This window comes from Metopolophium dirhodum, chromosome 7 (genome assembly GCF_019925205.1).
Source record: "Metopolophium dirhodum isolate CAU chromosome 7, ASM1992520v1, whole genome shotgun sequence".
Lineage (NCBI taxonomy): Eukaryota > Metazoa > Arthropoda > Insecta > Hemiptera > Aphididae > Metopolophium > Metopolophium dirhodum.
Window position 1 is genome coordinate 7,744,281 of NC_083566.1, and position 72,089 is coordinate 7,816,369.

General features: G+C 29.1%; 4 protein-coding genes across 12 annotated transcripts; 2 read left to right on the plus strand and 2 right to left on the minus strand.

Annotated features, from left to right (window-relative positions):
* Positions 1-9,476: 9,476 nt before the first annotated feature.
* LOC132949708 (uncharacterized) lies at positions 9,477-11,745 on the plus strand. The gene is made up of 2 exons (XM_061020726.1): positions 9,477-9,635; positions 10,827-11,745. Exons 1-2 carry the CDS (start codon positions 9,600-9,602, stop codon positions 11,613-11,615), a joined length of 825 nt encoding a protein of 274 aa, XP_060876709.1. The 5' UTR covers positions 9,477-9,599; the 3' UTR covers positions 11,616-11,745.
* A 1,724-nt stretch (positions 11,746-13,469) lies between these two features.
* Positions 13,470-51,906, minus strand: LOC132949707 (CREB-regulated transcription coactivator 1-like). Of its 8 annotated transcripts, XM_061020719.1 has the most exons (15): positions 51,570-51,906; positions 51,144-51,506; positions 22,613-22,904; positions 21,281-21,383; positions 21,063-21,222; positions 20,696-20,893; positions 19,782-19,835; positions 19,349-19,591; positions 19,180-19,287; positions 18,319-18,486; positions 17,981-17,989; positions 15,712-15,783; positions 15,369-15,434; positions 15,154-15,292; positions 13,470-14,237 (listed from the first exon to the last, which is right to left on the minus strand). In XM_061020719.1, exons 2-15 carry the CDS (start codon positions 51,258-51,260, stop codon positions 14,017-14,019), a joined length of 1,950 nt encoding a protein of 649 aa, XP_060876702.1. In that variant the 5' UTR covers positions 51,261-51,506; positions 51,570-51,906; the 3' UTR covers positions 13,470-14,016. The 8 variants fall into 8 exon arrangements, with proteins under 8 accessions (XP_060876702.1, XP_060876703.1, XP_060876701.1 ...); XM_061020720.1 differs by having other exon boundaries at positions 20,696-20,890; positions 51,144-51,906; XM_061020718.1 differs by having other exon boundaries at positions 51,144-51,906.
* Positions 51,907-52,147: 241 nt separating this feature from the next.
* Positions 52,148-57,996, plus strand: LOC132949378 (nucleolar protein 6). Of its 2 annotated transcripts, none has more exons than XM_061020238.1 (17): positions 52,148-52,608; positions 53,306-53,488; positions 53,555-53,864; positions 53,929-54,098; positions 54,172-54,292; positions 54,350-54,519; positions 54,586-54,701; positions 54,772-55,060; positions 55,129-55,356; positions 55,949-56,234; positions 56,286-56,440; positions 56,505-56,668; positions 56,724-56,977; positions 57,047-57,267; positions 57,336-57,524; positions 57,586-57,687; positions 57,757-57,996. In XM_061020238.1, the coding sequence occupies exons 1-17, from the start codon at positions 52,312-52,314 to the stop codon at positions 57,910-57,912; spliced, it is 3,411 nt and encodes a 1,136-aa protein (XP_060876221.1). In that variant the 5' UTR covers positions 52,148-52,311; the 3' UTR covers positions 57,913-57,996. The 2 variants fall into 2 exon arrangements, with proteins under 2 accessions (XP_060876221.1, XP_060876222.1); XM_061020239.1 differs by having other exon boundaries at positions 53,938-54,098.
* Positions 57,997-62,436: 4,440 nt separating this feature from the next.
* On the minus strand, positions 62,437-66,936 carry LOC132948354 (uncharacterized). The gene is made up of 2 exons (XM_061018783.1): positions 66,816-66,936; positions 62,437-62,927 (listed from the first exon to the last, which is right to left on the minus strand). The coding sequence occupies exons 1-2, from the start codon at positions 66,829-66,831 to the stop codon at positions 62,437-62,439; spliced, it is 507 nt and encodes a 168-aa protein (XP_060874766.1). The 5' UTR covers positions 66,832-66,936.
* Between the last annotated feature and the right edge of the window lie 5,153 nt (positions 66,937-72,089).

Below are 72,089 nucleotides of genomic sequence, written 5' to 3' on the forward strand. Positions count from 1 at the left end.
TCTAATATTTATATTCACTTATACGGAAAGAACTTAGAATAAGATTATTTTCGTAATTTCAAATTTACATAAAAATGTAATTAAATAGGTAGGTATATGCTTTTATAATGGGATATAATAGGTATATCGTATATATATATATATATTGAATTTATAATAATATATGCTTAATAATATAATTGGATGGGTATTAGGTTACCTGTAAATATCTATTATGTAGCGTTGACATTATTATATTCTGTTTATGAAAATACGGTTGTTATATAGGTACTTGTATGTGAGTATAATACATTATGATTATAGAAGTGGGCATTGCTATTTCGCACAAGCAACTTTAACATAGGTATTACATATAGACATATATATAGTAACTATATAGTATATATAGTAATTAATAATTATAATATATTTTATAATTTAAACTTTGTACAGTATACGTATAGTACCTGCGTGATACTATCATAGTATCATATAATCATTGACGCAAATGGGGGGGGGGGGGGGGCTTGGGGGACTTAGTCCCCCCAAATGTCAGTCAAGTCCCCCCAGTTCAAAATCTAGTAATCAGTACTAATTTTTATATTCTGTGGTACTAAGCAATATGGCTTAAGGGGAGGTCCCCTTTTGAGTCCCCCCAAAAATGTTTGTCAATTTGCGCCCATGCATATAGGTAATTATGATGAACGTACTAAACTATGGTCTGTGATGACTGTGGGTAGGTACTGAGTAGGTACATTTAGATTATGCACCCACGTTCATAATATAATTACAAGTAATATAAGTACAAGTAGTACAACAATTATTAGTCTAGACCACATAATTATTTTTTGCACTCGATCATAATAAGGTATACTTTAATTCACAGGGTTTTTTTATTTACCACAATCAGGTGTAGGTTCTATTAAAGTTAAACTCTACAACTCTTTTTAGGGATATTCGATTTATTTGTTCGACTTGTGTTTTATTATACATTTATACCTCAATATGATCAAACGTGAATTTTATATTGTATTATATTTTTTATATGATCATTATATACTGCACACTGTATTATATAGGTACCTATATGTATATGTCTTCATTTGCATAATATGTAAGAATATTATGATGCAACGCTGCTACGGGGCATAGGCCTAGTTGTACTAAGTCACGACGTGATTGGGAAGAGGGGAGGGGTACACCACCATTATATTATAGAACATAGATTATGATTATGTTGATCCTCTCTAGTTTCAAACTAATTTATATAATTTTAAACGTCTGTGCGTCTACCTATAAGCATATATTTTAATATATCAGTCGTTATATAGTTTTTACGCATAATAATATATATATATATATAGTATGTAAGCATCATAAAATATGTGCGTGTTTATATTATTACATATTTTACCAGTAATAGTTCGACTTATTAAAATATAATGGGCCCGAACATTTTGACTACCTACCTCTATATATGGCTATATTATGTAGTTAGTAGTTATACTATTAGGTATAGGAACATAATAGTATATATATACGGTCCGCTCAAACAGCAATCCGATTGGCGATTGCTGCAACCGTACACGTTTGAATACAGAAATAAGTCAACTTTTTAATAAATAAATTTAAACGACCCAGAGACCAGAAACTTCATACATCGCAACCACGAACTTTACTTATCAATAAATTGATGGTCACAGTGGCGTATTTGAAGAGTGAGTGACTGCGGCGAGTGATTTTTATATGACATGTATCAAATATTAATACCAGGTGATCCATTTAAATATCTACGCTCATCATTTTGAAGTTTAAACTATTTTTTACATAATTTGATGTCATTTTTAAACAACATTTCCGAAAAAAATTATATTTTTTACTATTTTTTTCGTTATAATTTTTAAAGTTTTTACTTTTTGAATGACAATTTTGAACCACCCCTCCTCCCATAAAACGAAGTCAAATACGCCACTACATGAAGGCAGATTTTAAAACGATGTAGTTTACATGCTTTAAATGCTGCCGTTCTAAAACCCTTCTGCGTTCTACACACCACAAATAGTATATACACGGGTTATTGTAAGTGGTAATCTATAGGTACCTATATATTTATGTGGAGTGCCCAACCCTCTATAATGGTTGTTACTTGTCATACACTCATATAAATATCGACCTTAGACGAGTTTAGTATCATCATATTATTATATATCCAACCAAATACCGAACATGTTGGTAGGTAGTCAGAAAAAAAATCCACGGAAAAAAAGTCAAATAAAAATTAATAAATATATAAAAAAATAAAACTAAAGTATTTAATTATTATTTTTAATTTTGAACATCGTTGGTCATAAAATTAAAGTTTTTTTTTTATTTATTTAAAATATAATTACAATCTATACAACAATTTAGTACAATAAGTAATTTAGATATAGTATTTACATATCGAGAATAACAGATGGGGGAGGGCACTCAGTATTGCCACCCGACAGATTAAATTAGAAGGCCTCTAGGCCAGGAGCGTTTTAAACGTCTCTGGGGGTTATCAGGGATTGTTAGAGAAGATATGCGTTTTATTAATGGATTGTAGTGTTGGATTAACTTGGAATGAAAGGAGACGTAGTGAGACTTTGTTAATTGAGAGAGCGATGGAATATTTAGATCTTTGTGGAGCAAAATTAAAGTTAAGGAAAAAAAAAATCCAATTTATTATTAAAAAATTTCAGCTGTTGTCAATTTTATTATATTATTAATTTTATAATAATATCAATAGTATTCTATAGCCCGTCATCGCCTTTTGGGGCAGTTAATGATTTACACCTAGATATGTATAATGTATATACTTTGTACAGGGTGATTCTTTTTTAAATGTACATGTTGCAGTATTATACTAGCAGTGTATATATTATACTTACTGACTTATTAATTAACAAGGAAGACGGTTTGTCAGCCATAATATTTCTATTGGCATTATTAATACGGCATCCGGTTAAGTTGAATTATTATTATTTGTTTATTATCATATTTGGAAAATGATTAATATATTTTTCAAAAATTTGAAATTAAAAATGATTTTGTTGAAAACCGATTTTGCTTAAAAAATTCCGTTTTTCCTTGGTTATTTTTTTTTGGTTTTTTCCCTTGCTTTTGAAAACTTTTAGGAATTTTAAATGTTGACCTCCTTAATTCGCCTACTAAATTCACTTTCCCATCGAACAAGAAACTGAAGTTGAAAATCAAACCATTTTTACTGCCCCAAAAGGCGATGACAGACACACAAAAAAACACATCATTACTATAGTATACTATTTCTATTATTATAAAATTAATAATATAATTGTCATCAACAACAACTGACATTTTTAAATAAATAAATTGGATTTTTTTCCCTAATTTTTAATTTTATGACCAACTATGTTCAAAATTAAAAATAATAATTTAATACTTTAATATTATATTTTTTATATATTTATTAATTTTTATTTGACTTTTTTTCCGTGGGTTTTTTTTTCCTTCATTCGAACATATCAGGCATGGTAGTTTTGAAATATACTAGTTCGAAAATTACTTTTATCAAACTTATAAGCACCTATACTGAAAGTTAATACCGCAGCTATTTCATTAGAAGCTGTAGAACCAGGTACTGCAGTAAATACTAAATAAATATTATTTAAATCGTATCGTATAGTCGGGCAGTCACTACATCTTGAGTCACCAATAATTCGCGGTATTTATATTAGCTGTTTTGAAAATTAACATGAGCTACAACCTATTAGACGTAGGTATACGTTTATTTATGTCTAGTCTACTGTTGATTGCTCATTGAAATATTCATTATTAAATTGTTTTTGGTTGATGAAGACGGAAGAATGGCTGTATACGTCTGTACAGCAATTTTATTTCCATTCCAAGTTAAGTGTAAATTGTAAACCATACAAATGGAAATGGACGTACTTTTGTCAAGGAAATCCCTACTGCAGACCCCGCATACTCCACTTCCCTCCTGCCGTGCTATAATAATACAACGAAGAGAAGTTTCTTAGTGGAATTTTCTACATGTGAACTGACAAACGGCAGAAATGATCATCTGCACTGGGCCGCGACCACCGAATTTATTACCTACCTTGATTCAGGCGATGGCTGTCCATGATAATATTATGGTTCATGTAACTCGTAATAACCGCGGCGATATTTTCTGCCGGTCTGCTGCCTTAAGAGGACGCTACACCCGCATGCGTTATTGTCTCTGTCTTACAAATGCACATTATGGCAAAAACTGTTTTGCGCGGGACAACTTTGCTCCCAACGTACTCATAGTAGAATTACCCAAATTCCATGACACATAAGTATGAACTTTATCAGTAAATTATCTGTGTCGTAGGATTTTTGTTTTTTTTTTTTTTGATAATTTTAATTGTATTTATGTTATACAAATAATAAAAACGCTACGACACGTCGACACAGATACAGTTCTTCCCTATATGCGGTTTGGAATTTTGATAATTCTACTATAAATTCAGAGGGAGCATATATAGTTGTCCCGCGCAAAACAGTTTTTTTTTTATGTTGTGCATTTGTAAGACGGAGACAAAGCATGCGGGTGTAGCGTCCTCTTAAAGTAAAACAGTGGACATAGAGTCCAAGTCCGCTATCCGTTTGCGAGTGTGTGCAGTGCATCTGCGACGAGTGATGACATCTCGGCGAAACGTGTATAGCTACGTATAAGTACCGCTTGTACCGCTTGTAGTTTGTGCACTGGTATAAGTACATACGTACAGTGGCATACGTAAAGTTGAGCAAGGTACCACTCGGGAACAATTTTCTGGTATATCGTATGGCTGATGAATTTTCCATTTATACAACGGCCAATCAGACGATAAAAGGCGCACGATAAGACAAACGCCGTAGGTTTGAACCAGGCTAATTGCACGAAACCATTTACTGAGTACCAATATGTAAGTATATATTATGTTAAATCCAAGCCGATGATCAAAGTTTATTTATCACCCGTTACGAAGTACGAAAATAGTGATAGGTACTCCGGTACTCGTACAAACAATGGTGTATATATTATTATAAAATATAAAATATAAATTATGTGTTCAGGTACTTAAATGCCTAGAAAATTCGTATACGTCATCAAACAACTATTGATTAAAAGTTGTAACTACCGATCATTGATCAATAGCGACAATAATATGTTTTCACGGTATACCTACAAAATAAATAATAATACCTAGGTAGGTATACAATTAGACATTAGTACTCTGTATAAAATAAAATCAGGTACATACTCTATTGATAATAATATGTGAGGTTAGGTATGGTTAGGTTCCTGTGCGGCCCTCGGCCCGACGAACTACCGGAAGAACCGACAGCCCGGTGTAGGATATTAGAGCAGGCCAAGACGAACAGACGTGAGTTCATAGCTATGGTGGAATCAATCATTAACACAAAAGAAGCGTACGAGCGGGAGGAGCAGCTGCACGACTGACGTCAGCCGCACGATGAAGAACGGCTCGTAGACACATTTTGACTTTGCAACAGCGATACGTCGGAGGTGTCACCGACCACCGTTCTTCTCCCCCACGATGACACCACGGGAGGGATCTAGACCACACTGGAAGTCTAGATAGGACGAACGAGATGACCAGGGCGGCGGACTTCGGTCAGCCCTAGAATACAAGGAAGGCGCCGAAGTCTTAAAACTAACTAATAAATACTATAAATGTCATGTTTAGGGGGGGTAAGTCGGGGTATTGTCCCGTCTACCTCCCCCGTATGTATAATATATTTGTTTTTCAAATAAACGATGGCGGCGTCGCGGAAGCATTGCGAAAGCAGTTCCCGCGGCGTCGTCGGTTCAAAATGGAAAAAAAAAAAAGGTATGGTTAGGTTTGGGAATAGGTTATCGTCATGTCATCACCAAAGTTCAAATGGTCCACTGAAGCAACAGTCAGGCCAGCGGTGCCATTACGAGCTATATAGTTTAAAATATTAATTATTGTGTTATAATAAAACTATTTATTTTTTTTTGGAGATGCACAATAATTCCAATCTAGTGTTTCATCAGACCAGTGCTCGTGAGATCTGGCCCTAAGTAATGCCAATATAAGCATGCACTTATGCACTAAAAACTGACATAATATATTAATATGCATTAAAAAGTTCAGAAATATGCATTTATATCCACTAAAAATCTAAACTTGTGCACTAAAAATATGAGGATAAAAAAAAAGAAGAAATCATAAACAATTTTTGAAATATCAAGAAATATCCATTCATATTTATTATTTTTAAAAGTTTTATTTTCAATAATTTTACGTTGCAACAATTCCCATAGGTACATTTTTACCAGTGAAAAAATATAAGCTATACCTGTTGCATTTTTCATTTTGGTTTTTACATACCTAGTATTTCAATAATAAAAAATGCATGTTGATACAATAATATCAATAGGAATATCAAAACTATAAATAATATGCCTAATAAAATAGAAAAACGCATACATATGCCAAATAGAAAAAAAAACTCTAAATCAGTATGCAAAAATATGCAAAATAAAACTTCATATACTTAACCATGGTACCTATACCTACTACCTTAAAATGGATTTTTATGCCATCGAACATTAAATACAACTTAGCAAGATTGATATGCAAATGCATAAACTTAAAAAGTAAAAACCCTGTTCATCACTGTTTTTATTGAAACTATGAAGCGTATTAAAAATCATGATTCATGGGGAAATTTCCACGAAATACCGACTAAATGCATAATTTATTAATATAGTTATCAGCACAGTTTCTTAGTCAATTAATTATTAAAACACTCGGCAAAATAAGTTCTGTCACCTGTATTGATTTTTAAACTGAGCATAGTTACGCCTAACAACCATTAATAAACACAAGCTTCCCTAATTACAATTCATTTATTCAAATCATTTTGATTTCTGAAATTTTCGAATTGGTATGTAAGCTTTAAATACCATTCTTGTATTTTGAAATACTTACATTTTGGGTATATACCATTTAAGAAGTTACTTCACTCTATACAATGATGATGATATAATTTTTTTTTCAAATAAGAACCACCTTTTTTCGGTAATTGTAAGCAACATTATTTTTTATATTAAATTTTTTATATATAATCCAAACTGAAAGTAGATTTGGAGTTGATAAACTTTGTGTACTAAGGTAGTAAGGTATAAAAATAATAGAAAATAAGGAATATAGGTATTTTATGTTAAGTCTAGTACTTATAAATTATTATATAGGTAGGTACCTAAATATTTTATACTCCAAGTTTTAAAATTCACTATGACTATATTCAGTACTATTCAGTGGCGGATACAGGGGGAGGGCAAAGGGGGCTATTCTCCCCCCCAATCGCCGCAGTTTTTCTTTTTTTTTACACGGTTTCCAATTTTGAACTTTTTGTATTCCCCCCCCCCCCCCGCTTGCCCTCCCAAAATTAAGCACTGGTCTACTATTATTCAGTTTATCCTTACTTCTTAATACATTAAGTTTGACAACTTATAAATTACCCATTCGTTTGAATTTTAATGTTGTATCTGTCAATAATTTTACAATAATTGTCTGCTAAACAATTTTCAGAAAAAAAGGAGTGATTTTCTTTTGAAAAATTATAAATGTGACATTTGTATCGCATTTGTAGTACGACATACCCGATAATATTACGACCAGTCTTTATTGCCAAAAATAAGATGACAAACTCATATAGTCATGCGACATATATTATATTGTATTACAAGATTTTTGCATATAGGTGTATATTAATTATTAACTACTATTAAATGTACACTATTATAATTTATAGGTACCTACTAACCTACTATCTATTTAGGTACAAGGTACCTACTGATTAGTATTTTTTACAATACCTATACCTAATGTACATACCTAATTTTATATTTATTATACATTATATTGTACCTGAATCATTGAAAATGCCTAAACTCTATGGTATAAGAAGGGTTAGAGAATTACGCACTAGGGGTCAGTATTTTCAATGTGAGTATTGGCGTAAGTTATAAACTTGTACACTAAAATTTAGCTTTCGGGGCATTAGTTCCGAACTTTTTGCTAATTTGACTAGTCTTTTGACTTATATATAGTATATTTTAGGGTATGAATAGAATGGTTCTAGTGGTAGAGGGGTGGCCGGGTGGGTGCTAGAGTGCTATAACAAACACCTCCTTACCCCCTTTGCCCCTGTTGACCTTTGTTTTTGTTTGGTAAGAAATTAAATTGCTTATAAATTATAAAAGTATAAAAGTACTTTTTCATCTTCACTAAGTTTTTCGCCATTTCACATTCTTTATAATAACCTTCAATCTACAAAATATTAGCCCCGGTCGAACACTTGAACTCTATTATATGAACAACGAATTTCTCTATATTAATATAATAACTATATATATATATATATTATACATAATACGACTATACAAGTATAAAGTATTTAAGTATGATTTAAGTTAAATTATAATTATATCCAGCTCTAACCGGAACATTTTAATTCTTTGTATCTACCTACCAGCTACACAAATCCGGACGGCCGTCAATGCATACAAATTTATATTGGTAGGTAGTTCGGTAGGTATATAGTCTATACAATAATATATATAGGCATAGGAAAACAATTTTACAAGCAGAATCGATAATTATGTATTGACGTGCACTAATAATATAATATTGTAATAATATGTGCGAGTGGTTTGAAATCGTGACCGTGTCGGCGCGGGTTAGCCGGGCCGCGGGATGAGCATCATTCAAATCGGCGCGGCCGGCTTTAATGCTGTATTATGCCTACCTATATGTTATAATATTATATTGTGCGTCTTACAGTATAAATAATATAGATTATATCATTATGTATAGTCGTTTATCAAGGTGCCCAACAAATAACAATAATAATATAATACGACCTATACGGCTATACCTGTGGTGCGTAGTCGGACGGGTCGGTTTACAAAAACCTGTTGCCGACTTTCGTGTGAAATGCACAAAAAACGCATTCGTGCCTAATCGCAGGAAATGGGAAAACGCAGCACGGGTGGCGGGCGCATCCATCGCCGCGATAGTTAACATAATGATGCTGCAGCATATTATATGCCTACCTATCGTAATATATTATGTGCACATGTCTAATATATATAATAGCACAAGACGGCGATTTCGTAACGACGAAGATTCGTCGATAGGAATCTGGTTTTATACCGGGTTTGTTGAACTGCCCGAAAAACCGTCTTTGCGGCCCCAGGGTCAAGGTTAGCGCGCCTCCTATACACATTATATTATTACCCGTGCCATCGTGTGCAGCACCATGCGCCTATTATAATATCACGAAATATGCGTAGGTATAGGCATATTTGTTGGTGCGAACGATGTATTACATAGGTAGACATATATAATAATATATTCTACATGCAGACAGATGCTCGCGCCGGCGGATACTGAGGTAGGTATTTTATACTTGGCCGTAATTCCGGTATAGGTAAGCCTACTAGGCGCGTGCAGCCCGCGCACTATATAAGCGCGGCGATCCGGTGTCCGTGATTTTCATTCACCGACAGACTCGATCGCGCGAACTCGTACAAGATGGGTAAAGCCACCGGAGTGTTCGTCTTTTGCGTCGTGAGTATAACAATACATTTGTTTTATTTCATTTTATCTATCACTATTATAGGCATATGCGTCACTAGAGTCGAAATTCAGTCGAAAATAATTATCTACAAAATAATCTTCCATTCGGTTATTATTTTTCTTAAAATGTAGTATTTTTTTCGGGGTGGAAAAAGTAGTACCCTCCGAATCTCGATACCCCTTAGTGACACCTAGGCTCATAAGTACAGCTATATAATGTTCATATAATCATGTTATAATATACTAAGGAGTTACTCTGTCCTCGCCCAAAGTATCTATACGTATTAGAATCTTGCAGGCGTCTGATACTCAACAGATGTCATGATTTGTGAGGACTGATGTCGGGGTAGTAGGTGCCTATAGCCGAGGAAATATATCGATATTAGGATAAGACATTATAAGTGATGGATCGTATTTACCTAAATATTTAACCTACATCTGTGCACTATATGAAAATAGTTATCTGGTTGCAGGCCACTTTATACTTTATATCCCCCAAATTTACAAAAAATATCCGCCTACAAACCCACAAATCGCATCGTAATATTAATATATTTTTAAACATTTTAATTTCAAGTTTTTAAACTAATCATGTAATATATATCAACAGTTCTAAATCAAATATTTAAAAATCAAAAGATAGATTACCTATATAATCAAAACAGATAAATTAACACGTCAACTACTCAACTGCGATGACAAAATATAAAACTAAAATATATTCTCGGTATGGAATTTTTGAAAATTTCGTCTATGCATAATGTATGCCTAAATTTGGCAGAAACGAATAACTCGCAGCCTCGACCCTCGTAGACCTTCTGGCAATTATCATAAAATACTATATTATTATTTATACGTACTTACCTATATTAACTTATTCTTTAAAATAAAGCATGATTTAGAAGAGTAACTTGTTCTGTAAATGAACCTACCTATATAATGAGTAATGCATAATGATTATAGACTATTGAATAATAGGTACCTGCATAATATGCATTATGAAATATAAGATACGAATCGACTATTATCATGTTCAATTATTAATAATTCGAGTACAATGTTATTCTAAACGTTTGACTGCAGTTGTACTGCTCTGGACCCATCAGCTGCAGCACTGCAGCAGTGAATTAAAATATTATTTCGATGTTACATATAATTTTTAATTAATCGTGTATCCCGCAGGCTGCAGTAGCCATGATCGTGGTCAGCGAAGTACCAGTTCCCACGGACGCGTTCCTGGAACCGTTCGCCAGTCACTTGATTGCGAAAAAAATGATGCTCAAACACGGATTCGCCGCACCTTCAGCACCGTCCGGCCAGACGACGCAGTACATCTATTACGGCGGGCAATATCAACACCAGCCGCGGCCGTCACCGCCCCAGCCACAACCACAGGTCAGCTACCCGGCTTACGGTCCGCAAACGTCCAGCTACCCGTCGTACGGTCCACCGGCGGCCAGTTACAGCGAACAGTCCGCGCCCTACGTCAAACCGGCACCGGCATATGGTCCGCAAACGTCCAGCTACCCGTCGTACGGTCCACCGGCGGCCAGTTACAGTGGATACAGCGAACAGGCCGCGCCAGTCGTCAAACCGGCACCGTCATACGGATCGGTCACTTACGTCGGATACAGCGAACAGCCCGCACCCGTCGTCATCAAACCAGCACCGTCGTACGGTCCGCCAGCCACTTACAGCGGGTACAGCGAACAGGCCGCGCCAGTTGTCAAACCGGCACCGTCATACGGATCGGTCACTTACGTCGGATACAGCGAACCCGCACCCGTCGTTATCAAACCAGCACCGTCGTACGGTCCACCGCCGGTCAGTTACAGCGGTTACAACGAACAGCCCGCGCCCGTCGTCAAACCGACGCCGGCTCCGCCTGCATGTCCACCCGGCAGCCAGCCGGCAGCACAAGTCGACTTCTCCAACTATGCCGTACACGGTGGACACGGTTACGGAAAATAATGTAGACGAAGACAATAATAATATTTATAGTAATAGTAATAAAAATACCACCAATCATGTATTATTGACTATATAAGTTTAAAGAATTAAAAATTAATTTAATAGTAAAAAAGTTACAATGTACAAATAAGGTTTTCGTTATTTATCAATCAATTACCTGAGTAAAAAAAAAAAAGTACAAGGTAAATTTGACTAGTGTTGTCAATAATTTCTAAGTGTTCCTCAATTGATTATTGGCACAACAACGTTTGGCGTGTTTCCGAATGAACACCCTGTGATTCAATTTTAATTTGAAGACATTTTTTTTTTATAAATTTAAGTATATCTTGTGCGCTAAGGAAGTTTACTGTTTCAAAAAATCTAAGGGAAAAAAATGTTCTTAAAATTACCCCATAAAGTCAACAGTCTTATTATTTTCAGAAATAAACCCCAACCAAGTGGCAAGACGTTCTTGCACAAGAATACTTCAAATTAAACATTAACCTCACAAATTAATGTCTTATTGATTCTTCTAGGGCCAACATTTTACTACCATTTGAGAAACACTGATCTAATTCAATTAAATTTTTTTACAATATTTATTTTTTTAAAGTTTTTAACATTATAAATATAAATTTTTTAGACAATTATAACAAATAAAAACACTTCAAGTAACAATAAGAATAATAATAAAAAAAAAACAGGATTTTCTTTTTATTGATTTTTATTGACTAGTATTTAGTATTTAGTAAGTACAGAAATAAAAACAACTCATTCATGAAATGTTTAACAAACATAGTTTTGCATATAAACACTATATAAAATAACAAAATCAAAAAACTGAAAATTGGTTTTGTTTACTTTTTAATGACAATAAAAATTCCAAATTTATATTAATTCTAAACTTTATTCTTTGAATAATTATAAAAAATTGTAAAACAAGTAGGAATTCTTAGTCATTAGAATTTTTCATTGTAGCTTATTAAATAACTAAATAAAGGATTTAGAACTCTTTAATGTTTGCGTTTTTAGTTATATACTATTTGTAATTGTTCGAGTAATTTTGAAATAATGTTTTGTTTCGTTAGAGATATCAATCATTTTGGCAATGATTTTCAAATGTGAATGATAAATTTTAAATTGTAACATAAATTAATGCTATATATCGTAATTGTTTATGAATTTCATACATAAAATATGTTTTATGTACTGAAGATAATAAAAAAAACACGAGAGTTCTAAATACTTTACCTAACCAATTGATATAATAAATATGTACAATCACGTTGTACAAATATTTACAAATGATAACTAAGTATTTTTTTTTATTCTAAAATAACTATTGAAATAAAAGCAAAGTTAAAAAATGTAATATAACGTTACTTAGTCTTTACAAAGAAAAATATTATTATTTGATTCGCAGGGGAAAATATACATGGTTTACAAACTGAAAGAAAATATGAATATAAATAAAGAACAAATTTACCTAAATTTATTCTATAACATTCAATATTTTTTTTATTAAAATTTGAGATTTAATATTTTTGTTGTATATAAGATATATGTATGATGATAATTGTTTTCCATTAATTTCAACATTAATTTTGAGTAAAATTTTAAAAATAAAAATTAAAAGGCACATTTAAACGAACACAATTATAAACATGCATACCAAATTTGCCATGGAAAGGCTTAAACAAATTATTACACGCACAAACTATTACATCTATATTAAATTATACATACTTAAATACATACATACAATATATGTATGTATGTGTGTGTGAATGTATAATATAATATAAATGTATGTATGTACACATAAAATATTAATAAAAATACATCTAACACGAGATCTTTTAATTTAATTGAACATTTGTCTTTTAATTGTAAAATTTAATATTTTATTAATAAAAAAAAATATTATATTACAAAAACGATTAAGGGTGGGAGAGGGAATTTATTAACATTATATTATAATTAAGTATTAAATATATACTGTATAAAAAATACATATTTGTCATATTAACCTTACAATATATGCACCATAGGTTCTAAAATTGTGATTCGGCAGCTACGGATATTTAAATTTGTGCAATACATTATAATATATTTATAAAAAAATCCAGAAATATGAAAAAGGTATAACATTAGTTATAAAATGCAATGATGATTAGAGTATGGTAACTACATAAAAAACAACACAAATTTAATGTAATAAGAAAAAAGTATAAATTTAAGTCTTTGGCACTGAAAAAAGAAAATAGCAAGAAAAAAAATTACAACAGCTTAATTATAATTAACATGTCCTGGCACTTTTGTGTGATAAAAATAATAACTATTACTATCCATTTCTAAGAATACATATTATCAATTAATCACAGATAAAAAAAAAATAATAAAAAAATCTCAATATAATTAGTTACATTTGAAAGTGACCATTATGGTCATTGTTAGTTGATTCATCATTGATTGGTTCAGCTAACATTTGTAAATGTTCCAAGTGATCTAGATCAATCTGATCAACAAGACCCTGCCTAATGCTATCTTCGTTGGTGAAGAAGTCAGTATCAAATGCGTTTGTGGAATTTAATTCTTTCACAAAATCGTTTTGGTTATCCAATTGATCTCCATTAGAAAAATCTACATAAAACATAAATATAATATATTAATTAAAAATACAGAGGTAAATATTTTGTTAACAGAGTTTTTTAGTTTCAAATTAATTTAGAAAGTACTATTTACCAAATTAAATTATAAATAGAAATTAGAAATAAATTGCAGTGTACACTAGTGAAATTGTTCTAGACTACTTGATTATATATTTTTTGTGATTATTTGATTAGTTAGCATTAAACAATCATTTTAATATTTCACTTTTAGCCAGGTATTTTGCTAACTATTTTACTTTGCAACAGATATTTTTACTACAAATGCAAGCCTTACTTAACTAATTCCCCCCTGATGGGGGAACTTTGCCAAAACCCATATAAATAAAATTCAAGTTTTCCTGTCCAAAATACTACAAACAATATCAAATATGACTTGATTTGACAGAAACGAAGCACTTTACACAGACTTCCCACAGTTAAAACCTACATACAACATCTCTCTATCAACTTTTTTGACCAACTTAATCATGCAAAAAGTTTGCAATACTTTTCAAACTAAGTGACAAGCTTATTTTCCGTCGGCACAAACGTGGACGTCACCCTGATGTTATCACTTAACAATTTAAAATTTAAAATTTTACTATACCTATATTATTATTTATATTATATCCTATTCTATGTATCATTTATTTTATATATCTATGTAAATTTTTGTAAATTTTTGTAAATAATGTTATCACTTGTTGAATTGCAAAAAAAATAATAATACTGTAATCAAAGTTAGACGACTGATAGTAAAAATTAAAAAAAATGTTTACTTAAAGATACCAAATAAAAAAAAAACCATATTTTTTAGTTCATCCAACAAATAATTGAAATTATCTATCAGATAAACTCCACCTAAAATCTAAGTCTAAGTAAAGAATATTTATAATACAAATTATTACCTGTAAGTATTATGTCAGGAATACTGGAAGGAGTATTAGGTGTTGTATGAGTTTGGTTGGGGAATTGGAGAGACTGAGATGGTGAAGTGCTAAAATATCCCATATCAGCTGTCATTTCTGAATTCACATATTCCTCATTCTAAAAAAGAATACATAAGTGTCTAGGCTAATAACAAGTAGTATACATAAATGTATGATTATATGTACACATTTACCTGTTGCAAGTATGTGTTAGTGGGAGAGCCTATGTATTCCAATCCTGTAGACACAGGACTATCAAGCTAATCAAAAACATAAATAAATAAAACAATTAAGTTAAGTTTATTATTAAATAGGATTTCAACAACTGGAAAATTATTTAAATAATATTACCAATATACATGCAGTTATCTAACATAAACATTAGTACTTATATTATATACACAATATGCTAGGTACCTACTACAACCATTATTTTTTTTAATAAGTTTTTTGTTATTGATAAGCAACTAGAAAATAAAATGTGTACCATATAACTATATAAGGTACACATTTAACAATCTATTTTGACCATTTTACCTGGATTTCGGCAGTTATCCAAGCTGATGGATTTGAATCTTTTAGCGATTGCATCACCTGATTCCAGTCCAGCTTTATTATAGCGGAACCAAAATACAATTAACTGTTTAATATTTCAATTAAAGCAAAGGTTTAGGGGTATTTTAGTGTAATTTTTATATTGAGCATTTATTTTGTAGTTGTTACATAAGAAAATGTTTAGATTCAATATTTAATTAGTTTTTAATTTTTGGAATTCAGTGATTCACAAATTACATTTTGATAGATAACAATATGAAGTCGTACATGTAATAAACCATTAAGAGGATGTTACACCTGCACGTGTGATCACTGCCTTACTAATGCATATCATGGAAAATTGTACGTATGGAATCTGATATGTTCTGTTTTTTTTTTTTTAATATTAGAGTGAAATTAAATATTATCCAATTTAAAATTGGAAAATTGACTAGGCACATCAATAGCATTTTTTTAATATTTTAAATTTGATATAAGTTATGAGAATTTTAAAATTATAAGTTCGGTAGGTGCCTCTCCTTCACTACCAATTACAATTCTAACTTTTGAACCTATTATACCATTTTTGTCTAGATTGTTTAATAAAAAATTAAAATAAATGTATTCAATACTTCCTTTTTTTTGATAGTTTATAAACGTTATAATCAAGGTTGATCCTTTTAAAGTATTGAAATGTGTAACTCATGATTGGACTTGCCAGAAAAAATGGTATTACAGTATATTAAACATTCAGAATAAAACAGAACAAAACAAAATACAATATATTTTGAACACCAGTTATAATGACAAATCAAGTCTAGTCATAGTTATTTTATATTTATAACAAAAAAAGTGGGTGTTGCTCTGCTGTATAGTAGGTTATAAGTGGGTCACTGTAATGGATTGTATTAGGTTTGAATTCAATGATATTATATTATTGTATAAGAAAAACGATTCTGAGCGAAGACAATCAGTCAGCCTATGATATTATTTTGAATAAAGTAATTTATATATAACCTATTTACGTGGATACTTGTTTTAAATTTTCAATCCTTAGCTATAAAAGTTGAATATTTTATAAATTTTTAACTACAAAATAATTATTACATTTTAAATTTGATAAATTTTATCAAAATTCAAACTTAAAATGCTTTTAAAAAAAGTTGTGCCAATGTATTTTTAATATTTTCCAACTGCTATTGTAACAATATATCAGGAATCCTGTATTACATTTTCAAACTTTTTTACGCAACAAATAAAATTGTATTGACAATTATGTCCATAAACAACTAAAAAAGAGTAAAAATGTTTTTAAAATTTTATGATTTATAGAAAATGAAAAAATAAATATTCAGTGAAATTTTCATGTATTTACAGTTAATGGTTTTTGAATTACAACAAAAAAACATAATCGCTACATGATAAATCTGGTGAATATCCAATTTTGTAAAAAAATGAACTTCAAATGCTCATAAATATTTAATTTGATTTGCTTGTAGAAATTTTTTTTTTGATACAAGTAGACAAACTTATGAGGAATCTTGTATTACATTTTCAAATCTTAAATTTCAAAAGAAAAATTTTTATGAATTCTTAACTCAAAATAATTTGTTAATTTCCGTGATTTTTCTGTATTTTGTCAAGATTTGAACTTTAAATCCTTATAAAAAAAAAAACTGTGATTAAGGATTTTTAATATTTTCAAATGTCATTGAAACAATATAGTAGGTGCCTTGTATTAAATTTTCAAGTTTTTTTACCCAATAAATAAAATTGGAAACTGAGAATGTCTCTAAACAGTTCAAGACAAATCAAAATATTTTTAAAATGTTATCGTGTACTTAAATTGAATATATATAATAATAATAAACAACCAGTGAAAATTACATGTATATACGTTAATTTTGTTTAGAGTTACACCAAAAATCAAAATCGATTTCATCAAAAACCGATTCTGCGTAAAAATTCCCATTTTCCCTTAATTTTTATGATATTTTTCCCGGCGCTTTTGAAAACAATTGGGAATTTTAAATTTTGACCTGCCAAATGCACCAACTAGGTTCATTTTCCCATCAAACAAGATACTGTTGAAGAAAATCGAAGCAGTTTTATTGCCACAAATAATAATGACAAAACCAAAAAAAAATCACACATTATTGTAAAATCAATACATTCATTGCTCCGCTCAGAATCTAAAAGATGACTATTGGTAAGTGGTAACAATCATTTTTATAAGCATTAGAGAAGGAACTACAATTATTGTTTTACTTACCATCATATCCTTAATATAAGCATAAACCAAAATAAATTATACTAATTTAATAATTAGTAATTAATAAGATAATTAGATAATTTATTTGATTTTGTATCATATAAAAATATAAAATCCATTTCTCTGTTTTGTTATTATTATCATAGGCGTAGAATGAGGGGGTGTAAGGGGGCTATAGCCGCCCTGGAATTTTGTTTACTCCCTCATCTCGTACATTTTTAAAATATATGTTGTGTACAGAAACATAATAGGCTATAGCCCTCCTATATAAATACATCATGTTACGCCTATGATTACTATACTATTACCGAATAAAATATCTTAATTCAGTGGCTCACCATAGAGAAATTTTCAAAATGGTGTTGAAGATTGTTAGTCTGTGTCAGATTTGAATAAAAATCTTTTTGCGTTTGATAGTTTTGATGTTGATTAGTGCTACTAACTGAAGAACTGCTAGGGGAGGATGGGCTCTGTGGACTACCACACAATGGACTGGAACTTCCATACTAAAAAAATTAAACGGTTTAATATATATTATACGCAATATATATATAAATGCGACAAATGTTTAAGTACATATTATTATATACATTATAAAATAATTAAAACTAAATTCATTCAAGTTACAATAATAAAATGTACCTAGTTCTTTTATGAGATTGTAATTTACAATTAATTATTATGATTAAACTTAAAATGTATTTTTAGACACATTCAAAACCTTTGAGAGCCACAGGTTTGTAATCACTGGTCTAGCATATAAATATAATACTATCTGAAATCTGTAGGAATAAAAGAACTACCTACTGAGAATGAAAACTAGTACTTTTCTAATATGAATTTATATATTCATAATTATTATACATGATAATAATGATATTAGATATCAAAGTGATACTAGGTAATTAAGAATATTGGTGAGTTGATCTAAAAAAAAGATGCAAATAATGTGTCTCAAGGTTTGAGTGATAGGGTGGTCTATCTTAATTTTTTAATGCTAAAACCTTAATTTTGTCTATCAAATATTTTATTCTGTTTTTAATAGATTAAAACATTCTGAAAATTTGAGTCAATTCACAGAAAGTCAAATAAATAAGTTATACGTGGAATGTATAGCCACTAAATAATTTAGACAGGTTTAATACGTTAATGTAAAATTGTACATACTTACTTCAACTAAAAGATAATAATAAACATACTTGAATTGTAAGTCCTGGAGATGATTGTGGACTTGGCCTGTTAGATTGTTGATTTCTATATGATCCTAATGTATTTATATTGTTAATTTGGGAATTTCCTATGTTTAACTGAAATGGCAACAAATGTATAAGTACCACATATATCTATATTAATGTTATGATTACTTACATGTGAGGAATTTATTTCAGTTTGACCATCAACAAGACCACATGACTGGTGAGTTTGTTGTTGTGCTGGTGACAATGGAATATGCTGATACATAAGTGTTTGTACAGGGTTCATTTTTATGCCATTCATTTGACCAGTTACACAGTTCATGTTTGAATTTTGACCCAACATTTGCATTTTAATGTTATTATTGCAGTTCTCTCCTGAATTACCATTTCCTGGACTATTATCTACAGTAAATCCCTGTAAGAAATAAGTTTACATAAATAATTATCAATATACTAAACATATTTTTAAATGTACTTAAATCATTCTGTCTATTATCGTGCAGATACAGGCAGTCATTTTAAGTTTGTAAGCAAAACAAAATAAATAAACAAACTTACATAGTACATAAAAAAATATTAAATAAATTAAATTGCGTGCAACTAACCTTACATGTGCGTTGTAACCTATGGTTCATAAAGTAAGGAACACTAAGGTGATTCTGCAATCATATCAAGGTACTTAAAATGAATAATCAAATATCTTAATATTACTTTGTAGATAAAATAAGAATAAGTTGCAAAGCAAAACAATAACAATATATACTTTTAGAATACAACAGTCAGGATGTCAACACAGTATATGTTTTCTTTATCTTGACGCATGCTCAACATGGCAAATTTGCGTTCAGCACAACCAATCTTTAGTTATTAGCTTTAGGATTAGAGTGAATTGACATTTCATCAAATTTAAATTTAAGAACATTATTTGTGTTTTTACTTTGAATTTTTAACAATAAGCAAGATAATATGAGTGTTTTTAAATTGCAACATTTTACATACTCATAGCTTACATAAAAATTGAAATATCATAAAATAACCAACTGATAATGTTCTCAACTTTAAGTTTTATAATAGGTAAATTCATTCTAATACTAAATCTAACAACACAAGGTTGACTCTGCTAAACGCATATTTGTTATATTGCTCATAGGTTGGATAGAGAAAACAAATATAGCGTTGATATCCTCTTAACTAAATGGTGCAAAATTGGTAAAACATTATGAAACCATGCATCAGAAAAACAAGCAAGCAATAACAATATTAGAGAAAAATTAACTCTTATAAAGTTTGAGGACATGACACATTTTTAGATAAAAATTATAAACAACTATAAATTTGAAAAAAAAAAGAGAAATAAAACAAATAAATATTTAGTAAGGTTTGAATATATCAAACTAACATACTACATTTTGGCTACAAGAAATAACTCAAGCAATCAATCTACAAAACAGAAAATGAACATGTCATAAAATCTATCTGGGATGAAATTTTCTGAAGAATTTTTTTTTTGAAAACTCACTGGTAACACAATGTCACAAGTGACCACAGTAGTTTGGGTAGGAGAATCAGGTGGTGGTGAACTTGTAAATGAAAACCGTGTAGGTGGTGTACGGCTGTTAATTGATACTGGGGATAGGACACTTGGACTCTGGCTCGGAGTACCTTGAGAGCCTTGAGAACCTTGTGGACTACAACCATCTGTCGTTAGTGGACTCTGCTGAAACAACCATCTAATCTAATCACATACTATCAAGGAACTCGGTTTTCCTTAATTTATGTATTAAAAAATCTAAATTGTTAATTTTGTATGCATGTAGTTAGTATTAAATATGCTAAAAGGAAATAAAAAGAACAAAAAATTTACTATAGTATAATATTGATCTTACGTTGCTATTATAAGGAGATGATAAGTTATACTGGTCGTCCTGATCAAGAGGAGCATGGATAGGCTGAGAAAACTGAAAGTTAGTGAGGTCTGGTAATGAACCAGTATTGTTACCAATGGGTATTTGAACAACGCCTGGTTCTTGTTGAGTGGTAAAAACGCTAGAAAAGTCAATAATAAAAATTTGTTCTATTCCCGAGTTAAAAAACAATGGCTTACTGAATTCCAGGAACTCTAGGTACGTCACAACAAGACCTAGGTCTTTTATCCGGTGATGCTGACAAATACCTTTTCTTATCATACTGCTGGTTATCAATCAAGGCTAAAACAAATTTTATAAATATTAGTGAATTTATTTAAGTAAAAACTAAAAAGCTAAAAACTAAAAAGTCAGTCCTGTGGTGGGAGTCGTCTGTTAACTTAGTTTAATCATTCCCATATTTCTCATTAAAATAGTGCAACAATGACGTAATTTTGTTTTGATTTTTGTTGTGTAATTTTCTACGTTTACTAGTTATTTCTATACGAAAATCGAATGCGTTAATATCTACTTTTAATAAGTCTTGTATACTGAGAATGTCAATAAACAGTATTGGCATTTCCTATCAATACTAACCGCGCAATATGCATTGCCTTTTATCAGGTCATGAAAAAAAAATCAAAAAAAAAGTTTTATAATAACTTAGATTCAGACAAATCTCTCTAAATATTACAATTCAACACTAATGGACTCAGAAACCATACCCATGAACTATATAAAAACATTAGAAACCAATTAAAACATTTAACTAAATTTAAATCCATGACTTTACTAAATAATCTAACAAATGTTTCTTACAAAAATGGTTGTCTTTATATCAAGGGCGTAGCTAGAAATGTCATCAGGGGTAGCAACCAAGAATATTTTTAAATTTATACCCCAATTTGAAATTTTGTTCAACGTTGGTTTATTTGTTAGCTATGGACAGGAGGACAATTGCTCCCCCTTTTTTTGGTTTCTGGAGAGTAACAAGTACACAGATTAATAGATTCTATATTGTATTATTGTATTCCCTGGATAAAAAATTGGACGGTGACGGTACATATGCATTTTTAGATATTTCACAATCTTTCGATGGCTATCTGTATAAGCTTAAAAAAATCCTTCCTTCTCCTTGCTACCTAATAACGATGAATCCATACGTTTTTATAAAAATTGTATAACCACTAATAAGGTACTCATCAAAAATTTGGCCTCCACTTCAGTACTGGAAAATCCCTAAAGGGTTTAAAGTGCAAGTGGTGTAGTGATATATTATAAGATTTAATAATAATAAATGAAAAAGTAATAAATTAGAAAGTGTGATCAATTTAGGTGTATCCTTTTATTTTATTTTATTTTAAATTTTATCATCCTTTTATAAAAAAATTTTATCATCATGCTATATTTGTTACTTTTAGCATATATTCTCTGTATATTATTATTTTATCAAACGATACAGATTGGTATAATACACTTAAAAACTAAAAAGTTTAAAAAAAGAGTAAAAATGAATATTGAACTATACTTACTTCTGCGCTGAGATCCTGGACTATGTAGATGAGCCAACGATTCAGTAGAACTGCTCTGCGACACACTTTGATGTAAAGCTGAATCTGAATGAGTACGCCTCCAGCTGGTATCAGGTGGAGGAGGTGATAAATAAGGTCCGCTAGAGTAAGGTGACTTATCAGCCGATCGTTTTTCTGATCTCATTGGGCCCACTGAACCAACACTACGGCCACGCTCTCTGTAACCAACTGGTCGACCTCGAGCTTGTTGATTTGGATTAACAACTACTTCTTCACAACCGTTAGCCAGTAACTGTAAGTATTGTATTGTATTATTATTACAACATCAAATCATAATAATTGAATAATTGATAGAAGAGAAAATAAGGGACTAAGGAATGAGTGCAATCAATCTCATTTCTAGAGCATTTCAGCTTATTCAGTCACTATTAGGCAGTATTATGTATATTCTATACTCAATGGAGTAACCATAGACAAATAGTATAACTCTGTTCAAACTTCAGATTTTATATTTTCGTAATTTTTTTTTGTTTAAGCAATAATTGCGGTCAGTATTTGTTCAAACAATTTTATATCGAAGGATGTATGAATATGAAGTTAATAAAAATTAAGGGCAGTGAAAATACATTTAACACTCGTTATAATATTTTATTTTGTTTAACACTGAGTTCTATTTTAAATATTAATATTTATTAATTTTTTGTTCTATACATCAAGTAAAACAATAGTATACAGAATTTTTCAATGGGGAGGGGGGGGGGGGAGAGAGCTTGAAAATTAATTACAATTTTATTATTATTTTGTCTAGCCTAATAATTTCAGAATTGGATATTTTGGGAGATCGAAAATTAAAAATGTCAGTACCTACTTACTGTTTAAAATAATTGGGAAAAACAAAAATAAATAAATGAAAATTTATTAAAATGGTTTGGTAACTTTGATTAGACCGTCTTCGCTTGGATTTTATTTGATTAATTTTAGTTTTTTTTTTTAAAAATATCAATAAAAAGTTATTCATTTAGTCAACAAGCTTAAAAATTTATTAGGAACCTTAAGTTTTTATTATAGCTAAAATATTAATGTTACTTATTTTTTATAAGCATTTAAAGTTCAAATTTTTACAAAACCACAGTTAATTTGTAGTAGGACCTACAAAACTTGTTAAATATTAAATTTGTATAGCTAAGGCTTGAACATTTAATAGAAGGTCTTTCATACAAGTAGTTCATACTTTTACCGAAGAATTACTGATAATTTTAGGAAAATTGGTATGCAAATAGCAAATACAATGTTTTTGGAAAAATGAAATCATTTTGGTAAGACGTATATGAATTTACGCCTGGCTTACTAGTTGACACTTGATAAATATTTTTAAAAAAAGTAATAATAATACGGGTAATGGGGGAGCTTCAGCCCGTTAGCCCCCCTGTGTACGCCACTGCAATGGCGGATGGAAAAAGCAACAACCAAAAATACGTTATACACTTTAAAACTTAAATTTATCAATATTGTATTTATTTTAAAGGGACAGTTCATGACAATATATTTTTATTTGATCCGGGCCTTCAAGTTGGTAGCCACATGAACAAAATATGTCACCAAGACTATAATGTTTATTGCAGTGAGTCTATACTTAGAATTAATACGCAATAATTGGAACACAATGATTATATTTATATAGCTAATAGAATACCACCTAATAATGACAATAGGTATTTATTATGAATCATGATTGAAGTTTTAACTACCTATCAACATTTTGATAATTCGTTTTTGATAGATAATTTGGGTTAGATTACTTAGTGGAAATGTAAGTTTGAAATTAATTATTCCATTGAGTATTTTAATGCAAATGCGTATCTCCGTTAACTGATGTACAATAATAAGTTTAATGACACTAGTCAGTATAATCGTACTTTATTATTTATATTTAATAATACTTTTTAGTTTTAAGTAAATTATATCATATAAGTATATTAAATTAATTAAGTTTTATCAATGGTTATTTATCTCATTATCTGTGACAAAGATAAACAGTATTATAATATACAGGCGAGTACGTATTATGTTTGAATTAGGCACGTACTTGAAAATGGTATTCTGTGCGTGTACAGTGTACACTGTACACTGTCGTACTGTACTATGACGAGAAAAAAACAACACTAATACCTACATTCATTATGCCTACCTATTAAGTAAATGTCCAATAATGGTGTAAAAGCGTTGGACTATTATTTTAATAAAACCCATAAAAACAAATTTATAAACAACAAAATTATAATAAATATAATTTTGTCAAAATAAAAGAGCATCTGATTATAAATATTGCACTAAAAAAAAAATGTACCTATATTAAAAATACGCAGTTTATGACATACAATATACCGATTGGCATTATACCAAATATAATTAATCAGTATCCACGTACCGTGTTATGCCACATTTGGAAGCCAGGGGAAACTATTAGCAAGCGCACTCCTCCACATCCTCAGAATGGAAAAGATTATAAGACTTAATATAAGAGGTAAACCCCTCAAATCGGAAAAAGTAGATCTATAATTCTGTATAGTGTAATCTAAATAAAAAAGTATCCACCACAAGTCCTTTTTCGAACCCTCATATTTCCATTTATAAATTGCTAGATTAAAATATTGTAGTATCAGGTATACTACTTCATAATCGTCATTATCACCAATAAATTGAATATGTATTGATGCTGCACGGCGTCTTAACTATAAATACGATACTTACACTAATTAACGTTATATTTTACATATTTTTGATATTTTATTAGATTATACTATTATTTGGCGGAATAAACAATATCATAGGAATCTATTATCACAGTGTTCCTAACACAAATTTTGATGGCTAACACCAACGAAAGGTATTTACATTAGCCGCGAAAACGATTCATAGCCTGATAGCCACTCAAGTGTATCGATCACCCTATTTTGGTGTGCAGTACGAATAAGCAAATGTATAGGTCGTAAGAGATAAAAAATATGAAGCTTTCAATATTATAAAAATTCTTTATGACATTATCCCTCCAAACATACCATATCCTTATACGTTTGGCATAAACAAAAAAAGTGTGTAGTATGCATTTTTTAAAATAAATTCTGTACACTGGTTGCGGGCCTAAATTTGCAATGTTTTAAGTATAAATACTGTATAATTATTGAAGTCTTGACCAAGGAACCTACTATGATTTTAATTTAATTTTAACGTTAAAATCATTATAAACTAAGTATAACATAAATTTAATGTTTGAATAGAAAAATAAATTGCGAAATCCGTAAACATGTTCTCTTATTAATATTTTATAAATTCATTTAAAATAAATCCAATTTAATTTTCACAAATGTTCTTTGTTATTACGCAACCGGTATTATGAGACTTTCAAAGGATTAAATTGTAAAATGTTAAACAATGAAATCAGTAGGCTGCGTACTTGTAATTTGGTTTAAAGACCTTAGGTAAACTGGTATGGTGGTTGGTAAGTTTAAATTATTATGATGTTCAAACGTATTAAAAAAATATAAAAACGAAAATATATTCGTTAATGGCTGGTTGTCAACAATGACGTATTTATCGTGGTCACTTCAAAATTAATTTTATTTCGACGTTTTTTAGAGAGGCGAGAAAAGAAACACAAAAAGATTTATAAGACAAGGTTCATAAAAAAACGTTTTATTTTCTTGGCTTAAAACGGAGACATCACTTGAATTGTGTGAAGTTACCCCCACATTTTCTAAATAACACCAGATTTGTACAGCTTAATTTGTAAGTAATCGTAAGTTGGTTGTCCGCTGTAGTTTAGACAAATTAGGGGAGAGGTTATCTTCACACACGTTATCACTTCTGCCACACACCACAAATAATTTCCGTAGGTATAATGTATAGATTATACAATGTACGATATTTATTATCACATGAGGGACGACATGAGTAGGTTGTGGGTGGTGCGCGAGGAGCTTTGATTCTAACAACGGTGATGTGGTAAATATAGAAACTTGTTATACAAATGTATAATAATAATAATAATAATATAATTTATATCGAAAACGTTTATTCCGATATAATAATAACATAATATAATATAGGTAATCGAACTTTATTAGCTTTACACGCCTATACTATAGCCATATAGGTACATTTTACCGATCGCCAATTTTATTATTATTTAACATTTTTTTGTGGTATTTATTTTAGGGATCACGAATCTGTCGGCGACGCGTAAAATCGCGGCACGGAAGGAGGCTTCGGTGGCGGTGTGGAAGAGGCGGGTTTCGCGTGCGTCGCGTCCCTTGCGATATTGATTGTGGTGTAGGCAAGCAAAGTTGCGTTCTATGCGGACGCGTGATCACAAGTAGGTCATCCACCGCCACTGCCACCGCCGCGATTACCGAACAGACCTGTGTGATGCGTGCGTGCGTGCGCGTGTCGCCACAGCCGCTCGCACAGCCGATGGGCGCGCGCGCGCGCGTCCGACCTAATGCTTTCCGTCTGTCTCCGTGGAAAATGCACCGACGGCGGCACTCCGGAAGTAGGGCACCGCGGGCCACGTGCCAACGCGCGGAAGCGGTGCCGGCTAGAGGAAGGACAAAAAACAAACTATAGTGGGGGAAAAATAAAAACTTGCTCGGCCTGCTTCGTCTATTCGCCGGTTCTTTCGGGATAAAAACGTTCGGTGTGATAAAATGCCGCGTGGCCATTATTTTGCGCGCTCAATATTATAAAATATATTCTATGTACGCATTGCATAACAATAATTATTGTTAATTTATTACGCGTAAACATGAACGACGCGGACGTACGTAACGATATTATAATATTATTGTGTATACGCGACGATTACGTCGTCGTCGTCGTCGTCGTTGTTGTTGTTGTTGTTGCAAAAAGAATAAGCGTACACCCACCCTAGTGTACAAGACGCGCGTGCCCCGAACGGAATTCGCGCTCGTCGTTCACGAATAATAACATTTTCCCCACTGGATTGTTACCTACTTTAATACAAGATATTATTAATTGCGACTTATTATTAATATTATTGATTTAATTTTAACTGTTACGTTATTGTTATTATTTGTGAAATACAGTACATTTTATTATTATTATTATTGACTATTGTGTGCGCACCACGATCGATAACGTAGTCGGTTTATTTCACAGAATCATATTTTTTGTTAACACATATAGTACCGTTGTTGCATCGTTGCGCGTCAAACTTTAGTCTCTAGTCGTGCCTGCAATACGACACTAACAATATCGAAATTCGTTTATTTAAGTTTTTTGGATGTTGAACAATAAAATAATATACTTATAAAAATACAGATTTGTGACCATAAGGTTACACAAATTAATATTTATTTTTATTGAGTTTTAGAATTTGTACGAAATAAATAATTAAATAATAGCATAAATTAATTTTTAACTAAAATTCATTAAATGAATTAGGTACAACATAATAATGAATTGGCGTATTTTGGTGCAATAGTTATTATTTTATTAATTTATAAAGATCCCACCATCATGACACAATAAAAATATATAATTTTCACTTCGAAAACGACAAGTTTTCAATACATTGATTCTTCGTTTTTTTTTTTTAAATTAGAATCTGAACCTCTGTAGATAAATAACTGTAAATAATCATGGATTTACATATTGTTCATATTTCTTAAATTCACTAGTTTAGTGTATACAATGTGACATCGCAATAATTCATATTTTTTAGAAGATTTACTGTTGACTGAATTCAATTTAAATACTCTGTTGATATTTTAATTTATAATTTAAAAAAAATTCCTATTGTATAATTTCATAAATATTAAAAACTTGTTTGATAATGTAATTTTTGAACAATTAGGTACTTGAATTTGTTGATATAATTCTTGTATATTTATATTTGCTGAACGTAATATGAATGCTTAAGAATTTGATTACATTACGATGACTGCATAATGTATAAAATAAATACAACTTTTTCGTTTCGAGTACCTAATAAAACAGTTGCTTGTTTATTATTTCAATTTACTTTTATAGTTTTATCATCGAGTACGTGGCAAAGCGATGATAGTAACTATATGGTATGTAGCATGGCACTATATTTTATCTAAACATACCTATTCAAATATTTTAAAAGAAATTAAAACGCTGACATAAAGATCCAAATCGCTTATAAATACATTGGTGGTCAAAAAATATTATGTATAACATATAGTGTTATACAGTAGGTTATCGATTAGTATGCTGCAGAGTGAACTGCCGATGTCCGCCGGATGGGACGTTTATATACACAGTTACTGCAGCAAATTGCAAAATGTAATAAAAATGCTTGAAGCGGCCAACGGACACACATGTTCGCAACAAGTATAATACACGTCAGTTAATAATAATTGATGAATAACGTTTAAACATGATCAATTGCATTTTATAGTAATTTGTATAATTAATTTACTAGGGGTTTGGGCAATATAATTATTAATTATACTTGTTTGATAACACAAAAATATAAACTAAAATACAACATTATACATATACAAACTAGTACTCGTGCCAATAAAATAATAAGTTAAAATATTAAAACGTAGACAAACAACACGTAAATAGTAAAAATATGGTAGTTTTGTGTTTAAAATAAATAAAATACATTGCGAAACAAAATTACACGAATTTTATATGACTGCAGAATTATAAAAAAACCAAAACAGTAATAATTGAATGCGATGAATATAATATATAGGTATATTAAAATTTAATTACAGACAAGAAATATAGAATGCTAAATCGGTCGTATATTTATTAAAATAAATAAATGTAATACATGAAAAAAGTATAACAGGTGCGACAGAAAAGTTTTTAGAGCCCAGGTCATATAGTTGCAATGCAAAGTTGTCAATGGATAATGGCACGAGAGCCCAAGTAAAAACATGAATGTAGGCCATGACGCAGGCTCAACAAAGTGATCCCGGCCGGTCCAGAAACGCGAAATATTGAATAGGCCTCCGTGAACCCACTGCATGAATGGAATTGGAACATTTTATCAACGAAACTATTTCACGATGCATCAATGGGCAAAATTGGATACAACAGTTCAGAGCTAATTTGTTTATTGGTTATTACCTACTTATTATTGTTGGACGAGTGGAAAAATGTATATTATACTTGATTTTAAATTTTGATTTAATATAGTTTTAGTTTCATACAATAATAATTATGGTAGGTACCTAGGTATTGTTTTAAATAGCCGTATAAACTATACATAGAATATTGTATTTAATTTTAAAAACTACAAATAAATAGTTAGATTTAAGTCAAACATTACATAATGTATAATACGTTTAATATATAGTATAATATCACTAATATGACTGGTGATTAACTTCACAAATACTAATAAATTAAAATATAAGCAATAAGAAAAATAGATATATAAAAATTATAAGTTGCAACTATTTACTATCATCACGTTGTGTAGCTGAAAAATATAATGGTCTCAATATATTATATAATATACATATTATTATACTCATACCCAAAGCAAGCCTTTTCAAGTTATGCATTTCGGTATCGCAGGGATGAGGTTGGTGACTGGTCGTAATGCGTTTATGGCATGTAATAAATCACCATCAGGTGTTCCCAAAAATATCAACTGGAGGGAAGGACAAAATATATATAATATGTACTATAAATATTAAATACAGATTGTGCAAGTACTAAGTAGTTTTGTATAATCGTACAAACGACATTAATATTAAATTATTAAGTAGGTGTACAAGCATACTAATCAGTAACGATTTAAAATATTGATATATTGAAATATACAAGTTTAGGTAACTCTCATACAGCTAAAAATAAAGGGTCAAGGGTGTTAGCAGAGCAGTCCCAAAGTTTTTCGGGGTTACGAGGGCCCCTCAATCAATCATAATACACTGTGCTAAAAAAAATTGTTACTTAGATTTGCAAAATGTTTACAAATATGACCAAACAAGGTCATTCAAATTTATTATATTGGTGTAATAATGTAACTAGTATTTAGTCTTCAGTATTAAAAAAGCGGATAAGTGGATGTCACTCTGCTGTACAGTAGGTTACAAGTGAGTCAATGTATAATGGACTGTATTAAACTTGAATTCAATGATATAATATCATTGTAAAAGAAAAACGATTCTGAGCGGAGACGGTTTATCAGTATGGATTTTTTAAATTTTTATTATTTATTATAGCCTTTAAGTTAAATTACTATTATAATATTATAATTTTTTATTCGTTGCTACGCTGATAAACAAAGCGTTAGAAATTAAAATCCTATTTTAAGCGGTTTTTCGTAATTTGTCAGTAGTTTTTCCCGTGGCATTAAATAACTATATATTGAAATCGATAAGGTACTATATGTTGAAATCGAAGCACTCCTTCTGGTAGAGATTTTGTACAGAATATAAAAAAAAAAAATAAGCTCCATTGTAAAACCACTAGCTTCTTTGCTCCGCTCAGAATCTAATAATAATAATCTAACAACAATATTAGATGTGTTACACTAAACAATGAATAAGTAATTTTAATAACAAAAATATTGAACATTCAATGACCCCATAGCCCATAGGTAATAAACGAATAATTATGTACAATTGAATAAATAGCCTATAAAATAGTCTAACTGCTACGTCGCGGTTGCATCGATACTTTCAATACCAAATTTCTACAAAGAATTTTTGAAAATGTTTTAATTATTAATCGCATTGTGGGACCGCAACAATAATGAATGAAAATTATTACATTCAATAATTGAGTATTTACTGAAAACGTAGCTTGCTTATTTAGTTATGTATATAATTTCACTACTACAACTACAATGACGAAATAAAATCGTATTGCTGATATTTCACAAAGAAAAAGATTTTATAAATTATAACACAGTTATATACAGTCTCTTATACAGTGGCACCCAAAGCTTTTTCTATTGTGGGACATTATTATTAGTTAAGTCACGGCACACTTTGAAATATTGCCAACAAAATAAGCACTTTAGGAATCACATACGTAGTACACCCTCCCTTTGAGAAATACTGCTCTAATAAGTTAAGTCGAGTAATCCTAGTCGTAATATACCTAATTATTGATCTGACTAATTTAAGATTGTTTTTAAAATCCTGAATAGTTTAAGGAATAATTTGTTAAAGGGGACGATTTTTAACTACCGTCAGAGGTAAGGGGAATAAGTCCCCCACTTTAACCCATGTGTTGCCCTCTTCCCCTAACACAATAGGCGGCTCTGGATGTTAGCTGTTAGGAATTTAGGATGGGTAGATGAACTTATTTTAGTGTTTGATAGTATAATATATACAAAATAGGATCAATGTGGAGTGTTGTTTTAAATAATATAGACTGGGCGCTACTGTTGTTATGTATATAGGTAATCAAATAGGAAAATATTATTAATCCAACAAAGTACAATTGATAATATGTGTATTATGTATATACATTTATAATGAGATAAACCACATTGTATTTGTATTATAAATACCACAAAAGTATGATAAGTTTTCTTCAACTGTCTAAACTCTAAACACTACAACTGGCTTAACTTTAAATATTTATGATTATGAGACATGAGTATACCTACTTATCGAGTATAAAACTCAATAAAAGTGATATTAAATATTGTCATTATAATAGTTTTAAGTTCCAATGTAAAATGTATCATTAGAAAACATGATGATAAACCATTATTTATCTGTGGATAGACATATTATAATTGGTGAATTGTGATTATTTAGATTATAAATAATTATAATTTATAGTATAGTACGAAATCTGTTCAATAAGTTCCGGGACCAAAACTGATATATTTAAAAAATAATAATAAATAATAGGTAATCAGTCTAGATAAGATATCACTTAGAAAAATAGGCGTACTACCCAAGTTTTACTGACTATTTGATATAAAAAGCAAAACTGTTATATCTCATCAGTTATCACAGTTAGTTTCATATTGTACGTGATTGAAAGTGTTTTTCGTTGGACATACCCAAAATATAATGAACAACAAGTAGGTACCGTGTACCTATATCGTATTTTATTATACAAGAAACTTAATACCAACGAAACGGAAACTTATGGAATGCTTTCGAGTATGAGACCTTAATATTGAGTAGTTTTAAGATTGCCTTTTCGTTTCACAACTATAAATGAATGATAACTAAAGATGTCCCGCGTTTTTTTTAACCTATGAACATCAAAATGTCATCACGATTAAGTAAAATAATATTTGTTCATGTTATATTATACTTATATTACATATTTATATAATATATAAAAATATTAACTTTGTTTCTTAATTGAGTAATAAGTGTAATAACAGCATCTTTATATATGGTTTGATGACAATATGTTATATTAATATATTATGAATTTATGACATTATGTTATTAAACAATCAGTTTATTAAATAATCAATTAGTTTTACACAAAATGTTAAACCTTAATTTACTACATTAGCTAAAAATTCCTATCTACTCTCAAATCACTATACTAAACTAAAATGTTAAAATATTTTTATTTTTTTTTATATTTAATACGAAACAAAGAACAAATACCTATCAATAGAATAATAAGTTAGTGATTTTTTATATATATATAATATTTTTAGTATAGGTACTTACTACAGTTACTTACATTAGGAGTTGGGACTATTTTCATTTTAGTATCCATATTTTCTAGCCTTTTCTACAGTTAATAACTTAATTATCACTGCTAAGGCTAACTCTTATTAAGTTATAGGTATTATGAAATAAAAGAAAATGTTTTTATTATTTTATTGATGAATTGCATATTTTATGTAGTAATTCTAGATTCTAGATCTATTAAACATATATTTTATATGAATAATAATGTTAGGTTAATAAATAATAATAATTGAAAAAAACTAGCCACGGGCCACCAGGTCGGCAGCATAAGTAGTGCACTTCCAGATAAGTATAATAATTAATAACTAATAAAGTTAAGTAAGTGTTCAATGATTATTTTAATAAATAATAAACAACACATTTATCTACGAAATAAATTAGTAAAATAGTGGGAAATACTTCCTCTATTGGCGGGCCACTCGAGAAAAGGTATTATTGAAATATTGTGTTTTTTAAATATTTAAAAAACTGTGTTTGCATTTAGTACACTATGGAGTGTCTCTTAAAGAAATAATTTAAGGAGATTTTTTCATTAAATATTAGAAAGAAGTCAATAATTTCATTGAATATATCAATCATCCTAAAATATAAACACGTTGTTCCATAATACAAGGTAAGAAAGGTGAGAAAGCTTTTCTTATTAAAAGGTTGTGAAAGGAATTATTGTTAAAACTAGATAGTTAGATTATTAAAATTTTAATGTTAGTCAATACCTTTATTCAGATATTTTTATCTAAAAGTGTTATCTAACTAATGAAATATGCGACGTAAAAATATAAACCATAAGAAATATGTTTCTAGGAAATCTTCAAAATATCACCCCCCCCCCCCCCACCAAAAAAAAAAAAACAATGGATCCTTTTTGAAATTATAATGATTTGACAAATATAAAATAAACAGCCCCAAATTTGTAGATCTTAGCACATAATTAAAATGTTATTAAATTTGGGATTATAAAAAAATATTTTCAAAACGAACATACTAGTTATCAAGGACGAAGAATAATAATTAGAACTATTTTATTTGCGTATTGTGTATAGAGGTAGATTTTAAAAAAAGAAAAAATATAGAAGAATAGTTAATACCTTATATAATATACTGTACCCCACACGGCCATACATCTAATATATATGTCTAATATATATATACCCAAATGGTGCTCTATAATTACATGCAGCCCAGTGAGATCCTATCGACATTAATAATGGTATGTACAATCTAGGTTTTTTTGTGGGAATATTTTATAAAATAAGATCAACGCATGTCTTATAATAAACCCGTTAATGTAAACATTTGAACTAATATACGTAGTCATAACTATCTATATACAATACCTATCCAACATCTATGATGTATGAAAGTTACAAACAAAATAATTTAAGCTTGAAAATTATCACAAAAATAATAGCCATTTTTTTTATCCATCGAATATTTAAAATCAGTAACGACTATGAAAGTTTAAAAAAATGTAATATAATTTTAAATTAGTAGGTACATAAGACTGAAAATATTTTCTTTATGAGCTACTAACAATTTTTATATACCTATATTTTATTAATTGATAAATGTCTTGTACTTATTACAACTATTAATTAGGTATAACATATTAGACAAATATTAGGTTATATTTGGTTTACTGACATTATGTTAATATTAATTTAGGATTTATGAGTATCTGGTAAGTTTAATGATATTTGATTTCGTATAATTTCAAAATATTGGGTGCTTTTATCATTTATTGAGTTTTTTTTATTACTATTTTGGTTATTATAATGATGACGGGCGCAAGGTCTGTTTTATACGTATTCGTAATTAATTCGATTTAAAACTAGAACCTTAAAGGCTTTAATAATACTAGTTATATAAAAGTAATTTTGTTTTTTTTAATGCATTTTCAAACACTAAGTGTATGATGCCAATATTATAGGCATAACATAATATTATGATAAATGACCTTCACGTTAGAGGAAAAATTGAATAGCATGTAAAAATAATAATATAATGTGTTTAAAATCTGAATAATACTATAAAGATAGAATTTATTAGTTACGAATTACGGTTATACACATTTTTATTTAGGTAAGAGAAAAATGTTAAAGTTAGAATAATTATACTTTATTGAAATATATATAGGTATAATGGCACATTGTATTGTTGTATACCATTTACCAATCATATTGATAGTGAACTAGGTACATTATTGCTGAATTTATACATTTATCCAGTAAGAAAACAATGAAAAAATAACAGATATATTTTAAGTAAATTATATTGTTTAATAATGGCGGGTTACAACCAATGCAACCGGTTCATAGAGAACATCTTCTGATCACGGCGAATATAATATACAGATAAACAGTCTTATTAATGTAATGTGTAATAGTACCTAGCTGTGGGAACAACTATGATTTTCGTTTTTCACCTTGGATTAGGGCCTTGAAAATTAATGATATCCGGTTATTCAGGACTCGGTATAAGATAATCATACACCGAATACACCGTTGTATAGTGAATAGATGAAGTTTAGTACTTCAAAAGTATCTTTAACGTAATAAGATATATTTTAATATGTTATAACTTATAAGTCTACAATTATAGAATTCTTTATAAACATATTTCTCGAACACATCAAGTTTGCTTTTAACTTAAACAAAAAGAAAGTTTACCATTTTTCATACATACTATTTTGACTCTTTTTGAGCTATTTATAGCCATGCCAAATTTTTAAAATGTTTAATTTTTTTTGACACTTGCACCGAAATTTTAGACGACGGTCGATGCTTTGAAGCGATCTTATTCCATACAGCGGTTGGTAAAGTGGGTATCCTCATAGTGCTGGGCGGTAAAATAGAAATCCCCAAAAGTGCTAGGCGTATCTTTTGGTTACATCTAATATTTATATTATAATACCTCCTTAAAGATAACGCGTAAACATTTTTTTTTTTTAAATTGTTTCGAATAGTGTTGTTGCATAGATCTATGTATAATTCCGTGATCGATGAACGCAGAGGCGGGACAAAAAATAGTATGTGTGGCTCGTGCAGGCAGGCAATTTCAGTCTTGGGCGAAATGCGGCCTTCGCTAGCGGCTCGTGCCACACACGTCACCCGCGACTGAAATAACTCACTTCCCGCACTTGCCATACAATATACTATTTCAGTTAGATAGTAAAGTGAATCTAGTTGGTAATTTTTTTTTTTTTTTTGGGGGGGGGGGGATAAAAATAAAAAACTCCGAGTAATTTTCAAAAACGTAGTAAAAACTAAAAAAATTAAGTAAAAAAGGTGGGTAAGTGGATGACACTGCTGTACCGAAAATTACAAGTAGGGCACTGTATAATGGATAGTATTAAATTTGAATTCACTGATATAATATCATTGTATACGAAAAATGATTCTGAACGGAGACGGTTTGTCAGTGTGGATGTTTTATATTATATTTATAATGTTATTACTTATTAGTTATTATTAATACGGTAGCCGGTAAGTTGAATTAATGTTATAAAATTACAACATAATAAAATCGTTATTCTTGGTTAGTTAAAATGTAATTTCTTCCAAATTTGAACATACAAATTAACTATAAAAAATAAATCGTGATTTATATTTTTGAGACTTCGGTTACAGAATAACTTACTTACGTGAAACTTTTTTGTAAGTTTTCAATCCTTAGCTATACAGTTTGAACATTTTATAGATTTTTAACTACAAAACCTCAAATTTTTAAATCTTAAATTTGATAAATGTCAAAAATCGAACTTTAAATGCTTATGAAATAAAATTGTGCCTATGTAATTTTTAAAATATTTTTCAACTACCTACTATTGTAACAATATATCAGGAGCCTTGTATTCATTTTTCACAAAATTTTATCGATATTTATAGGAAGAAAAACTTAAAAAATTAAAAATTTTATCAAGTACCTATAGAAAATCTGTTATTTTAAATTTTGAAAAATGGTAATGGTGGACCTATCACCCACTTCCGTTTTTTTTTTTTAGAAATACTTATTAGGGTGATAAAAAAGTTGTATGGAGCTTTTCCATAGTAAATTATTTCCGAATTGAACACGGATAATACATTGAATATTTAATTTTTAACAACAATTTCAAGTCAAGCATTGCATAAAATACTTTTTTCCAACTAGATTTCGCATTAACATATAAAATAATTAATTTTAATACACGATGTGACTATCTATTATGATAAGGTGTATAGTTGATGTATTAGGAGTGGGTTCAATGATAATGGTAACACGAAATATTTCTAAAGCATGACGCTGAATTTCATTTAGGATTTGGTTACTGCATAAAAAGGCTTAAATAAAAAGCTTAATAAATAATAATTATTTATAAAGCCTAATATCACACCTAATTTTTAAAAATTGAAATTTTTTTAAAAGACTGACTAATTTAATTTGTTCTATTTGAAAAATTAACTTACTATTGAAAGTGAGTTAAAGTTTCGGTTTATGCATAATATGTTGTATTCATCGTATTTTTTAACAATCAATCTATACAATTCTACAATGCTCCACGTGATTTCGTACCAATGTATTTTTTGAAAACTCAGGTGTGGTGTCTTAAGTAAAATAGATAAACATTATTTTCACCAAATGATTAACTAAAATGTCTAGTGTGTAGCACAATTTTGGTGAATAACCTACGTAACAAATAGGTACAACATGCATATAAATCGAAACTTTAACTCAATCTCATTGAATCAATTTTTAAGGCAATTAAAAACTTCACAAGTAAAAGTTACTTAGAAAATAAAAGTAATTCTAATTTGAACTCAAAAAAGAGAAGAACATTTCAAAACAATTTGTTAAGTTGAGTGGCGCAGAAAATTTTTTTGTAACATTTTATTGCATTAAAAAAAAAACCACAAATGCAATTCAGTGTCATTATGCGTTCGAAATATTTCGAATCGTCGAAGTTCGTAGAACAACACTGTATTTTATATATTAATATAATATAGCTAGACGTACTACCTGTATACAGTAATAAATTATTTTAATTATATATAATAATGATTCTATTAAAATGCTAACCTAAGATCTTTTCAAATCGTTTTTCAGATTTTCTAAAGTAAATGTATTATTTATTACACAACACGTGTTTACCTTTCTTTATACACAACGCACAATATTTGGGCAATTTATTTTTATTCTGTTTCTTCTCAGTTTTTAGTTAAATAAATGAATTCTATTTCATAAATTACATTGATTTCGGGAAACGTATGTTGGGCGCAGCATCTTTAGCGTCACTAAGAATGTACAAAACTACAAACCACAATAAGTCATTTAATTTTTTAAGGTTATGATCAATCTATCAACTTTTTTTAAAATAAAATATTAAATAATATATTATCTCTAACATAATTTTAGTGCGATTACATATATAATTACATGAAAAATTAATAACATCATGGATAAACGGCGAAATTACACACTTCTTCAAAAATAAATTCATAGGTTAATATGCTGTGGTTATTGCGTTTCCAAAATTCAATTTTGAATTTTCAAATTAGTAGCCTAAATTCAAATTCATCCAGGAAAGCACAGTACCTAATTGTTAATGTTTTTTAGAACATTTTATGAAAACAAAATTAATAATTGGATAGAAATGTGTTGTTTATTTGATTAAAAACAATAATTCGAAATTGATGAAAAAAATAGTTATTCGTATATCAAGTAATATAATATATGACGTCATTGTCCCACCAATAGTGTCGAGGTTGCAAAATATATTTACGTACCTATAGGTACTAGTTAAAACAGATCAATTGTAACACTATTATGTCTATTTATTCAAGTGCAATAATGTGTATAAAATGCATTAGTTATGGATTTTTGTGAATAAGGATACAAGTAATTTTTTTTCTTTTTGAAAACAAAGTTTATATGGTCATATTTTAATATCCGTATAATAACTTATCTATTGTATTCATGACATAAGCCATACACTTAAAAACTAGTTTAAACAAACACTACCAAATTAATTTGATCAAAAATGTGTAAGTAATAACACATAACGCTAAAAAAAACAAAACGGAATTCAAATTTTATCAACTGTGATGAAATCGTTTGATCTTTGACCGTATTCAGAAAGAATCGGCCAAATACATAAACATACTAAACATATAATAGGTACCTACATAAAATATTTTTATAAGCATTATTTAATATTTTACATTCATACAGCTCCAATAATTGAATAGAACGCCTGCTAATATACCTTTGTATACAAAGGTGGAAGTTGTAAATACGAATGTCTGAATTAGTGTGTGTAGGTACCTACCTGAAATTGTATTAGTTTTATTAAAATGTTTGGTAAAAATAATTATTTTCTAATAAATAGACGTATGAAGAATTTATAATATAACGATAAGGCCTATTTTAATATACTTTTTATTTTAGTTATATACTTATATCAAATAAGGATTATGCCCGCTCTGTATAATATACAAATTTAACACGTTTATGTGTACCTATTAGTTTATTATCATCGATCAGCTTGATACAAAACGTCATTCAGTAATCTTGTTGAATAACATATACGCACATTACAAAAAAATTACCTGCTAAATACTCGCAGCAGCAATAACTAAAAAACAAATGTTTTTATTAGCTCATTAACTAGCGTTTTGCCATCGATAATAATAACAATGTTTTTATTATCATGTTCTGTAAAAGGAACTAAAGAAATCGTATAAAATAATTCCTCTATAGCACGTACATATAGTAATGTATTGGCCTTGAGAATACACGAAAATCGTTTAGAAATAACTGAACTCGTTCCATCCGTCATAAAATTGTATTGTATTAGAAGTTAGAACGCTCCTCTTATATTTAACTACTGCATACTGCACACCTATATTATAATACACAAATAAACTTACTTACTTAAATATAGTTAAAAATTGACACTTCTTTTAAAACAAGATAAAATCAGTGAATATAATCTCTATATATAATTATACTATAATAGGTATACTACTACCTATATATGCAAGATTATTAACTGAAGTCGGGATTTAACTACACCGTGTCGTAGAAGTGTTCTGTAGGTGAAAAAATGTCGGTAACACGTTACTCATATAAAAAAAAACAAGTTGAGAACATTCAACTTCCTTTACACGAAACGGTATAATAGAAACCTATAGTTTAATGAGAAGCTAAACAAATCATAAAACGAAAAGTTTGTTTTTTTGTTTGTATTTTAAAAATAAATAACTTACATTTGATATTTTCACAAAATATAGATAGCTATAGCTATAATTTTCAAAATATTTTAGCCATTTGTGCATAATTTAACTCGTCTGAACTTGTCGGCTTATTTCGATTTATATATGATCAAATTGTTGATAGGTATAGTGCGTTAAAAAACTTAAAAAGCTTGAAAATGTAATACAACTTCCTCATAAGTTGTTCTTACAATAATTTAAAAATATCAAAAATACGGTCATAGTTATTTTATAAGTGTTAAAAGTTCGAATGTTTACGAAGTTTGTCAAAATCACAAAAATAATATGTAAACTACTAAGTTTTTTACTCGAAATTAAAAAAAAATATCGACATAAAGCCACGTACTGTTTTTATGAGCATCGGGTACCTATATCAATACTAATATAGTTATATCATTAAACGATATTACGACAATATAATACGATAATAACGATTTATCCTCAACAATTTTTTCTTTATTTTGTTGCAATTCAAAAAATATTGATTGTAGATACTTGAAATTAGTTTTTTGTATGCAATACTTAGTCATTGAATTTAAATGTAATACATCTGTTACACTGACCTGCTGAATTACGAGATACATTTAAAATCTACTATACAGTAGAGCAGCATCCCCGGTTTTTTTTTATAGGTGTATTGATTTCATAAACAAACATGCGGTATACAATGTATATATAATTTGTATCAACCAATCAAATATACAAATTATAATTATAATTAATTATTAGTTTTTGAAAAGTTTATATTAACCTATGTTATAGCCACATAGGCGTAAATCAATCAAAAATACTAGGGGGAGCTTAAACACCTAAGAAACTTTAGAGGAAGCAAAGTTGTGATGGAAGCACCGTAAACAAGGTTTCAAACAACAAACATTCTTTTTAAAAAACGACCAGAATGATCTTTTCTTGGAACCAGGAGAAATAATACAACATTTTAAAAATACTATGTGTTACCATTGATTTTATAATATATACTATATAGTATGTTGTAAAATCAATGGTGTTACCTAATAAATGTGATCGAGACGAATATAGGCACCATGATTATATATGACGAACCTATTTTTCAAATGGCCGAATCAGACTTGGAAGAAATTGAAGATATCATCAAAAATCTAAAAAATCACAAAGCCACAGGGGAAGATAACCTAAATTCGGAATTATCAAAGTGGCGGGAAAATATATAGTGAAAAAATGTAATCCTTGATAAGTGAAATATGGTTTAATCCCTACGATTGAAAGACGGGAATAATCTGTCCTATCTTTAAGAAGGGAGACATCGGAATAGTGTCAAACTATCGTGGAATAAATATGTTGAACTTAGTTTACTAAGTACTGTCAATGGCTTTACTCAGAAAACTAAAAGCATACGCAGTGAAACATTAGCGGAATACTAAACTAGATTTAGAAGAGTAAAGTCTACGACCGATCATATTTTTTACACTAAGACAGCTAATGGAAAAAATGTATGAGTACAAGAAATATCTGAATATCCTGTTTGTAGTCTATAAGCAAGCCTACGATAGTATTGACCGAGATCAACTTTGGACTGCACCAAAGTATTTCACAAGTTTCGAAAGCAAAATTCTGAGAAAAATCTACAGGCCCGTGTATAAAGTGGATTTCGAAAGAAGAAAGAAAGACGAGCTACAAAGACTATAAAAATCTAAGTATATGCCAATTCATTTGTAGTAAGAGAATAGAATGGGCGGGTCATGGGCAATAGGTTGCCTCATAAGGAAAGTTATGGTGGAGAATCCAACTGGAAAGAGACCCCTGGATAGACCGCACTAGAGATGGAAGTTATGGTGAAGAGAGACCTGTCCAAAATAAACAACACTTTCAGTATCGACATGACAACAGACAGGGATCAGTGGAGAAGGATAGAAGAAGCGGCAAAGGACCTTAATGGTAGAGATGATAGAGCTGAGCCTTAAATATGATATCAAGTACCCGGCCATCGAGTAATTGCCGGGCACCCGGAACATAATGACTTAATGGTCCGTATTAATAGGCCAGAAGAAGAAAAAGAAAGCCGTGATGGGCCTTGCACCCTTGCCTCTCACAATTCTCATCATATATTGCTACACCCCTCCTTATATTCGTTAGGTACATTTGAAATCTCTATTCATGAAATAAAATTAATTGAAGATTTAAATCAATATTGTATAAAGGACTATGAATTCATTCTTTTTAGCTTATTGTAAAACACAACTTTGATTTGGGTACAAATAAACTCAATTTAGAATCTTTTTTTGCATTTTATAAATTTTTTACTAATTTTTCAGGATATCAGCTTTTTAGTGATTTTTTTTTGAGATTTTAAATGCATTTTTTAAGGTTTTTATTTCATTGAATTCACATCCATAATTATTACAATTCTGAATTCATGCAAATTTTTTAAAGTTATATAATAATATGTACAGTGAAACTTCCATATTATAAAATCTCATGGTCTCATCCTCATGAGCAATAAAAAATATTTTCATTATGTAGAATTTTGTGAAATAGAATTAAATACATTTGATTCTAATTTGGTTAAAAATATTTAGTTAAGCAAAAGATTTTGTTAGTTGAAAGGTTGTTATATAGAAGTTTCACTGCAATTATATTAGAAATATGTAATTACAGTGGACACCTATTTTTCAACATACCTATTTATTTTAAATAGTTTCATTTTTAAGAACTAACTACCTATATCTCTTTCTATGTGGATAATTGATAAGTTGTATAGTCTATCTTGACCCATGATAGTGGTACGTATCCATTATTTTTAATTATTATTTAAGATAACCACAATATTTGAGGTGCTGGCATTTAAATTCAGGGTGCTAGGTACCCTTAGCATCCCTGTGATATGCACAAATGCATAACCACATAGGTACTAAGTATAATTTATTCAAATAAATAGCATTTAAAAACAACAATGCTTAGTAAAATTCAGTCAAAAATACTCAAAATAAAAACTATATTAGACAAATCACTTAAACATTAGCTTATAGCATGGAACTTCATGTATATAAACTTTGATGTTAAATAATTTTAAATTGGACATTGGTTTTTGCAATAACAAATTAAATAAATTAATATGCAATCTAAATTATTATAAACATATTTCAGATTCAGATGATTGTTATTTATTAGTATGATGATGGAAATACATTAGCGTCATCAATATACAAACAAAACATAAATTTATAATTTAAAGATAGTAGGTATGATGTATTATATTTTGTAAGAATATAATAAGCTATACTGATTTGGTAATTTATAAAATTAGTTTTTAAGTCAGCATTTGTTATTAGTTAATTTTTATTTTATTTTAAGTTAAAACATTAACATTCTAATAACTGTATAATAGTTTCAAATGATAATATGTGGCTAGTTGAATAATCATAATAACTATCTATAAAAAAAACTAATATAGATACTACGTAACTTATTTACCAATAAAAGCAAAAATAATAGTGAATTAAAATAAAATATAAAAAAATATAAGTCTTAGTTTAATTTGTAACACTTATAGATTTTAAACCAATGATAATAGTTATCGCATTCGGGTATAAGTTTCTCGACTCACCTAAAATTATGGATAACTTTTATTAGTAGATTTCTTAATTCTAACGTTTTATTGAGTCGTAGACTAATATTCAAGACTAGCTAAATAAATATGCTGATACATAATAACAATTATTAGAAATGAGTTCCTGACCCATAGAACTATTTAAAACTATTTTTTATGATTGCACCAAATTTATTAAATCAACATTATTAATTATGTACAAATTAAATAAATTAGCAATAATTTTAATTTTGTAAGAATTGGTTTTGCTATAAATTTCAGTTTGTTGTTGTATCTAATTGAAAAAATAATTGACTTAAGTCATGGAATGTGTATTAGGTTTTTCAATTATTATATTTATGTGAAACAATTTTTGATGCCTTCTTTGTGGTAAATATAAACAATTTTGAATTTGTATATTTTAGTAACATTGCTAAACTTACAGTTTGCAATTGTTATTAATACATGACATATTAATATATAATCCATATTATATATTCATTAATCATAACTCTATTCAATGTTTCAATTCTTTGGTCATTAATTATTTTTAACTTAGTAAAAGTTCCTAAAATACAATTTTAAAAGATTTTTTTAAGCGGACATGATACTCATGTGTTGTCTCAAATGTAGCTCCGTTAGTTTAAAAATTAGAGAGAATTGACCTCTTATAAAATCTAAAAGTAAGATTATTATCTAGGCAACTTTATGGGTTTTTTATTATACATTAATTTTAAAGCGAGTTATGAGTATTTTTAAAATTGTAAATTGTTTGTACATCTTAAAATAATCATAAATCGCTTTAAAATTAAAGTAAATAAAAAGTCTACAAGGTTGCCTAGACAATCTTACCTTTAAATTTTATAAGAGGTCAATTCAGTCTAATTTTTAAATAATGGATTTACACGTGTTTTGCTGAGCGTAAAATTTGGTATGTTACACACTTGTAAGACGGAGACAACACATGCAGGTATCACGTCCTCTTATACATAATCCAACTTTAAAATCTAAAATTTAAGAATAATTTTTTTTTAAATTGTATTGCTCTAAATTGTATAATAAGGATATGCAGATTTTACACTGAGGTAATCAAAGGGAGTTGATTAGTTGAGTAAATAATAATCATAATATGTCTATATCTTGTCTAGCTTTTTAAATGTAACATAAAAGCACTTACATTTATATTTAAAAGGAATTAAAAAAAATTTTGATTAAAATATTAAACTGCTATGTTAAGTTGCTGGCAGGTAAGTTAATGTATAAAACACATTCCTAACTATGTAATTATTTTATTCAAACAGCAGTTATTTATTTTTATTTTACATTTGTAGACTGTTTTAATGTTTACCTTGACAGTCAATATACTGGCAACTTTACTGTATAACACTCATTTGACATGCACAATTTCATGACATAGCAGGTAAGTAACTACTTCGGTTTTTAAATATATCAACAGAGACATATACTTTTATTAGATAAATATAAAACCCTATAAAATATTTCAATTAATTTATACTTCATTTGAAATTATAATTAAAAAAATAATGCAATTCCCAAAAATTACTGTATATTTATATACATAATTTGTTATATTATTTTATATTCTGCATGTTTAATTGTATAACATAATAAATTATCACCTAGGAATATGTTGGATTGTCAGAGTGGAACTAGTTAACTAAAAACAATTGGTAACAGTAGCGCCAAAGTTTTTAAAATGTAGTTGGGCCATTTCAAAACTTCACGGCCTCCAATATCTGAATTATTTTATTTAGAGGTAACTACCCTAATATACATTTACTCATAATCATGGCTTAAATATATTCATGTTCATAACAAAGTTATGACGTAAATGAAATGTTAGACGTTAGCATGGACTTCGGCGCCACTAATTAGTATGGTCCAAAACATAAGTTATGAATGATCTGCTATGATTCAAATACATTCACCTATTTTGTAATTAATTTACAAATCTAGAGTTCTTTGTGAGAAAGTTGAAATAATAAGTGACAAATATTTACTACAACTCCTCAACCAGTATAGAACAGGTAGTGTTCAAGGCTCAAGCTATATAAATAAAAAAATAATGTAAATCAACTAATATTTTTAATGGTACATGTACACATTTTTTTAAACTTTTAACTAACTTTCTACTTAAAATGTTACTTTACAGTTTTAACATTAATTTAAATATGATTTATAGGACGATATATATTTTTTAATTTTGATAGGTATGCAATTAAATGTACAGATCACTATTATTTAATTCATTTTATATTAATTACAAATATAATGATCTAAACTTTAAATTGGAAGAGTTGAGAAGTGTCATCAAAAATAGATAACAAATGTTTATCCCTCTCCATTCATTTAGTCTAAAATACAAATTGTTAAAGTTATAAGTCATATTCTACATTAGATTTGCACATAGATTGTTTTTTTTTTAATATTCTTTTTAGAAATTAACATTGAAAATTATGTATACTATTCTATATAGATTATAGAAATTTAAAGTAGATACTGTTTTCAAAACTAAAATAATTATAAATTATTGAGAAGGCAAATTAACACCGGGAGTGCTATCGACGCCTATCGTACTAATGGTTTGGCAGGTTCCCCTCTACGTGGCAGGGGCATTATTAGGGGAATGGATCCTCCCTAAACTTTTTTTTTACCGTTAACATTTTGATCAAAGTATTGATAATGACCATTCATGTTTGCTAAAAACGTATATCCCCCCCTCCCAAACCAAATTCCTAATTACGCCACTGCAGTACGTGAAGTCGGCGGATTGTATAGGTATTTTCCCGCATTTTGCTTTAAGTGAAGTGTGTTTGAATGTATTTGATAATATTAGTAGAAATTGTACTACCAATGTATACAGTTAGCTATAAAAGCGTATAAAGTTTCGATAACAAAATTAATTTATTATAAAAAGTAAAATAACCAATATAGAACTATGTCTATACATCCTGAATCGGAAGGTACAAATTGTTTCCACCAGAGCGCATTTTATTTGTCTGCTTCCCCAATAGTTACCTAACCATTTGGTATTGAAGGTTTATAATAAATTACTGATATTCATATAATACATTAGGTACACATTGATATTAATTAGCCTGTATACATTTCTGCTATTTTTTTATTACCTATATAATAAAAACATAAGATAAGTATCACTACATCAATATTATTTGCCATTACTATAACCTATACGTATATTTAACAATAAAAAAAAAGCATTACACGGTAACTCGGTGCATGATTATATAGTGAATGATCAATTATCCAGCTTAAATGGTGCTAAAACTAAACCCTTTTTAGTTGCATAAAATTATACTTTCCACAGGACAACAACCTATATCTTTATTAATGAATGATACATTTTTTTTTCTTAGTTAGACAATGCACATTAAATGTCACGCCACAGACAAGAAAAGCAACAAACACCCTTTTGTCTTCAAAAATGCTATATTCATAGTGTGTAAGACTATTTATTGTTGCATTTACTCATTATAAATCAGTTTCACATGGAATCAAACAAGAACCAAACAGTGATTAAAGTGACAAAATCTTAATCCACCATCCACTTAAAACTACCACACATGTGCAACACTATTGCCAACTTTTGGCAGTACTGAAAAACCAACCTTACGCTAATATTTATCATACACCTATGTAAGTATCAAAAAAGTTTCAACCACATTTTAAACAGCATTGAGTCTAAGTAAATCAAATTTAGTTTCAAGCAAAAAAATTGTACCTAGCACAGAAAGAGTAGGTATTTGGGTATTCCAAAATTGTACAGGTACATCAGATAATTTTAAATCAAGCCTGCTGATACCAAAATACCTTAGATTAGGTACTATTTAGATATTTATTAAATGCAATACATAGGTAGGTATATAGTTGGTAATAAATTAATTTTGCATAGATAGGTACTCATAGTAATTATCTTGAGGAGTAATTAAATCCCTAACTAAAACTCAAATATATAGGCACCTAAATAATATGTGTTTTCCTTGGTCTTCTAATTTTACACTAGCAAGATATTAGGTGTGTCCATACCGAGGTCCATACTATTGACTGTTGAATAATGAAATACCTTCACTTGAACTTTTTGTCATATTAAAAATTTATCAATATTTACAATATAATATAAAGTAGTTAAATGTTTAGTAAATACTAAACAGGTATTTAAAAAAAATAATAGTTTTTGGTTTTCAATTTACTAATAGGTACTTAGTTAATAATATACTAACTATAACCTAAATGGTTATTAAGAAAACAGGTTGTCCAAATTTGTAATGTTAGTTATATTTTTAGTTTATAAAAGTATATTGGTGAATTCCAGAGTTTCAAATACTAATTTCATAACTAGGGGCAGACTGGGACAACTATTCGGCCCGGGAAATCTATATTTTAACCTGCCCTTACCATTTCGTCATCACATAATGTAAAAACTTAAATATGATACCAAAGTTTAAACAAATGAGGGTTGCTCTACTCTTTTTTTCAGGAAACCACTTAAGATTCAATGTGTTTAGTAATTTATATTAACCCGCGATAACTCGCAATGTTAGAAAAAATCTAACATACAACCTATTTTTAGAATAACTATAATTGATTAAATGATAAATAGTCACCCTTCCACCATTGCGTAAAAGAAATGCGCGAGTGATCCTGTGTTAAGTACAGAGTATAATCTATTTCTTATTTTCTATTACTCTATAACTGAGTCAGAATGGATAAAAAACAGGTCAATCTTGATTTCTCTAAGAGTTTCATTTTTCTCTCTATGATTTTTTCAGCACCACCCTTTCTTTTAGTTTCCATTGTAAATAGCAAAGTAAATTTTACAAAATAACCAAGCAACACACAACAATAAAATAAAAAACAAGTAAAAATTCACTTTTATGAATTAAGAATGTTACATTGAACAAACAAAATTGTACCAATCGTTATCAGTAAATATTTTATTTTTTATTGTGTACAATATATTACCTACCCACCTAGGTTTTAATGAATAGGTATTAAGTAAATACCAACTCATTGGCTAGATGTGGATATATTAATCGAATGGTATAATAAATGCGCCTTGTGCTCTAGACACAGCGTATAATAAATGTCAGATCAAGTTATAAATAGGGCATGGGTTTAAATACAAGAAAAATGCCTTAAAAAATACAATTTAATACACATAATATAACAAAGCTTAATAATATGCCCAGAAAAATTAAAAGCTAATTTAAATGAATATAAAATAAAATTTAGATAGGTAAGTAATAAGTATATTCGTTATATTTTGTGTTTCATTATAGCACTGGTCAATTAGATACTATTTAATAATTTTAAAAAAAAACTTCAAATAGAAATATTATTAAATTATATCAATTTTTTTTTATAAGTTCTTATAAAATTTACAAATAATGCTTTTAACCATAATAATATGTCTAAAAATCGCAAAAAATGCTCAATAAAAATTAAAATTTCAATTCATTGATGTACTAATGTATCAAATGTATTGCTTGGAAAACAATGTTTAGACAATTCAGAAAAAATGCAATTTATATTTAAATCTGCGCCCTAGTTATAATAATATTATAAATTATAATTTCTGATGATGCATTGATGCAGAGGCCGGTAGACAATCAGCCGAACCAAATTTTAAAATCACAATTTTTTACTCACGTGTTATGATAGGTACGAAAATACAAAATATTTATAATTTATATTTATAAATATTATAATAATAACAAATTATTTTTGAGCAGCGTCTTAACAAGAAAGTTCCTGGTATCCCACCCCTGTACATAACAATTTTCTAAAAGATCAGTTTTAAAATAAATTTTTATGGAGTATCTATATATAATTTGTACATAGTTAATTTAATCATTTATATTAAAATATAAAAATAATGTACCAACTATTTTAAACAAGTACCAACATAAGTTACAATAAATTAAAAATAAAATGGTAGGTAATTATTTACATGTTTGTTTACAAAATTATAAACCTACATTACATAATAGAATATAGTAATATACCTAATGGCTAATATATTAATGTTATAGATTACATAATCACGGTTTAAATAGTATACCAATATTGTTAACGAACAATTTGTTTAGAGACAAACAATTTAGAATCAATTGAAGTGTAGTTTATACATTACCTAATAATAATATTAAGTATAAACGGAGGTAGGTATAAGCAATTATTTGCTACAGTTAGGAGGAAATTTGGAAGGAAACCTACACTTGAGTATATAATATTATTCCAATAATTATAATTTATAAACATTTAGATAGGTATGTAGGTAGGTACATAATAAACGTGGTTCACACTTTCAGTTACCAACTCATTTGTTTATCTATATTGTACATAATATGCCAGTATCCACAACAATATTTGAAAATCACGGTTATAGATATACAAACTGTGTTGAAAATTATAAATTAATAAAGGTGTAAGATAAAAACATGATTCTTTGATAGGATTCAAATACAACATTTTAAATAGGTAGGTGGTACTTAGTAAACATAACAAAGTTTTGAATAGCAATGAATAGACTATCAAAAATGTATGTAATATATAATCATAAATCATAAAATACAACTCTTTTACAGTTCGCAAAATAGTTAATTAATAAACTAACGCATTTGAATTGACTAAATATATTTATATGATTCTAATTATTATTAATTACTAAGGTACGTACCTACCTAATAGGTATTGAATAATAATTATAATATCTAGGGTCCCAATTGTAATTCAACAATAAATCAATAATTTGAAGACAAACAATAATGGTGATTATTATTTTCATTGTTCAGTAAATGAAATATAAGAGCCTATCATTATTTATATGCAGTGGTACCTGTGTTCCTGTAAGGTACAGTTGGGTATAATAAAAGTTTATACATACTCAGAGTAACATTTATTGATGTGGTGGTGGGGTGGTTGGAGGTAAGGGATAAGAAAAGAATAAACGAGTCGTTGTATATACTTTCATCATTTCAACATACCTTGACGGTAGTGGCATCAGACACTTCGCGCATGATTTTCTCGAAAGCAGCGGTTTCCTCAGCTTGTTTCTGATTGTGCAAAGCGATCTTTTCGCTAAACTTTCTTGGGTTTGCCATTGTCCACGAAGCTGTAGGCGTTTGATCACTTTCCAGGGACAATCGTTCAGGCCGAAAAAACGGACACTTTATTAGTTCGCGGACGAAGAGCAACGGTAGCTGTTACACGTTCGCCGGGCATTAACACAATTTCAATATAACGCGGGCACTACATTTGCATGACGCGATGCGCAATTGATATAATATAATAAACATTTTCTCATCACTGCGGGCTCACGCGGGAAATCGCTACCTAGGGGGAGCAACCTAGGAAAAAAATTCTATAATATAGGTAAACCACACGAATCTATTTATATTATAATAACATACTACGTATCGCGCGACATTCGTGACATTATATCGTCACGAAAACCAAAAGCCTAGACTAAATATCGGAACCATTGGCACGCACTTGCGACGACAGCAGCACTGTTAACATGACGAACGATCATAAAAAAAAAACCAATAAAACGATGGCGGCGGTGAACTGTCGATTAATGGTATTAGGTGTTCATATTGCACTTAACGCCATTGACGGTAAAAACAATAATAATATAATATCATATAAATATTCGGCACTTCGGCGACGGAGACGGAGGAAAACGATCGTGCGCGATAACGACGTCTACCTGTTGGCGAATACGGGCGCTTATTGAAAAAAAAAAATAATAATAATTCTCTGAATTCAACGCGATTTCGGGAGATGGTGATTGCAATTTGTGATAACAACGAAATGGTGGGGGCGTATCATGGCAGAAAATCGCTGCCAAAGAGGTTTATACTAGCTGTGCACCATCGTAAACGACCATTGTCAGCACGGCTGCACTGTGGGCAGATATTAACAGACTGTTATCGTTTAATAAACATTTTATCATTTGTTTTCGTTTGTTATCAACGAAACCCTAAACGGTGGAATATACTCGAAAGTCGAAGTAAACACGTGCACGTGCACTTGCACTCTTGTCTCTTAACGTCTCACACTCTCATACAGGCTGTCTATACAACTGTATTGTTCTACGAGACTCATATTTTGCTGACTTCACCCTTTCAGACTCTCAGTTGACTTTTCATTATGACTTTGGACACCGTTCCGATGATGGAGCCGACCACCGGTGACGAGCATGGCAAGAAACGTAAAAAGAAACAAAACCCTGAAGGAGGAAAGAGGATTAAGCCACCTACAGCTGAAGAATTGAATAAGCTCCGGGAAACGGAAAACCTTTTCTTGTCAAATATGTTTCGTATGCAAATTGATGAAATGTTGAAAGAAGTAAAACCAAAACAATCTACTTTAGACAAAATTCAAGAATGGTTCAATAAGTTTAGCATAGCTGTGTTACAAGATATGGACACCACAGATTATAAAAAAGTACTTTTTCTGAATAGCTATTACTTAGTAAAATTTGTATTAAATAATTTATTTTTAAATTTCACTTATTCACTTACTTTATTGACACACTGTGTGACACTAGCTATTAGGTGTCTGGTTTTTATTCTGTGTTAAAACATGATAATATAGTTTAAAATAATACAGTTTTTATCTTAGAAATCCTAATATAATTTTTTTCCGAATAAATATTATACTTACTCATTTTATTGGTTTACATATTTTTGAGCCTGAAATGACTATTACTTATTATTAAATTTCTAAAAATCAAGTATAGTATTACTATAACTTAATTCCCTTCTACCAAACTACCTACATATTTTTTTTGCATTAAAATACCTAACACAAAATAAAATTTCTTCCATTCAATGGATCAATTGACAAAAATTGATTACTTTAATTAGAAAATGAATTATGAACATAAAAGTTAAGAATAGTTGACAAATTCTGATTGAAAAATAAATGTAGTGTTTCCTATTATTTAGGTTCTCAAATGTTGATATTGTTTACAGTCTTTGTAAAGTTAAACTTATAGTTAGTTTGATTTAACATTTTTTCATTACCAAAAAATTGAAAAGTCCATAATGTTTAGAAGATACCTAAATTGTGTAAATAATTTGAGTTTCTCTTTAGTCAATAATTTTGGTTTGAAATAATATTTACTAATTTTTGTTTTCAGGAATTATTATCAAATATGAGTACATCAGAAATTAGTGCACCATTCCATTTAAACCCTCAAAATAATACAGATGGAACTTTTCGTTTTACCAAGCCTTGTTCTGTAAGAATTGTTGGCTCCCATTCTTTGGGAACATCGTTAATGCCATTAATTAAAGTTGATGTATCAATTGTAATGGGAAAAGTAAGTATATTATAAATTATTTAAAACTGAAATTATTAGTTGTTTTAATTTTAATGAATTGTTTAGACATTTTTCCATAAAAAAGACTATGCTGATGAAAAATATTTACGCAAAAAGGCTTTTTACCTGCACTGCCTTGCTAAAGAATTAATGAAAATACCGTTTATGATTGACAATGATGATTTACAATTTTCTTTTGGGAGTCATTCATATTATTTACCCGCACTTATTGTAAAACCAATTGGTACTTTAGGTAAAAAGTGCTGTTTTTGTTTACGAGTTGTTCCTGAAAGAGATATTTACAGTTTATTTAAGTTTTCTCCAAGTATCAACAATATTAATTGTCAATGGTATTTTAATACAAGTGTGAAAAATGGTAATTTGAATACATATTTTTATATTTTTAAATACGAAATCAAAAAATTGCTAAAAATATATAGGTACTACAGATTCAAAAAATTATTCAACACCTTATTACAATTCACTAATTTTACAAGATTTGGTAATGGATGAAAGTGAAATTTTGCTGAAAGAAATCTTTGATATCAATCAAAATGTTCAAGATGCTTTGATTTTGTTAAAAATTTGGCTTGTACAAAAAAATCTTGGAGTTAGTATTATATGACATATTTATATTACATGGTTAATAATTTAATAATGTATTTATATTATTTCACTTTTAGGGGATTGGAAATATCACCAACTATATATTATCCATGTATGTAGTGTATTTGTTTAAAAAACATAAAATAAACAAATTTATGAGTAGCTATCAAATAATAAGAAATGTTTGGCTAAATTTTGGTATGTTACTTTTTTAAAATAGTTCAAATAGAAAATTAAAATAAATTTTTTTTATAGGACAGTCTAATTGGCTTACTGATGGTATTACTTTAGTTGATAATGAAATCAAAAAAGATGTTAAATTACCTTTAATGTCCGATTTTCATTCTTCATTTCAAGTTGTGTTTGTCGATTCTTCAGGGTATTTAAATTTGTGTGCCAATGTTTTTAAATCGAACTACATTCATGTAAGTTTGATTTAAAGTTCTATTTATTTATAATAATCAACATTATTTATTAATTTATTTTTACAGATTAAAAACGAATGTAATTTTGCTGTTGAAATGTTAGATAACTCAAATATGAATTCATTCCCATGTCTGTTTTTAACTAAAGCTTCTTTTCTTCAACAGTTTGATCATCTTATCAAGTAGTTATACATACTCATAAGTGTTTATTAATATATAATATTCAATAATCACAATTGTAATTTATTTTAGTTTCAATGACATTAAGGTAATAAAAGATATAGTTGATCAGCATGGTGATAAAAAATTGAAATTGGATTTAAGAGAAGATTTGGCCTTGCAATTCCAGCAAGTTATAGAACCGTTATTACTTTCCAGTCTTGGTGATCGTATTACTGAAATGTGTTTTAATGTTTTTCAAGATCCTGTTGTTGTTGGGAAAACTCAAGAACCATTTAGTAATTTTTTAATTGGCTTAAAGTTAAATACTCAAAAAGCTAATTCTGTTGTTGAACGTGGTCCAATTGCAAATTTACCTGAGGTAGTTTTTTATAAAGTTCTATTATTTACATTAATATAAATATTTTAAATGCCTGTTATAAACTGTAGGCTAAAGAATTTCGCTCATTTTGGGGTGAGAGGTCTCAATTAAGACGTTTTAAAGATGGAGATGTTTGTGAAGCAGTTGTGTGGTCTGATAGTAAAGTGGCTATTAGTAAAAAGCGTTGTATAATAAGAGATATTGTACATTATGTATTTTTACATAAATTATCAATTTCTTCAGAAAAATTTATTTATATTGCTGATCAAGCTGAATCAGTTTTAGAGAACCCATTTGTGAGTATACATTAACATAGTAACATCTGTGCATATCTGTTTAATTTATAAATTTAATTTTGCAACTATCGCTTTATTTTTATTAATTGGTCCTAAGATGGTGTTAGCATTGTCACACATAATGAGGGTTTAATGGCCCATGAAATCAAAAGCATTTTATGCTTATATATTATAACATTAAAATAGTAATTTAAATTTAAGATAATTAAATGTATAAACCACACCCTCCCCTCCAATTTTTTTTTCTGTGTACTTGATTATTTTGAATTCTTAAAATTCATTATTGCTTTAGTTCTCTTGGTATTAATATGGTTTATACTCGTGCCGTTGAGAGATCGCTTCTGGGCGGCTACCAAAATTTGTCCGATCTTGCAAATATGATGGCGACTAAGTGGTCGAGTGAGAGAAATTTGGGTATGAAACTGTGGAGCGCGATCATTTGCTTGTGCTTTTAAAAAGCGCTCGCTCACCGGCATGAGTATATAAATGATTGATAAAATTTAGTGTACCTAAGTATTTATATGATTTTGTCTATTATATATTTATATATTCTAAATACTATAAGATAATGTACCAATGTTTTATAATTCAGTTAGTACCAATTGGATTCGAATATGGTACTGGAGAAGCAGCAAGCTTATGTTGTATTGATAATTTCAATGATGTGGGAAAATTAATTCGTCAACTTGAAGGATTACCTTTAACTGTGAGCTCAGTACAAGGAATATCACCTGTGTTGAGATATGCTGATGTTATACCACCATTATCTAGAACTCATGTTGACAATAAAAAACAAAAAAAGACTAAAGGAAATTGTATAATGGCACCAACAGATGAGGAAATAAAAATTGCTCCTGGGCTTGTCGAACCAATTGAAGGTGTGTATATCTGAATTAAGTATAACTCTCATTAAACTATTTGAAATTTAGGTGTATTACAATTTGCATCCAGTGGAAAATGGCCTAATGAACTGAATGCTGTTAGAAGAATGATTACAGCTTTTTACATAAATCTAGCAGCACGGCTAAATAGAGATTGCAATTTAACTTCTCAACCATTTATTGATCATATAGACATCATGAAAGTATGTTCTAAATATTATCTTTATTTATACTGATTATATTTAATAATTTATATTTTACTTTTAGAATGGTTTTGTTTTTCGTTTTCGTATTTATTATCCTGGTGAATTATCACTTATTAAAAAAGAACTTATGCCAGATGGTATGATCCGGTATAGAGATACTGAAGAATCACTGAATTTAGAAAGATCAATGGTACAATTACCTACATTAACAAGCTCATTGCACGGGTAATTACAATTTGGTTAAATATTTTTAAAAACTAATATAAGTGATTTGTTTTAGTCTTAGCGCTCAATACCCATCGTATGGTCCAACTTGCTGTTTAGCTAAACGATGGCTTAGAAGTCAGTTAATTGATAATTTTCATTTCCCAGAAATGTGTATTGAATTGCTAGTGGCTAGCTACTTCTTACAGCCAGAGCCATTTAAAGTAACATGTCAACCAACTATTGGTTTGCTGCACTTTTTACGCAAATTAGCAACAACTGATTGGTTTAGGGAATTTATCGTTATAAATTTCAACAATGATATTCCAAGTATTTAATTATTTTATATCAACAAAATCTTAACATTATGGTTATTACTAATCAATTTTATTTATTTAGAAGATCATATTTCATCTTTGGAATGCTCTATTGCTAGCCAACAAAAAATGTCTTCAAGACCTGCAATGTTACTAGTTACGCCTTATGACTTAGATGGTACAGCGTGGACAAAAGAAAGCCCTTCATTTACAATACTTGCTCGTCTTATGCATTTGTCTAGAAAGGCTTTAGATATAGCTGAAGAAAGCTTATTAAAAAATGGCACTGTAGAAAATTTAAAAGTAACAACTAATTAGATAAATCAGAAAAAAACAGCCATTTAATTCTGATCTTTTTTTATATTGAACAGCAAATATTTAGGCCTTCATTAGAAAAATATGATATATTGATAAGGCTAAGAAACATAATGAATCCTCTAAGACACATGGCAGTTGATGCTAAAATGGCAAAAATTTACTCATTAGAACCGCCTGCAGATAATGAAAAAATACCCATTGTTGGGTTAAATCCAGTTCAAGAGTTATTAAATGTGCTAAGGGTATGTATACCGTAAAATAATATCAATGATTTTTATTAAAAATATTAATTATTAATTTCAGGATAGCTATTCTGATTATGCATTGTTCTTCCATGACACATATGGGGGCAATGTGATAGGAGTTGTTTTTAAGCCTAATACATTTAAAAAAATTGACTTTAAGGTAATTGCTAAAATATTTTATAAGTTTTATAAATTATTTTATGCTGAAGTTAATATTTTTGGTTTGCAGGTAACTAATGTCAATGGTCAGAAATTACTCAAGTCTCCAAATAGTATAAAACAGGTTGAATTTAATTTAGATGCGTTCATCGAGGATATAGATATACAAGGTGGTTTTATTGTAAAAGAAATTGAAAAATGTAACACATCAATATTTTCTAATTAATATTATTTTATTAAGAGACTATTTACATATTTCTTTTGTATTGACATTTCAACACACTAATCATTAAAATACATTTTGACAAATTGTGACATTGGTACAATTTTTATTCATCAATATTGTGGTTCATTCCTGTGACATGGTAAAGGGGGTATAGAAAAGCTGCCGTTCCTCCAAGGTTTGGATGTTGGGCTACAGTCTACAGATGTGCAAAAAGAAAGGATTTTCCAAAATTTCTTATGATATTTTATAATAATATAATTGTGGCTATACATCATCGGCGGCAATTCCTTACGCAATACATTAAATTTTACGTCACAGCTACCAGCTATGGTTAATAGTTTTTAAATAACAACAAAATAAGAAAATTGTTGTACGAGAGTTCGTTAATTTAAGTGTGAATATCCAATATCTAATTTTAAACGCTCGTAAAAAATTTATTTGACTTCAGTAAATTTTTCTTTTATGTCCAATGTAGGAAAACTTAAGGAGAATCTTGTATAAAAATTTCAAATAAATTTCAAAATTTAGACACCTATATGTAACAACATTCTTATGAATTTCTAACTAGAAATAATTTGCAATTTTTAGTAATTATGACATGTCAAAATCTTAACTTAAGATAAAATTGTGTATTTACATTCAACTTATTTGTTTAATTTCCTCTTACAGAAACTTATAAGGAACCTTGTATGTGTGAAATGCTCTTTCATCCAACGTCCGCTGAGGAGAATCTTTCTTATTTTTTTATAAATCAAGCACTATAGATGGGCGAGAGGCAAGACCCTTTTTGACCAAAAACGTACCCTTTATTTTTCGGCTAATTCACTTTTCGACCAAATTTAAAAAAAGGTCGATTCCCTTTTCGGCAGATTCACTTTTGGGCCAAAATAAAATGATCAATAATAATTTATATTATGAGTCTTGTAGAAAATTATCAAATATATATTATTATACCTATAAGTTGTATAAAAAGATATATAAATAAATAATAATTATATCAATATAATAGTAACGTGTATACCTATTAGGTATATTAAATAAAATAATATATAATATTTGTAAAATTATTGCAAATATTTTGAAAATTATTAAATAATTAAGTTGCATAAAATTTGTAAAATATATTAATAAAATATAATATTATAATAATAATTATAATATATTTAACTATTGAAAAATTCTAACCTATACTTTTAATAGTTTTCAAAATTATATATTATTTTATTTTTTAATATATTATTATACAAATATCTATTACTATTATGTTTAACAATTATTGACAATTTCATATTACCTATTATATTTAATATTATTTATCTATATATTTTTTTATACAACTATTAGGTATAATAAATATTTAATAATTTTCTATAAGTAGAACGTTCAGATCAAAAGTATATAATATTAATTATTAAACTTTTTGTTGGAAAATAAAAATAAACGAAACCAAATCAACTCACGTAACATTCACTTTACGAAACTCTGACTGCCCCCCAGTTATGCTCAACAACAAAGTCCTTCCAACAGCAAATGAAGTTAAGTACTTAGGGCTCACATTTGACAAACGTCTTACGTGGGGCCCTCACCTGAAACTAAAGCGTAAACAAGTCAACTCCAGGCTGCACCTCCTTAGACCTCTTTTAAAATCCAAACTATCCCTAACAAACAAGGTGACAATATATAAAGTGATAATCCGTCCGGTCTGGCTCTATGGCATTCAGATATGGGGGTCTTCAAAGCCTTCAAACACTAGAACACTACAAGCATTTCAATCAATATGCTTACGCCTAATCACCTCCTCCCCCTGGTACGTAACAAATAAAAATCTCCACAAAGATTTAAAACTACCCACTCTTAACGAATTGGCCAAATCCCATTATACCAAATTCTTTTCTAAACTACACACTCATTATAATCCTTTAATCCAAAAATTATCCTCTGCAACACACGTCCCTAAAAGACTAAAAAGGCTGTGGCCCCGAGACTTGCTCAAAGCATAAAATTATAATGTTACGAGTCATAACTTATGACCTAACTAAACAATAACTTAATGTAATCTCTGGTCAGGTGACACTACTGAGGGTCTTCCTATTCGAATATTTTATAATGTTATATAAACTTTGTCATCATACTTACTGATTATTGTAAAATAGATTGTAAATATATTTTTCTAAATAAAAAAAAAAAAACTTTTTGTTTTGGCCGAAAAGGAAATTGACCTTTTTTTAAATTTCGTCAAAAAGGGAAGGGTACGTTTTTGGTCAAAAATTGTAGGAACCAAATTTATCCAGGCTATCCACCATTTACCAATTTATAAATCATAAAACAAATATTGTTATCGATACGCTCGAATTAAATTGTTCTAATTATTTTTAGAACCTACGAAACTACCTACATAAAACTTATATATTTATAATAGCTCCAATAAAGAGCCAAAATATTTTTTAAATGTTTTCGAAAATAGAAATAATAGATATAATCAACATTAAGTGAAAATTTAAAGTATCTATGATTAGTCGTGTTTTAATTAAAACAAAATAAGAAAATCATTATACTTATTATAAGAAATCGTGTGGAAATCCAACGTACAAACAATTTGCAATTTTAAAATACTCATAACTCGCTTTGAAATATAATAAAAAGCTCATGAGGTTGCCTAGATAATCTTACCTTTACATTTTATGAGAGGTCAATTCACTCAAATTTTTAAACTAACATATGATTTTTACTATGAGCGTACAATTTACTAAGTTACGCACTTGTAAGACGGAGACAACGTACATCCGGGTATCACGTCCTTTTAACTGACACAGTGTTACATTTTTAAATTTCGAGCGTAACGAAAAAATGTATTGGTTTTACAATGACCTATGTGTTTTTTTCAGTCTTATCAACTTTTTGGGCAGTAAAAATGCTCCGATTTTCTACTTCAGTATCTTTTTTAATAGGAAAGTGAATGTAAGTTGATGCGTTCAAGAGGTAAAAATTGAAAATTCCCAGTAGTTTTCAAAAGTGTTCGGTAAAACAAAAAAAAACTAAGGAAAAATGGGAATTTTTACGAAAAACCAATTTCTGATCGATTATTTTTTTGGTGTAAGCATATATAGGTATATACACACGAAATTTTATTAGCCTAAAGGCTAAAATAATAGGCATGTACAAATAAATTCGGTTTGGCGCTGAAAATGTCTTTGTTATTTTTTGTGTTGAATTTAATTGGCCATTAATCTATATACAAAATACATGGTGTCCCTGTTTAATTTATTAGTACAATAAGTATTATAAAATAGTATTAGAATTTATATTACGGCGGATTGATTATTAATTTATAAATTATAATGTTGTAACACCATTCACCTAGAAACGGTTAATGCAATGCGATCTTACGGATGATTAACGATCCACTTCAACACACCCGTGATCCCAAATCACAAACAAGAGTGCGCTAGTATAATAATCCTATTTTACCAGAAGATGAAAATTTTATGTATGATACAAATTTTTTATATCTTTTTTTTATAACACAGATTATATATACTACTATAATACAATTATGTATTATAGTATATATCTGTGTTTTACAATGATGTTATTATTTTCTGTCTGTTATCACCCATTAAATTACGATTTAAGATATATAGTATATCTTAAATCGTGGTATAAATGCTTTGATTTTCAATTTTGTGGTTGGTTTTTTGTAGGAACTTGGATCTAATTGGTACTTTGGGTGGCCAAAAGTAAATAATTCCTATAACTTTTCAAAACAACGGGGATTAACAAAAAAACTTTTATACGCAAAGTCAGTATTTGGCAAAATTAATTTTGTTTTTTGTTGTAACCCAAAAACAAATAACCGTAGATAGGTTTAGACATGTTGATACCTTCGTATTATAATTTCCTACACGTCATAACATTTTCAAAATATTTTTACTCTTCTTTTAGCTATATATAAACATTTAACATTTTAGATTTACTTGATTTTTTTTTTCCTATAAATGTTGAAAAAAATTCTCCGCTGTGTCAAAAACCCAAAAACCTTAGAAAATATAGTACAAGGTTCTTCATAAATTGTCCGATATTTTTTATAAACATTTAAAGTTTTTATGAAATTTGTTATAATCATGAAAATGTGCAGATTATTTTGTAGTTATAATAATAAATTCATAAAATTGTTTAATAATTTATCATTGACTTCAAATTGAACGCATACATTATAGTGATTTACTCAATGACGAGGTTTACACTCGAATACTCGACCGTCGACACTTATACTATACAACTATAGGTACAACAGAGAGGTTACCAACTTTCCACTTTTTATAATATGAATTTAAGATTGTAAAAAAAAATTGTAATTCGTAGGTATCTAAAAAAAAAAGCATTGCATTTCCAACACTCGATTATGATTATTGATATGTAGGTATCAAAATAGTATAAATAGGAATCTACACATACTATTACAATTAATATAATAATATCAAGGACGCATTGAGTTATGTATCACAAGACGTTGGACTCGAAACGTTACGGTCCATCATTCCGGTTTGGTTTGACGTGGGTGATGGAAGAAGGAGGGCTGCTTTTCGCCGTGTCTCCAGCGGCGGAGTACAAGGAAGCTGCAGCAGAACTAGGGTACAACGTAGAGCTGCTGAAGCATTTCTTAGATCCGGTTGGGGATTGAGGTGTACTGCAGCGTTTCGTTGTGCAGGTCGGGCTAGATCGACCCGGACACCTGTCCCCAGTGATTCGCCGGCAATTGTGCGTGGTCCGACGAGGCCTGCATGTCACGCACGGGTCCACCGGCGACCCGTCGGGTATCACGTAGGCTGGTAAGTACGCCACCGCGAGGCCGTCGTCCGCTTTTCCGCCGTCCTGTTGCGCCTTCAACCGGTCCTTCAGATTGCTATCCTGGAGCGCGAGATCCGTCGGGTAGTACGACACCACCGCCGTCGCCGAAGACACCAAAACCACCGTCAAGAGTAACCGTGACGCCGACATCATCATCGTGTGAAAGCCTTTGATAATATTATGTAGGTATAATAGTGATATAGGTATAGTGCAGGTGTCGTATTATAGCTATCATGCATTGTATTATTAGAATATTATTGAAAATTAATAAGCGAATAAACAGGTGACCAGTGAAAGTTTACGATTTGTATGAATAATAATATAATATGTTTGTAGTTTGTATAGTTTTATCGGAAAAAAATGTGCTCAGTACCTAACTTTTATTCAAACATTTATTGAACTAAATTTCTTGATTTTGCTCACAATATATTGGCATTTTATTGAACTAAGGCCTAAGAAGAACATTTTGAAAATTTAAATTTTATCTAACTATAGGCAAACCTAATTTATTTTGAAAATGTATATCAAGTTTAAGTTATATCGTTTTCAGATTTAAAAGAATAAGACTGTTTGACCCCGTTAGTATTGGTTGTATTATTATATGCAAATTATAATTGTATAATCGTCATATTATATAGTTAAGTTACAACTTACACTTTACAGGTACATATAACATAAATTATATAATTAATTGCCATAATATTATTTATGCACTTTGAGGCAAACTAAATGAGCGGTAATATCTATCGACCCACTGCGTATATACGAGTACAATACTCATAAATATTTATTTGCAATAATTAATTTTTCATTAAAACACTGCCTCCACCAAGGTCGATTTCAAAGTTCACGCTCGATTATTATGGCATTCTCGTCTCGTTTCTCTGTACGTCACAAATATAATTACTATTTTAACGAGCCTCAGCTGTTGCCTTGCTAATGCCGACCTATTCTTCTTCTTCGTGAATGATAGAAATCGTATTGTTTTTATGCATGTTGTATTACTATTATGCTTTTGTTTGTGCTTATACATGTCCAATGTCCATAATAACAGGGCCGTTGAATATCGGGGAAATGTGCTGAACGGTATACCCCTGTTCGGTGGCGCATGTTTAGATATTATGAACATTGAACATGTCTTCTAGACCTCAGTGGCAGAGCAATTTTATGCTCATCCACCTTTTATGAACCCTGGATAGCTGGATGAATATGTGAAACAATTTGGTCTAGCCAATAAAATTATTGATAACAAATTCATATCATATAATAAAACTGATACTGTTAATAATAATTGTATTATTAAGAACTATAGCTGCCCTGCTCAGCGTTGCTCGTATCAAAGATTTGTTTTTTTTTATAAATATATTTCTCAAAAAATATATATTATTTTATACCATATTGCTATTAATTATAATAGTAATATAATATGCAACCACTGGCATTCCTATAAATAAACAAATAAAATATTCTTTTTTCGTAAGCTAAAAAAATGCATGTGTGAGCTACCTGGGGGCTGGAAAAAATAACTCTTAAGGAATCTATTGGTATAACTTTTTATTGAAAACGGTCCAGTAGTTTTTGAGTTTATGAACTTCAGATGAACAAACACGGGTTAAAAATATATAGAGACCAAATATCAAAATTATAAGTTTAAATTATTTTATCAAACCATAATAACAATTATTAATTATACTATAGGTATGTAACTTGGCAACTATTTATAAATAAAAAACAATTTATAGAGAAATCAAATTAAAAAAGACCTTTCAATTTTTCCAGAATTTTCCAATTTTCTAAGCAACTTATTCATTTTTTTCACGTAAAATCCTAATTAGGAATATTACGAAAACATTGTTTTTAAAAAATGAGCCGAATCATCTCCATCCGGTCTTGATTGATGTGTTTACCAATGGATAGATTTTCATTTTTACTATTTAGAATTTAGATAACTACAATTAATTAATATTTAATATCAAATTGTCTTAAAAGTATCAGCCATCAACAAATAACCCATAATTCATTCTAGCCAACTAACATTGGGGCCTTTATTTGCACTACAGTCTGCAAGTCTTCAAGCCAGTCCCAGTATATTAGTTATTTGGGCGCAATAGTTACGATTTTAAGAGTCCTATAATATATTGACGAAATAAATTATAAAAATTGAAACACAACCTTTTTTTTTTTAACTAAATATGTATTATAAACGTTTACGTGTTGTTAATACTTATAATAATTATTAATTATTTACTTAAATAATTGTAATATATCGTATACCGTTTATAGTTTTTTTTTAAATCAGTGTAACAGTATAATATGATAAACGGACAAAATAAATGAAATTCGATACAAACCAATCAATAGCCGAAGAAAAAATACATCTTCACAAGCGTCTCCCGAAGGACGTCTGCAAATGTTACCATAAATACACTAGAATTGTATACGACGAAAATCATGGTAATTTTTTTTTTAGTCAGCAGTTTAATACCAGCAAACGAGTTTTTAGTGCTTAGCGACAATTATACATCCACACATAAACATAATATTTTGGGCGTTTCCGTGTTTTGTTTTTATTTAAACAATTTTAAATGATTAATTTTCACTATGATTGGAACGTAAAATATTCATAATATTATATTATGTGAAATGTCTTTTAATTCTTTTATTTATAGGTATTGTATTTGTAAATTTGTTATGTAAATTGTAAATCTTTACTTCCAACTCAAGCTTATCTTTCGAAATAGTACCTAAATAAACCAAGTTATTAATAATTATTTAAATTCTATATTGTATTTTTTAATTATTATTGATTGCAGGTTAAGCTATGAACAAAATCTTAAAAATGTACCACCTATTATAGTTTTGTAAATAGATTTTATATCACATTGGTCCTTAAGTCCTTCGATACCAAACTCATTTAAATTTCATGTCTAAGCGTGGTATGAGAAACTTTGTATTTTAAGTATAATAAACCAAATTAATCGATAGAATACTAATTTATACTCATATATCATTTTCAATTAAACCTCAGCAGGTGTAGGTTTTTCCAAATGTTACACTAAATAACGTACCTACCAACTCCTACAACTTATACAAATAAGTAGTTTTCTTTTTTTTTTTTTAATTTATTGAGAAACCAGCTTACCTATACTATTTTATCTTGATAATTAATAATTACTTTAGAGGCCGGAATAATATTCTCTTAAAATAGTCAAAATAAGATGCTAATATACTCTTAAAAAGTTGAAAAATATGCTTTTATATAATAATATTCTCTTAAATTAAAAATATGCCTTTATATGTAATACAAAAAAATACTAAAATAAATACATAGGTAAGAAAAAATAACACCGCTTAAAAAAAAACTTCTTTAAATAATATAGGTAATATTTTATTTATTTAATGAAATTAGATTAATGACTTTTTTTAACTAACACATTTTTTCCTCGTTATCTACAGACTATAAAATCACTATATGGGTTATAATTATTGTATATACGTTGATATATAAATATACAATACGTATATATATCACTGTTATCGCCTATCGGGCAAATAAATTATATTATTTACGACACTGCAACACAAAATATCGAAAACCTATACAATTAATCGATATATTATTCTCTAATATTCTTTATTATATAAAATATTCTTATAGTACACTTATACAAACCATTTATACAAATGGAAAATATTATAGGCATTATATTCATATATAATATATTACATATATATTTATATTTACAAATACAATAACTAGATAGCCGGCTCCTTCTTATCATCGAAGTCGACCGCCATTTACAAAGCAGGAATTGTTTACAAAATAATATGATCACAGTAGGTATATATTATGTAATGACATGTATATATACTTATATATTTATATATGTATAATGTATATATGAATAAATGTAAAATCAATGTAAACATTGCCTGCTTTATAAATGGCGGCCAACTTCAACATTGGTCACAACTGTAGTATAAATACGGCTATCTAGTTGTTGTATATATCTATATTCTATGGTTATAGCATACATCAAATATTATTTTAATACCTTCATTAAAACACATGACAAGTTGTAGATAATAATGTTGACAATAGTTAATGAAATTGAAAAGATCTTATTATTATACAGAATGAAAATAGTAAACGGTGAAGATTATTTAATAATGTTGTTACTAAGAGTAGTAGTGGACTAATGACAGACTTAAGTTTTTGGTGTACATGGTTGATAATATTTTTATATAATCAGTTAGAGTTGGGAGTGGAGTTAAGGTAGGGGTATAACAATTACCTATTGTATTTGACAGCCTTATGTTTTATACGAGTTGAGAATTTTGAGATGATGTTTTTTGTAAAAGGGACATCCTTTATAGGAGGCTGTTTTTATTATAATATTATCATTATATCTCAATAATTTTTAATATTTATTTTAATATAATTTTACGTTAATTAGTTCGAAATAGTTTTTCACTTCCTATAAAATAAAGTCGTATGTACCTAGGTATACTATGTGTCTATGTTATATGTTTGATATTAAAATTGAGTATACAATTAAGTACATTTTGTTAGTTTATAAGCAGTGGTACAAATTGACAGAATTCGCAGGGGCATCAGTCACCAGCAGTCACATGATATGTTTTGACAACCAACTTGATAAGTATAGAATATAACTTATTATAATTTATAAACCAGTATGAGAAAGTCTGGAGAATTGTATTATGTATTACTTATGTAGAGTTATGTAGTTAAGTATAAACTATAAATATATATAATAGTTGATGGTAGGTACATCGCTCGATTCGATCCTGCTGCAGTGTTGTTTAAAGGTGATTATTAAAAGTGACATACAACTAAAATAACTAATAATATATACATATACGTATACATGGCCAACTCGCAAGTACAGGCATTAATTATTTAATAATTAAATATACCATAAATGCAATATATAGGCTATGTGAAATTTTATTTTTGTATTATAGCCATTAGGTACATATTTTTATAATCGGTACATTTCATCCTGCCAAATATAAGTAAAGTACCTACCCAGCTATGGCCTACTGCATCTGTAATCATAAACTTTCTATATAGCTGTGTGCAGTGTGCCAGTATATAACTATATATATCTATAATATATAATATAAACGATGGTATAATAATATAGAATTAAAGTGAAAGATTCGTACTGAAATAGCCAAAAGTATTGAGTAAACCTTTATATAATAATGACTATGCATAGCTGTACTGTTATTATTATTTTGTACCTACCTATTGGAAAAAATTACAGTGAACATTTAAAAAAAAAAATTAAGACAATATTTTATTCGCAAATAAAAATACCATTTGGCTTTAAAATATAAAACTATTAACTACGCGGAATCGAATAACACTTGTATTTTTTCTTAATTAATACCTAAGTCCTAAGTTATAACGGTTCGAGAAAAAAATGTTTTTTTAAAACAAAACGAGAAAACAACGTGTCTATTGCATGAATTTTATGATGACTCAATAATATAGCTGCTACAGTGCTACAGCCCAAAGTTGGCAAATGTCTTGATAGTCGAATTTATTTTTATTTGTGCTTATACACGTATAATATAGTGTACATGCATCTATTTTAATGCAACTAATCGAATTCACTCGTACATTATATTCGTTTAATTATAGAATCCCACACAATATGTTTACACGTTATTAATTGTATATGTTTCGTGTGGTGATTGGTGATTGGTGGTCTCGATTAATTTCATTTTTCATGCAATATAATATTGTATTCTTATGTACCCATACATATAAATTGTTATTTATCCAATTAAAATCTCTGACAGTGACCAATGCGAAGTGTGATGTAGTTGCACATGTTGAATAATATGACATAGGTATTATAAACCAGATACCTATATGAAAAACATTGACTCTGGGTACATTAATTACTATATTATCTAGCTATTACCTTCACGTAGGCGCCATGTTCTTTTTTGGATTATCTATTTTATTTCTGATGTCTAAGCGATGGACCGTTAAATTAATCTTCTTCTCACGTTAAATTATATTATAATCGACGTTTTTTTCATTTAATTTTGTGCACTACCTATATAGTTTTACTTAAGCATCATGACTCAAATACACACCTTTTTCTGATTGATTTCTTTATGATAGCACCTTATTAAATATTATATCAACAATTGACGATAATGCAAACTATCTGTTACCAATATTATTAGGTACTATATGGAACTTATTACATATATAAATAAATTGTAGGTATAGGTGTGTATAATAGTGAGTAATGTTAATACAAAAAACTGAATATCAATGTATAGATTAAAGGTTTAAGTGGTATAACTATTTATAAGCCAACACTCGTCTTATCTGTATAAATCTCAATAATAACCAAATCTAAAAAAATTTAAATAGAAATAAAAAAATTATATTCAATAAAAATCGTTTTGATTGAATAATCATTATTATTATTATTACCATTGTTATTCACCTATATTAGCGTATTATGCGCACTCAATAGTTAATTGTAGTACAAGTGTGGGCGTAACAGGGACGGTTTGCATTTGGACGAGTTTTTTAAAAATTGCAATGTATTTTAGCTATTTAGTAAAATGCGTTTGGGTAGTGAGTTTAAGACATTGTAATGTATGTGGGAGTCCTTTTTTAATATCTTTCAATCGAAATGCATCGTTTATTTCGTTTTGTAGTAAAACTGTTTTCAATATTAGGATTCATAATTTTTGGTACACTATACTCAATAACTATTAACTAATACCAACATTATAATATAACGAGTTCACGTTTCCAATGTTCAAGTGAAACTTATTTTGTGCCATAATTATAAAGTTTAGGCTGATAAAATAATATAGACAAGATTTATCAAGATTGAATTTTTATGTTTTATATTGTAACCTCCCCAAACACATTGTTTTTATTAGGTGGATAAAAAGGTAATTGGCCCAAACGCATGATCGCTCCGTAAACAGATAATATTATAAAATATATATTATATCAACAACAATCAAACAATAATAATGGGACACATTGCAATGATATGCGATGACGCAGGGCATACGCCATACAATATAATATGTCCATAATAAATGTCCTTGGATCGGTTACGTATATAATAATCCTTGAACCAATTATTGTACGGTCGATAAAAATAAGGGATTGATGTGCGCCCTTGAGTTCAGAAATCGGTTGTATGAATGTGTAATATATATAATATTATGATCATATGAAAACGAGATGACGCAAAACCTTCGATCGTCTCGCCACGACATTATAATATGTTTATGCTGCAACGGATCACTTTCGTTTGAAGGTCCATTATTGTTGTGCGTATATATACATAAATATTTATCTATATAAATAAATGACCTAATGACGTATGCACAATGACAATATGCTGTATATATAACATAAGGGTCAGTAGAACAAATTCAAGGTTGGTTTTCGCCCTCCGCGGGGAGGAACACCACTAAGGCGCACTGTTACTTTTCTACTGTCGACACTCGACGTAGTGTTTACGTGTACATAAAATATAATACGTAATATGTTTATATATTAGTACACAATAACGTACATTATCGTAGAATAGAAAAGCCATTCTTGTAGACTGACATTTACATGTGCTGCACCGGATCCATGCATATTATAATGTTATTATTTTAAATTTGTTATTGTACACAAACAAACGTCGTCGGGGACAGTGACGGACGATAGTATCGTTATCAGCGATGAATAAAAGTCGATTCTTTAAATTTTATATGTAACTTGTATATACTATATATATTTATATGTGTGCAGTCGATAAATCTCGATCGAACATAACAGAATGTCGCAGATTGTTTTAAAAAAGATGTATTTACAGACGAGACTTTAATTTTTTCTTAAACCTATATTGAAAATTGAAATTATTTGAAATAGATAACGAAACCTCTATTGCCTATTACATCGAAATATAATATAGGTAGGTACTGATGAAGTGATGAATGATGATAATATTGATATATTACCACGACACTCAGGAACCGGATCTCCAATCAAATATAACTGTTATTATGTTGACTTCTTGAAGGAAACCAAATTAATATGCAACTTAATTGAAGCTAAACGTATGGTTTTAATGAAATGTAAATATGATTTTAACTGATAGCCGCCTTAGATGCCGGTGTTATAATTCAATAAAAATAAACTGATTTATCTACATATTAAATTTATCACTACCTAATACAAAAATTAAAAAATATGTAAATAAATAAACGTTATGGGTAAATAATAAATATTAAAACAATTAACGTTAACACCTGTTGTAGTTATAAATAGATGGATAGAAATATTTTATTATTTTCTACATTTTTCTCAGACGAAATAAATGACTATACATACTAGGATACCGTTTAACTGATATTAATTCTTAATTAGTTACGAAATTAAATACACCCGGGTGGTTTTTTATGCTCCATATAGTGTATCAAATTAAATAAATATATTATTACGTATTTTATGTATATTTAACAGATTTTGATTTAAGTACTGTTCATTTTTGTTTTTTAGTCAAACGACGTGAGTCACTGAAAATTATATGGCATTATTGAGAAACAATTACGTCGCACAATTTGTTAAAAAGCCAGAATAGCGTCGGATAATGTTTTTTTTATGCACTAAACAAGCTGGTGTGGTGTGCAAAACAATATTGCAATAGTCACGCGTACATCTTGTATATGGTGGTAACAAAATTTGAAATTTCATAAGATATTATAATAATATTATACTTATTTACGTTATTATAATAAAAATAAAATGTTGACGCACCGATAATGGTTTCTTTTATCACGAACGATGAAACGTTCAAGTGCGCTGGTTAATAATAATAATATTAATATTTTATTTTGACGATCGAGTTGGATTATACGACTTCCTGCTGTTGACTTTCGTTTAGTGTGCGTCCGAAAGTCGTTTATGTATTTATTATACTATTTCATATACCTATATACGGTACGCATGCTTGTAGTGCTTTATTATACTTATATATAAGCTGTACGCAAGCGTGTGTGTGTGTGTGTGTGTGTGTGTGTGTGTGTGTGTTGACCAATCGTAAATGTGTTAGAAAAACATCGGCGCAGCCTGATTAAGTCCCCAATACGGTTTTATATATTTTATTAATTAATTGTGAGGAGAAAAAGACGCGTTCCGGTTGCGGATGAGTAAGAAAACAAACACCTCGCGTGGCTGTAGTTTTAGACGACGAGCGGTGGCGGCGACGACACGTTTGTTACATAAATATATATATATATATGTACATGTATTTATGGGA

Coding starts and splice junctions, on each gene's coding strand:
- LOC132949707 (XM_061020719.1), bottom strand. CDS start 51,260: ATGGCAAACCCAAGAAAGTTTAGCGAAAAGATCGCTTTGCACAATCAG. Junction 19,592..19,781: donor GGTTACAACGCACATGTAAG/GTTAGTTGCACG, acceptor TATTTCTTACAG/GGATTTACTGTAGATAATAG. Junction 18,487..19,179: donor CTCCAGGACTTACAATTCAA/GTATGTTTATTA, acceptor TAATTTTTTTAG/TATGGAAGTTCCAGTCCATT.
- LOC132949708 (XM_061020726.1), top strand. CDS start 9,600: ATGGGTAAAGCCACCGGAGTGTTCGTCTTTTGCGTC. Junction 9,636..10,826: donor GAGTGTTCGTCTTTTGCGTC/GTGAGTATAACA, acceptor TGTATCCCGCAG/GCTGCAGTAGCCATGATCGT.
- LOC132949378 (XM_061020238.1), top strand. CDS start 52,312: ATGACTTTGGACACCGTTCCGATGATGGAGCCGACCACCGGTGACGAG. Junction 56,669..56,723: donor TTAACAAGCTCATTGCACGG/GTAATTACAATT, acceptor GATTTGTTTTAG/TCTTAGCGCTCAATACCCAT. Junction 56,978..57,046: donor TTTCAACAATGATATTCCAA/GTATTTAATTAT, acceptor TTATTTATTTAG/AAGATCATATTTCATCTTTG.